The 72,089-nt window shown below is 35.0% G+C and overlaps 2 pseudogenes; both read right to left on the reverse strand.

Annotated features, from left to right (window-relative positions):
* Positions 1-22,980: 22,980 nt before the first annotated feature.
* LOC130708209 (cytochrome b-like) lies at positions 22,981-24,646 on the reverse strand (annotated as a pseudogene).
* Positions 24,647-25,229: 583 nt separating this feature from the next.
* On the reverse strand, positions 25,230-28,932 carry LOC130708210 (NADH-ubiquinone oxidoreductase chain 5-like; annotated as a pseudogene).
* Positions 28,933-72,089: the final 43,157 nt, after the last annotated feature.

The following is a 72,089-nucleotide window of genomic DNA, read 5'->3' on the forward strand; positions in this document are numbered from 1 at the left end:
AAGTAGCCTGACCTCTTCAGATGTATAAGAGCATGCAATTAGTGCAATTTGTCACAGGCCTTTTACACGTTAATAAGATGTAATTAATTGTCTGTTTTGTCTAATTAACTTTTCAGACACTGGCAGCTCCTGTTCTTTTAATACAAAGCAAGTTTGCTCTATTTGCAATTCTAATACTTGACAGAGAATTCTGACCATAAACTCCAGTCTACAAATCTTAGAAAAAGAGCATAAGGCAATTAAGAATCCAACAGAGAAATAGTATATATTTTAGGATATTAATATATTTTTAAAGTAAGGAGTAAGAAAAAATGCTACTCAAAAAAGGCTACTCTAAACCATATGAGTAGAGAAACTCATATCAGAAAATAAATGATAAGAAACCATATATACACATTCTAAGGATATATTCATATATAAGAAGTTCTATACAGTCATCTCTCAGTATCCATGGGGCATTGGTCCTAGGACCCTCCCCTATGCCAAAATCCACAGATGTTCAAATCCCTTATATAAAATGGCCTAGTATTTGCCTATAACTTATATACATCCCCCCTTATGCTTTAAATCATCTCAATTACTTATAATACCTAATACAATGTAAATACTATATAAATAATTGTAAATACAGTGTAAATGCTATGTAAATAGTTGCCTGCTTGGTGAATTCACGTTTTGCTTTTTGGATCTTTCTAAAGGTTTTTTTTTTCAATTCTTTTTGATCTGGGTTGGTTGAATTCTGTGGATAGGGAACCCATGGATATGGAAGGCTGACTGTAATTCATTTCATATTTGTTCATTCATTAGCCATTCTCTTACTAATTTATTCATTTTATGAATGCCCACTTTCTGCAAAATTGTTAGTAGCTAGAGATGTGAGGATTAGCAAGATAAAAACACTACCTTTAACAGAATATTTGTTACTTGACCATGATATTAATAGTGAAATTAACTGAGCCTTGGAGTAAATGCCTATACTCTCTGTGTAAACTTTTATTTTCCTAGTGAAGTGTAGACCAGAGTGAATTTTTGTGGCATATTTGTTCAACATGAGCCAATATATTTACTCTGTTCTTCATGCTTTTTAACTGTAAAATTAATATGTTTTAAGTACAAATATTTGAGAAATAGTTTATAAATATTTTGTGTAATATTAAATATTCAAAAATATTATTTTAATGGATAGAATAATTCTAATGAGTACTATAATTTATTTAACACTGATTCTGCAACAGATCACCAGTGGGCCTTTTTAAAATTCTGAATCTGTGATTCTGTGTAGAAACTCTATAGGCGATTGTGTTAGTCAAGTTTGAAAAGAGGTTTCTCACTATAATATATTTACACAAATTACCAGTGTGACAAGTAATGAAAGATTTTACATTCTGCTTCACTAAATATTTTCTTAGGGTACCCTCTAGATTTAAAATGTGTGAATCAAATTCCAAATGGAAAGTTTTTTTTAAAGCTTCTAATTCATATAGTCAAATCACTTTCTAGAAAATTCCCAGAAATTTGACACTCTATATGAAAATACCAGTCTTACTGGACTGTATTATTTTAAAAATTCATATTTGATTTTAAAAGTCTCTATATTTTGCATTTTTGAATGACGTTTTCCCTATTTGTATTTGAGTTATGTACATAATATTAAATATTTCCCTATCATGTAACAAACTTTTTAAATTTTCCATTTTCATTGTAATATAATGAAGTACTACTTACACTCATTCCCCCACATGCCTCCCCTCTGGCAACCTCCTGTTTGTCCTCTGTATATATTTGTATCTATAATTCTATTATGTTTGTTCACGTGTTTTTTAGGTTCCACTTATAAGTGGAATGTATGGTATTTGTGTTTCTCTGTCTGACTTATTTCAATTGTATATTGTCTCTAGGTCCATCAATGTTGTCACAAATGGCAAGATTTTATTCTTTATTATGGCTGAGTAATATTCCATTGTAAGTGTGTGTGTGTGTGTGTATACATATGCATAATGGATATACTATATATATAATCACTTCTTTACTCATTCATCTATCTATAGGCACCTAAGTTACTTCCATATCTTGACTATTGTAAATAATGCTGCAGTGAACAGAGGGGTGCATATATCTTTTCAAATTAGTATTTTATTTTCTTTGGAAAAATACCAGAAGTGGAATTGCTGGGTCATATGGTAGTTCTATTTTAATTTTTTAGGGATCCTCCACACTGTTTTTCATAATGGCTGCACCAGTTTACACTTCCACCAACAGTGCATGAGGGTTCCCTTTTCTCCATCTCCTTGCCAACTCTTGCTATTTCTTGTCTTTTTGATTGTAGTTATTCTGACAGGTGTGAAGTGATATCTCATTGTGGTTATCTTTTGCACTTCCCTGATGATTAGTGATGTTGAACATCTTTTTACATGTCTGTTGGCCATCTGTATATCTTCTTTGGCAAAATGTCTATTCAGGTCCTCTGCCCATTTTTAATCAGTTGTTTTTTTGATGTTCAGTTGCATGTTATCTGTATATTTTAGATATTAACCCCTTATCATATATATCTTATTATTTCCAAATATATTCTCCAATTCAGTAGGTGGCCTTTTCATTTTGTTGATAGTTTCCTTTGCTATGCAAAAGCTTTTTGGTTTGATGTAGTCTCATTTGTTTATTTTTGCTTTCGTTCTTCTTGCCTGAGGAGACATATCCAAAAGAATATTGCTAAGACTGATGTCAAAGAGCATACTCTCTGTTTTCTTCTTAGGAGTTTTATGGTTTCCATTCTTAAACATTTAGGCCTTTAATCCATTCTTGAGTTTATTTTTTAATATAGTGTGAAAGAGTAGTCCAGCTTGTTTCTTTTACATGTAGCTGTCCAGTTGTTCCAACACTATTTATTGAAGAGGCTGTCTCTTCCTCATTGTATAGTCTTGCCTCCTTTGTTGTAGATTAATGGGTCATATGGGTTCATTTCTGAGCTCTCTTTTCTGTTCCACTGATCTATGTGTCTCTTTCTGTGTCAGTACCATACTGTATTGATTCCTGTAGCTTTGAAGTATAGTTTGAAGTCAGGGAGCATGATACCTCCAGCTCTGTTCTTCTTTCTCAAGATTGTTTTGGTTATTTGGGATCTTTCATGTATCCATACAAATTTTAGAATTGTTTGTTCTAGTTCTGTGAAAAATGCCATTGGTATTTTGATAGGAATTGAATTAAACCTGTAGAATGTCTTGCATGGTATGGTCATCTAAACAGTATTAATTCCACTAATCTATAAGCACAGTGTATCTTTCCATTTGATTTGTGTAGTCTTCAATTTCTTTTATCAGTGTCTTAAAGTTTTCCAAGTCCAGGTCTTTCACCTCCTTAGTTAAATTTATTCCTAGCTATTTGATTCTTTTTGATGCAATTGTAAATGGGACTGATTTCTTAATTTCTCTTTCTGATAGTTCACTGTTAGTGTATAGAAATACAACAAATTTCTATATATTAATTTTGTATCCTGAAACTTTACTGAATTCATTGAGTTCTAATAGTTTTTTGTTGGCGTCTTTAGGATTTTCTATGTATAGTATCATGTCATGTGCGAACAGTGACAGTTTTGCTTCTTCCTTTCCAATTTGGATTCCTTCTATTTCTTTTTCCTGTCTGATTGCTATGGCTAGGACTTCTGATACTGCGTTAGATAAATGTGGTGAGAGTGGGCATCCTTGTCTTGATCCTGATCTTAGAGGAAATGCTTTCAGCTTTTCACCATTGAGTAGGATGTGTTTGTGGTAAATAGACTGATAGTGGTGGTCATTTTGTAATGTATAGATATATCAAATCACCACTATGTTGTGCACTAGGAACTAACACACTGTTGTAGATCTATTACACTTCAAAAAACAAACTCATAGAAAAAGAGATCCGATCTGTGGTTAATAGAGGCAGAGCATGGGAGGAGGGGAATTGTGTGAAGGTAGTCAAATGGTACAAACTTCTAATTATAAGATAAACAAGTACTAGGGATATAATGTCAACATGATTAATATAATTAACAGTGCCGTATGCAGTATATGAAAGTTGTTGAGAGATTAAGTCCTAAGAGTTCTCATCACAAGGAAAGGTTTTTTTCTTTTATTTTGTATCTATGTGAGATGATTGTTCATTAAACTTGTTATGGTAATCATTTCATAATGTAGGTAAGTTGAATCATTATGCTGTACACCTTAAATTTATACAGTGCTGTATCAATTATATCTCAGTAAAACTGGAAGAAGAAAAAAAAAAGAGATATCCACAAAGAAGCATTTTTCCTTAATAGCAAAATCAAGGGAATAACCTAAGTGTTTACAGGTAGAGAAATGAATAAAGACATTCATATGATAGGGTATAATCTCAGGTTGAAACATTGTAAAGCAGATAGAATGTGGATTCATTTCAGAAACATAGTGCTGCAAGATGTAACATGATCTATATACATCTTTTAGTTTGTAGCAGTTAAAAAATACACCAAAAACAACATTCAGATCATTTGTGACTGCATACCTGTGTGTGTACAGTGGAGTGAAAGGATAAATACTAAATGTATGATATTTGTTGCCCCTGGGGTTAGAAGAATAGGAATATAGGTGTTAGTAAAAGGTGAGTTTAGTCATACCTGTAATATCCATAATATTTAATCTCTTAAGATAAAAAACAACTGGAAACAATTATAAAGAAATGTTTGTGGATTTTTTGATGATAGCCATCTTTAGTGTGAGGTGATATGTCATTGTAGTTTTGATTTGCATTTCTCTAATAATTAGCAATGTTGAACATCTTTTCATGTGCTTCTTGGCCATCCATATGTCTTCTTTGGAGAAATGTCTGTTTTGCTCTTCTGCCCATTTTTTGATTGGGTTGTTTGTTTTGATGATATTAAGCCTCATGGGCTGTTTGTAAATTTTGGAGCCTAATCCCTTGTCGGTCACATCATTTGCAAATATTTTCTCCCAATCTGTGGGTTTTCTTTTTGTTTTGCTTATGGTTTCTTTCACTGTGTGAAAGCTTTTAATTAGGTCCTATTTGTATATTTTTGTTTTTATTTCCATTACTCTTGGAGATGGATTGAAAAAGATCTTGCTGAGATTTATGTCAGAGAGTGTTCTGCCTATGTTTTGCTCTAAGAGTTTTATAGTGTCCGGTCTCACATTTAGGTCTTTAATCCATTTTGAGCTTATTTTTCTGTAAGGTGTTAAACCCACTCCTGGGCATATATCTGGAAAAAAAAAAAAAAAAAAACATGGTCCGAAACGATACATGCACCCCAGTGTTCACTGCAGCACTGTTTACAATAGCCAAGACATGGAAGCTACCTAAATGTCCATGGACAGATGAATGGATAAAGAAGATGTGCTTTATATATAAATGGAATATTACTCAGCCATTAAAAAGAATGAAATAATACCATTTGCAGCAACATGGATGCACCTAGAGAGTAATACTGAGTGAAGTAAGCCAGACAGGGAAAGAAGAATATTGTATGATATCGCTTACATGCAGAATCTAAAAAGAAATGATACAAATGAACTTATTTACAAAACTGAAACAGACTCACAGACTTAGAGAAGGAACTTATGGATACCAGGGGGGAAGGGTTGGGGAAGGGATAGTTAAGGAGTTTGGGATTGACATGTACAGACTGCTATATTTAAAATGGATAACCAACAAGGACCTACTGTATAGCCCAGGGAACTCTGCTCAATATTATGTAACAACCTAAATGCAAAAAGAATTTGAAAAAGAATGGATACATGTATATGTGTAACTGAATCACTTTGCCTTACACCTGAAACTATCACAACATTGTTAATCAACTGTACTCCAACATAAAATAAAAAGTTATAAAAAGAAATGTTAACCATTATTCTGGGTGTTTAATGTTAATAAAACATTAATGTTTGTAAATCTTTGTACATTAAATTCCTCAAAAAAATAAAATAAATATATAAATATAGACATTTGAAGTTCAGGTCAAAATTATGAGTATTTTGTGTTTTTTTCCATTGCTATTATGTATTGAAAGATCTTGACTTTTCCGTCATCAGTTACATATTAAATTATGTTTTTTTCCCACAATGTTTTATGTTCTCTCTCTTTTACATTTTACTTTTAATTCAATTGGAATTTGTCTTAGCCTATGTTGAGATGAACAGTTGACTTGATTCTTTTTTTTAGCTCCCAGGTAGCCATTTTTCCCCACATAATTTCTTGAATACCTAACAATTACATATTGGCATATGTGTATGCCTTTAACACATGCTCAGTAGATTTCTTTCCAGAACTATATGTTCTGCTACACTGATCTATTATTTATTGTGCCAGTTCCACATCTTTAATTACTATAGTTTTAAAATATTATTTGAACTGATAATTCAAGCACCCTTTTATTCATCTTTATCTTCAACATTATATTACTTTTCTCCTTTAATTCATCAAAACAGACTTTAGAATCATAATTTTGGTTTCCTTAAACTCTCATTGTGATTTCTATTATAATATAATTAAAACCTCTAAAGTATGCAGGAAAAATCATACTCTTTTACAATAGTCAATTTTTATATCCAGAAATATTGAATATATCTTAATTTATTAAACTTTTATGGCATTTATGAGCAAATTTAGAGATGTATTTTTATAGTCCTATACATTCTGTGTAAATAACATATATTCTTCTGTATATAAATTACATGTGTGTTTAATACTTAAAATATTGGATCTCATTTATTTTAGTCTACTTAAACACATTTTTTCAGTCTTTGCCACATTATCTCTATAATTTTGTTTCTCTAGGTTTCTCTTTGTACTTCTAAAAGTTAAGCCATTATAAGTTTCGATATCAATATATCACCTGAAGACTCATGATTATTAAACCCCTATTATGGATTCAGCTTTGTGATGATATAACATTACTTTGTTTCCCCTTTTCTTAAATGCTTATAAAATAATAAATGTGTCTACCCTCATAATCAAAATGTTTAGCTCAGTTTCTGAAATTTTGGGAAATTTCTTTGCAGCCTCCTTTCTGCTACTGAATAGATTATATTTTATCTTAAATTCTATGGTTATTTTGGTGGTAATATATTATGTTAAATTCTAATAGTAGTTTCTTTAGTTTATTAAATACATCAGTATTTCTCTAATACAGGAATGTGATTCTTATTAATTTGTAAACTCAGTTTTTTGCTTAATGAGTTTGTGTTTTGTTTTCTCTACAATATTAGCAATTTCACTGTTCCCACTCCTTTTGAGTTGGTTGTACTTCTGTCAGCAACGGTGTTAAGTTAGATTACCATTCTCTGGTCTTCAGTGCTCATACCCACTGTTTCATTAAAATCACTTTTAATCTTCCACTGCATTCTTGGTGAGTCTTTCAGGCTCTCTCAAGTGTATGCTTCAAATCACTGATTCACGTTTCCAAAAGTTTCAAATATAATCTTTGCCACTAGTGTATTTTTTATTTTCTGGCATTTTTTTTTTTCAGTTAACTCTCTTTGCATTTTTGACTTCAGCCCAATTTTGATTTCCCCCTATGGGTCCAAGACTTTGTGTATTAGAGGCCCTTTCTTCTTTGATATATTTGATAACACCAAGCATATATCTCATAATATTTCCATATTTTAGTTTTAGAAATCTATCTTTACAGATGTACTTAGTCTCTGCTTTTCTCCTAATTTTTTTTTTTTTGGAAAGTGGGCTTATATTTAAAAAAAAAATTCAGGCTACTTGCATTGAATAGGGAGATATTTATCTAGGCTTGTTGTTTTGCTAGTAGGTAAAGTGGCAAAGTACTTTTGATCTCTCTGACTGCTGACATGCGAACTGGCAATGTTCTGCCTCTACCCCCAAAATAGACCTAGTTCAACCTGAAATGCCCTGCATCTTTTCATTTAATGTTGACCTGATCATGAAGATTGAAATTTGTTTCAACATTTTCAGAGACTTTGAGGGCTTAGAGAAATGGCTTTGGTGAAATACCTGAAGAATTCTATTCAAAAACATGGTTATAATCATTATTATTAAAACTTGTATTATTATTAAAACTTGTATTATTGTCCAATTCACAAGTGTTATAGTTACTGACAACTAGAATCATAGAATATTTTAGCTACTGACAACTAGAATCATAGAATATTAAAACTGGAAAGAAACATTATCATTCAGATCAAGCTCAGAATTTTATAAAACCAGATGCCAAAAGAGGTAAAGTAATAGCTATTAGGTAGCAGAGACTGGAATTTGACTCAGAATACCAAATGTCAGTGATTTTTCCCATGATATATCACTAGCCCTTAAGGTTCAGGAATCAGGATACTAGGCCGGGAAAACACAACATGTTCACCAATTTCAGAGGTAGTTATCATTGGATAAAATCAGGCAAGTGGTACCTAAGAATAAAGACAGGCTAAACACAATATGAAGAGAATGAACCATTTTTCTTGGCCCCTACGGAGATTCTTGCAATAATGTTTGAGTGGATGTCATTGCATTAGGAAGTGATAATGTGCCCAGAGAGCCGTGGGTAGATGCCTATTAAAGAGCCGGACACTTGAAAGTGGAGATTTGTAATTTTATTCTCACCTGGGATTTGGTATTAGTTGACAAAGTTGACAAAGCATGGAAAAAAGAGGACAGGTTTTTTTTTTTTTTTCTGTTGTTTTTAGATCCATATCTCAAATCCATCACTTTGGGAGTTATATAAGCTGTTTCCTCATCAATAAAATATCAAAAGTGAAATACTTCCTTTGCCATCCAGTTATTAGGGTTATGAGTGAAATTACCTATGTAATGAATATCTAAAACTCCATTTGCTAGTTCATCTCAGTAAAGGATCATTTCCTTTCTTACCTTTTAAAACACACAGCTAAAGGTATCAGTAGTCAAGAGAATAGATATTCTCTTTGTTCTATTTGTTGCTACTGTATTAGCCATATAATAAAAATTATATTTTTATGAATAAAGACACAATGCAGTGTTTTGTTGATTGGCTACTAGAAACAATGCTGTCTGTTTTGATTTGTCAATGCAGACACTACTTCACTTGTTGGCGAATACCTAAATTTCAGAATCATGTCTGAAAATACGAACACTAAATTCTTTTGGGTTTTTTATGTATAGTTATTTTTTTCCAGCTTTTTGGAGACATAATTGCCATATAACATTTTGTAACTTTAAGGTATATAATGTAATAATTTGATATACCAAAGTGAGTACCACAATAAGGTTAGTTAACATGTCCATCACCTCACATTGTTACCAGTTTGTGTGTGTGGGGGGGGGGGAAGAACATTTAAGTTCTACTCTCTTAGCGACTTTCAAGTATATGATACAGTATTATTAACTTTAGTCACGATATTGTACATCAGATCCCCAGAACTTATTCATCTTATAAAAGAACTTATTTCTTTTATAAAGAAAGCTTGTAATCTTTGACCAATTTCACCCATTTTCCCCACCCCTTCATCCCTGGCAACCACTAATGTACTCAGTTTCTATGAATTCACTTATTTTAGATTCCAGATGTGAGATCATATAGTATTTGTCTTCTTTGTGAAATTATTATTCAAAGAGGAAATAATTTTTTATCATGGACATTTTACAATTAATTTTGAGGCATATGTAGGCATTATTATAAAACCTAGCTGTGATTTAAAAATGGTTCAGACATGAAGAAAACTAATCAATATTATTATTTTAAAATAAAAAGTGAAAGTACTTTTTGCTTTGTATATTATGACAGGCTAAATAAAAACTTTAAAGAACCTTGTTCATTAATTGTCTCAAACATGTTTGGAAAACACCATACTAAATAAAGATAAGCAGGCCTCAGTGTTCTCTTTAGTATTACCATGGTGATGTATATTGAGAAGAAGAGAGTATCCATCACTTCCCAAACTCTCTGGATCATTCTGCTTCCATCTCCTTTTCCCAGAACACACAACTAGTCCTCTAACGTACACAGATTGGAAAAAACATGCAAAAAGGCTCATTTGTAAAATGTTGCACACTGATGAGTTATTTTTGTACTTCTGTCTTGGAGTTTATGTCAAAGCTGAGATTGTTGAGTGGAATGATGAATTACATCATCTATACCATCCTTTTTGTCCCCGTTATGAACTCATGACTATGAAAAGTATATACTCGATTAAAATAAATTGGAATATCTTCATTCTAGCATTTTTTGGTTTTTGTACAATGAAACCACTTTGTGAGAGCAGTACAGCAGAGGGCTGGAGGGAGAGGGCCCAAGTCTTTGTGCTGGGGTCAAATGCCAGCTCCACTACCTACCAGCCAAATGAACTTGAACAAACTGGTCAGCCTTCCTAAGCCTCAGTTTCCTCAACATTAAATAAGAAAATTAATCATTTCTAGTCTTATTTGAGGATCCATTGAGTTAATACATTTGCATGGTATTTGGCACATACTAAGTGCTCAGTAAAATACAGTTATTTTTCATAATGAAACTACAAAAACTAATACATGATCATCTTTAAGGAGAGTGTATATAGCATTTTAGATTTTTCAGGTAATTAATATCTCTTGCTGTCTTAAATAATTTCAAGGTTTTATACATTGAATTTAACATGTTAAGGATAGAATCTACATTTTTATTTAAACCACTTAGGGAAATAAGTTGTTTGAAAATAAGGATCTTATTTTAGTGCTTAGTTTGCATTCTCAGAATTGAATTGAAACCTGGATGTTTGGCAAAATCTTATTTTTTAACTATCTTGATAGTTGAAAACTATCATGAGACAATACTAAGCAACATAAAAGCAATTTTCTAATGTTTTCATTAGAATAGTGACATTCTTGGAAATTCTTTCCTTGTAGTTGTTGAATATTTTATATGTAAATTATCGTATATATGTATATTGCAAAACTTAGTGGAAAGTGTTCATTGCAAAAGGTAAAGCTTTAAGAGAAGCATAGTATTATTTTAAGTATAGATTTTGTGTTTTTATATAAAATTCTGTGGGAAAAACCCAGCTAAAGTGAGGATTCTTTGTCTGATTCTAGAACACCCAAAATGATATTATATAAATCTTCTCTTCCTATACTGTATATAGACTGACAGAGACAGAATGAAAACCAAAGCAAATATGGGGTAAAAATTATTTTTTATTACTTTAGGTATTTCTAGATATCAGATAAAAATGAGAACATTGCTAAAAATTTTACAGAACAACAGCTCTGCCTTATGGATAAAATTTTATAGTTTGATGTGTGAGGTAGAAAATGTGACAAATATTATGAAGTACTACCCTGACATAATGATGGAAAGCTGCTGGAAGTGGGCTAACATCAGAGAAATAGAATAAAGTTAAACTAGGAAGAATGCAATTTTTTTGAATCTTGCCTACCCCAGAAATATGAAGTTTGGCTTTCAAAAAACGCAAACCACTAACTTTTATTCTTTAGTGACTTCTAAATGTTCCACTTTACTGCTTCACTTTGAGATTAACTTCTCAATGAATGCCTTTGCATATCTATCAAATATGAAATATAGAAAGTTCTTTAAGAATCATGATTGATTTTTTCCATGCTCTGTTCTACTGCAAATTACTAGATTACTGTATGATAAATTACTAATTCAGTGTTGCTACACCTATTTTCTCTCTGCATTCTTTCTTCTAAGTGATAGTAGGCACTGGATTCCTTAGTCCGCATGGTAACCATTACCTTTTATTTACATTCACATTTGTCAATTTTGTCTTTTAGAAATGCTCTAATTCAATGTGCCCTAGCCTTCATCTTTCAAGAGGTGAACACCTAACTCGGAGTCAGGCAACTGGCCTCTCTCTCCTGAGATTTTGCTCTTAGGCTGATTTATGTCAATGGTGGTTCTTTAGAAAATCAGCTTACTTTCTGGAAACCTGAACCTGCCCTGATTCCTAAACCTTTCTAAGCTTGATACATCAATTACTCTTTTGACTCTATAAGAAATCTCTTTCCTTCAAGTAAATTTTGTTTTTGTTAAATTAGCTTAAGTGATTTCTGAGGCTTGCAACCATAAAAACAGTATAAGTACCATACTTATTAGTTGAAGCCGTGATATGGTATAAAACCTCATGACAGAGGCATGCAGTTCAAAGTGTCATAGTGTTCTTAATACCTTTAATAAGACAAACCTCCTATTTCTATGAATAATGCTGTCATGGGATTTTATTTTGAAGGAAACTGTCTGTTTCACTGATTCTTCCCCCATGTATTTCTGATGTTGAGAAGACTCCTCATGAATTAGTAAGTTAAATCAAATATTATTTATTATCGCATATATGTAGGTACAATAGTTTCTACATTGATTTTACCTTAAAAAAGGGATCCTTCTTTGTAACTGCTGTCCAAATAATATAATGTATTTCTATAAGATCTTAATTTTTCATAGACTACAGGCCAGAATATGGGCTACTGTATTTTTTTTCCATGGATATTTTTCATTAAGTTGAAGTTCTGCTGTACATATACATATATATTGATATTCAACAGCTACAAGGAAAGAAAGACTTCATTTCCTCAAGAATGCCACTATTCTGGACAGTTTAATGGGAACATTCGAAAATTGCATTTATGTTGCTTAGCATTAGAAAAACTCAACTTTTGTATGATTTACAAGGCATATGCATTATTTGGGTTTAATGTATTAGAGTCACCAATGAGAACCATACTTAGAACAATAATTATGTTAGAGTTTATTTCTGATTAGATATATTTGTATAAATATTCATGTTGAACAAAAATTAAAGATTAATTGAAAATATTTTTTACTCATTCAATTTGCTTTGTATAATAGTAATTACCTCATAGGATTTTTATGAGTAATAAATGAGACAGTCCATGAAAAGCTCAACAGAAAATTGGAGACATCACAACCTCTGAATAAATATTAGTTGTAATATTGAAAAGTTAATATAATGATAATGATGGTGCACATCAACTTGACAGTAAGTCTTATCTAAACATTATTTTTTAATTTTTAATACTCTTATCAGCTGGTTGGGACAGTTTATATTTCTCACCAACACTTGCTATAATTAAACTTTTATGTTTTTATTATACTGATAGGTATGAAATTATATCTTATTGTTGCTTTAGTTTGTATTTCCCTGAGTTCTAGTGCAATTGAGCTCTGTAAATTACTTAACCACACACTTCCCCTGTTTTTTTAAATTAAAAGATGTTTATTAAGATATAATTGACATATAACAGTGTATTAGTTTTAAGTATGCAACATAATGATTTGATACATGTACATATTGTGAAAGATTACTATAATGTTTAGTTAACGTCCATCACCACCCATAGTTACATACCACATCTTCTTTATCCATTCGTCAGTCAGTAAATACATAAGTTGTTTCCATGTCTTGGCTATTGTAAATAATGTTGCAATAAATATGGTGATGTATATGTGTGTGTATTATATATATATATGTGTGTGTATATATATATATAATACACACACATATACATATAAATTTTTTTGAGGTTGTAATTTTGTTTCCTTTGCATAAATACCCAGAAGTGGAATTGCTGGATCATATGTTATTTCTATTTTTAATTTTTTGAGGAAGCACCATATTGTTTTCCACAGTGGCTACAGCAATTTATATTTCCATCAACAATGCCCAAGGGTTCTCTTTACTCCACATCCTCACCAACACTTATTACTTTCCGTCTTTTTGAAGATAGCTATTCTAACAGTTGTGAGGTGCTATTTCATGTGGCTCTGACTTGCATTTACGTGATGGTTAGTGATGTGTTGAGTACCTTCTCATGTACCTGTTAGCTAGCTGTATGTCCTTCTTGGAAAAGTCTGTTCAGATCCTCTGCCCATTTTTAATTGTTTTTTTTTCTGTTGTATGACTTCTTTACATATTTGGGATATTAACCCTTATCATATATAAAGTTGTATATATTCTGTCCCACTCAGTAGGTTAACTTTTTATTTTATTGATGATTTCCTTTTCTGTGCAGAAGCTTTTTAGTTTGACATAATCCCACTTGTTTATTTTTCATTTTGTTGCCTTCACTGTTGGTGTCAAATCCAAAAATTCATTGCCAAACCTATGTCAAGGAACTACCCCATATGTTTTCTTGTAAGAGTATTATGGTTTCAGGTCTTATGTTCAAGTCTTCAATCCATTTTGAGTTGATTTTTGTGTATGGTGTAAGATAATGGTCCAGTTTCATTCTTTTGCATATGGCTGTTCAATTTTTTTCAGCACCATTTGTTCAAGAGACTATCCATTCCCCATTGTGTATTCTTGGCTCTTTTGCCATAAATTAATTGACCATATATGTATGAGTTTATTTCTGGGCTCTCTGTTCTGTCACACTGATCTGTCTGTTTTTATGCCAATACCATACTGTTTTGATTACTATAGCATTGTAATATAGTTTGAAATTGGGAGGCATAATGCCTCGTACTTTGTTCTTCTTTCTCAAGATTGTTTTGGCTATTTGGGGTCTTTTGTGGTCTCATAAAAATATTAGGATTGTTTGTTCTTTTTCTGTGAAAAATTCCATTGGAATTTTGATGGAGATGGCATTGAGTCTCTAGATTACTTTGGGTAGTATGGAAATTTTAACAATATTCTTCTAATCCATGAGCATAGAATGTCTTTCCATTTACTTGTGACTTCTTCAGTTTCTGTCATCAATATCTTATAGTTTTCAGTGTATAGATATTTCACCTTCTTGGTTATATTTTTTTTAATAGGTATTCTTTTTGATGCAATTGTAATGGGATTGTTTACTTAATTTCTCTTTCTGATATTTCTTATTAGTGTATAGAAATGCAACAGATCTTTGTAAATTGATTTTGTATCCTGCTACTTGACTGAATTCATTTATTAGTCTAACAGTATTTTGGAAGAGTCTTTAGGGTTTTGTATATACAATATTAGGTCATCTGAAAATAGTGACAATTTACTTCCTTTCCAATTTGAATGCTTATTCTTTTTCTTGACTAATTTCTTTGCTAGGACATCTAATATTACATTGAATACAAGTGGCAAGATGAGGCATCCTTGTCTTGTTTTTGGTCTTAGAGAGAAATCTTTCAGCTTTTTATTGTTGAGTATGATGTTAGCTGTAGGCTTGTCATATGTGGGCTTTATTATTTTGATATGTTCCCTCTATACCCTATTGTCAATACTTTCTGTCATAAATGGATGTTGAATTTTGTCAAATGCTTTTTCTGCATCTATTGAGATGATCATATGATTTTTATCCTCCATTTTATTAATGTGGTATATCATGTTAATTGATTTGCAAATATCAAATCACACTTGCAAGCCTGGAATAAATTCTACTTCATCATGGTGTATGATCTTTTTAATGTACTGTTGAAATTGGTGTCCTAATATTTTGTTGAGAATATTTGCATCTATGTTTATCAGAAATATTGTCCTGTAATTTTCTTTTATTGTGGCATCCTTGTCTGGTTTTGGTATCAGAGTGATACCTTGTAAAATGAGTCGGGAAGTGTTCTCTCCTCTTCTGTTTTTTTGAAAGAGTCTGAGAAGAATTGGTATTAATTTTTCTTTAAATGTTTGGTAGAATTCACCAGTGAGCCATCTAGTCCTGGACTGTATTGTTGGGAGACTTTGGATTACTGATTCAATCTCCTTACTAGTAATTGTTCTGTTCCAATTTTCTATTTTCATGATTCAGTCTTGGTAGGTTGTATGTTTCCGGTAGGTTATATGTTTCTAGGAACTTATTCATTTATTCTAGGTTGTCCATTTGTTGACATATAATTGTTCATAGTGGTCTCTTATGATCCTTTGTATTTCTCTGGTATCAGTTTTATTATCTCCTCTTTCATTTGTTGTTTTATTTCAGTTCTGTTTCTTTTAATCTTGGTAAGTCTAGCTAACATATGTCACTTTTGTTTATCTTTTCAAAAAACCAGTTCTTATTTTCATTGATTTTTTTCTATTGTCTTTTTGGTCTCTTGCATTTATTTCTGCTTTGATCTTTGTTATTTCTTTCTTTTTACTAAAGTTGGATTTTATTTGTCTTTAGTTTTCTAGTTCCTGGAGGTGTAAAGTTAGGTTGTTTATTTGGGATCTTTCTTGTTTCTTGATGTGAGCATTTATTGCCATGAACTTTCCTCATAGAATTGCTTTTGCAGCATCCCACAAGTTTTGGTATGTGGTGTTTACATTTTCATTTGTCTCAAGGTATTTTTTGATTTCTCTTTCAATGGTTTGTTTGACCCATTGTTTGTTCAGTAGCATGTTGTTTTATCTCCACATATTTGTGAATTTTCCAGTTTTCTTCTTGTAATTGATTTCTAGTTTCATGCCATTGTGGTCAGAAAAGATGGTTGATATAATTTCAGTCTTCTTAAATTTTTTTAAGACTTGTTTTGTGGCCTAACCTATTATCTATCCTGGAGAACGTTCGCTGTGTACTTGAGAAGAATGTAGAGCCTGTTGCTTTTGGATGGAATGTTCTGCATATGTCTTTAAGTCCCTCTGGGGTAAAGTATCATATAAGGCTAATGCTTTCTTACTGATTTTCTGTCTGGATAATCTAGCCATTGATAAAAGGGGTGTATTAAAGTCTCCTACCATCATTGTACTGCTCTCTATTTCTCTAGGTGTTAATATTTACTTTATGTGTTTAGATGCTCCTTTGTTGGGTGCATATATATTTAAAAGTTTATATCCTCTTGTTAGATTGACCCCTTTGCCATTATATAATGATCTTCTTTTTCTCTCATTAGAGTCTTTATTTTAAAGTCTATTTTGTCTGATGTAAGCATATGTATCTCAGCTTTCTTTTGGTTTCCGTTTCCTGGGAAGATGCTTTTCCATTCCTTTACTTTCAGTTTGATCATGTGCTTCTATCTGAAGTGAGTGTCTTGTAGACAGCACATAGATAGGTCATGTTTTTTATCCATTTAGCCACTCTGTCTTTTGATTAGAGAATTTATCCCATTTACTTTTGAAGTCATTATTGATAGGTATGTCCTTATTGCTATTTTGTTCATTGTTTTCTGGCTGTTTTTCAGTTCCTCAGTTTTCTTCTCTTGCTCTCTTCCTTTGTGATTTGCTGACTTTCTGTAGTGGTATGCTTATATTCCTTTCTCTTTATCTTTTGTGTATCTACTATAAGGCTCTTGCTTTGTGTTTACAGTGAGGCTTACATAAAACAACTTATATTTATAACAACCTATTTTAAATAGATAGAAACTTAAGTTTGAATGCATTCTAAAGCTCTACATTTTCACTCCTCCTCTCCATGATTTGTTTCGATGTCACAGTTTACTTCTGTTAAATTGCTTTATATCTTACTTTGATTAGGGTACTGTTGTTTTTCAGAATCCCCTCCTAAATATAGGAAACACTTTAGGTGGGATGCCAATGTAAATTTTAAATAATACTTGACACATTTATCTGTGCAAATATTCTCCCAAGTTATTTGAATTTAATAACATCAATTATAAGGAGCTACACTGAGTAACGTTACCTTTATGTTTCAAAATATAAATAAGTATGTTTTACTTAACTGGTAACATTGACTATAATTATAAAATAAAATGAAATAACTTCATTGAGTGTTTTGTATCAGGTACTCACTACGACTATCTCTATGCTGTGAACTTTATATTGATATGTATTGCAAAGATATAGAATATTTAAGGTATCCATTATTTTCTCCTAGAGAATGTAAGACACAGTAAGATGTATATATGATGGATTTCTGCTTAGTATATTAAAATGCCTGTGGAAAATGCCACACATACATAATTCTCTTGTGCTCATGCTATGGCCTGTTCTGTTCTCAATGGAGTTGGTTTTTTAGTCTCTCTAGTCCTCAATGACATTTTTGTTTTGTAAATGACTCTTCTGTTTAGGATGTGTGCATCCTTTGTCTAGTATCTGTTGCAATGACATTTTGGAACAACTCTATTTTTTTTAGATCAGTATTAATTATACCACACATTTTCCTTTTGCATTGGGTCTGGGATTGCTAGTGGGTATCTGAATGCATACATATGCAAAATACACTGTTATCAAAGGAAAATAATCACCTAAGTACAGAGTTAGAGTGAGACTCTGCATAACTCTTAACATAGCATTTACAAACTCAAACATATATGAAGCATAATTGTCACCCATAATACATCTTAGATGTATATTGTCATTATTTTCCCAAACATTATAAACTATAACAATTGGACCACTCTCTTAAATAAGTATTTATCAAGCTCCTGCTTTAGAGAAGCTAAAGATGCCTTCCCTATACCCATCCTTAAAATTTATTTCATTTAGGAGTATGTAGAAAGAGATGTTAGAATACTAATAATTTTTGTCCCCCCACTCTCATCTCCTACTACCTTCATTCTCTTATATATTCCCCTGCTCATGCCCTTTAAGTGCAGTGGATTTCCTAGTATTTATTTAATACATCATTCTCCTGCTCAGTCTTCGAATCACTTGCTCTCTGTGCTTAGAATGTTCTTCCACATGCTTGCTGCATTATTTCTTTTACAACTTTGTTTAAACTCCTTCTCATTGAGTCCTACCCTGACCTCTCTATTTAAAATTGCTATCTCTCCCACAAAATCCACTTTTTTCATCTCTCTTTCCTTGCTCTTATTTTTCCCACAGCACAACTTTTTAATACCTTATAAATGTTCATTGTATTTATTATCATTTTCTCCACTAGAATATTAACTATATGAGGGCAAGTCTTTTTTTTTTTTTTTTGGATTGTTTTGTTTTTCCAGTTTTCCTCAGACCTGTACCCACCTTGCGTAGAATAGTACTTGCCAGGTAGTAGATAGTCAATATATAATTGTGAAATGAGTGAATAATTACACTTTCTATTAATTAAGTACTCAAATGTAATAAAGTTGCATAGGACATGTCTGAAATGCCATGAATTCATAATTAGAGGGGAATTTACTATACAGTAACTTTGTTTTAAATTTGTTTTTATTGAAAAGATAGTATTAAAAAGTTAAATTAGAACTTTATAATCCCACCATTTTAGTGAGCCTATGTTAACATTTGTATGTTATCTTTATCATGTACATAGTATGCTATTGAGACAACATACCATATACAATTTTATGTTATATTTTTCCACTGAGTTTTGTTTGTTTTTGTTTTTTAATAAAGCTTTTTATGGGGATTGACTTTTTTTTTTTTTTTTTTTTTGGCTGTGTTGGGTCTTCGTTTCTGTGCCAGGGCTTTCTCTAGTTGTGGCAAGCGGGGGCCACTCTTCATCACAGTGCGCGGGTCTCTCACTATCGCAGCCTCTCTTGTTGCAGAGCACAGGCTCCAGACGTGCAGGCTCAGTAGTTGTGGCTCACGGGCCTAGTTGCTCCACGGCATGTGGGATCTTCCCAGACCAGGGCTCGAACCCGTGTCCCCTGCATTAGCAGGCAGATTCTCAACCACTGTGCCACCTGGGAAGCCCCTCCACTGAGTTTTTAATTTATTTTTTTCCAGTTTTATTGAGATACATTTGACATATCTGTGTGTGTTTAAGATATACAGCATAATGAGTTGACTTATATATATATATTATTAAATGATTACCACAATAAGTTAACATCCATCATCTCATATAAACACAAAGAAAAAAATGTTTTTCTTTCCGTGTGATGAGAACTTTTAGGTTTTACTCTCTTAACAGCTTTCAAATGTACCACACAGCAGTGTCAACTGTAGACATGTTGTACATTGCACCCTGAGTATTTATTTAGCTTATAACTGGAAGTTTGTGCCTTTTGACCACCTCTATCCAATTCCTCCTTCCTCCATCCCCACCTCCAGTAAATACAAATCTGACTTCTTTTTCTATTAGTTAGTTTGTTTCTTAGATTCTAAAGATAAGTGAGATCATACAGCGTTTGTCTTTCTCTGCCTGACTTATTTCACTTAACATTATGTCTTCAAGGTCCATCCACGTTGTCACAAATGGCAGGATTTCCTTCTTTTATATGGCTAAATAATATTTCATTGTTTATATATACCACAACTTCTTTATCCATTTATTCATTGATAGATACTTAAGTTATTTCCATGTCTTGGCTGTTATAAATAATGCTGCAGTGGACACGTGGGTGCCTATATCTTTTCGAGTCAGAGTTTTCATTTTCTTTGGAAAAATACCCAGAAATGGAATTGCTGGATTGTATGGTAGTTTTTTTTTTAATTTTTTGAGCAACAATCATACTGTTTTGCAGAGTGGCTAAATCAAATTACAATCCCACCAACAGTGCCCAAGGATCCTCTTTTCCACATCCTCACCAGCATTTGTTGTTTCTTGTGTTTTTGATGACAATCATTCTAACAGGTGTGAGGTGATGTCTCACTGTGGTTTTGATTTACATTTCCCTGATGATTAGTGATGTTGAGCACCTTTTCATGCACCAGTTGGCCATTTGTATATCTTCTTGGAAGAAATGTCTAGTCGGTTCTTTGCCCATTTTTTAACTGGATTATTTTTTCCATTGAGTTGTTTGAGTTCTTTATAGACATTTGGATATTAACCCTATCAGATACATGATTTGCAGATGTATTTTCCCCATTCCACATGTTGTCTTTTTATTTTGTTGATTGTTTTTTGTTCTGCAGAAGCTTTTTAATTGATATAGTCCCACTTTATTTTTTATTTTGTTGCTGTGCTTTAGGTATCATTGTTGTATTTATAGATTAAATGATCTATAATTTTATTACATATTTTCTTTAAAATGTTCATAATGATCTTAAGGTTATAAATATTTTACCAAGTTTCTGTAACATCATTTAATAAATCATGTTTTCTTTGATAACTTTAATTTTTTAATTTTATAAGTATAAAATAGATTCTCAAAATTCCTTTAATTTGCAATCCTTTATCATGGAGAATAAACATTTTTTATTTGAATTTTGTCTAATTAGCTCAATTGTTAGTTTCTTCCCACTTAACTGTTGAAGTATTATAGTTTGATAACTTTCCTATAAATTACAGTAACAAAATAGATACATGAACACCTATTAACCCATTGATAGAAGAAGTGTTTTCCTCTCCTATTGTGCTTTTTGAGTTTTATTATATTCATTCTAAGTTTTAGTTTTTATATGTTATAATCTGCCAATATTTTCCATCATAAATTTTCTGCTGTTTCAAGGTTGAGAATTTTTGTTGATTCTATTATTTGTCCCATTAAATTATATTTTATATTTCTCCTCTTATTCATGAGATTTAGTTAGGAGTATGATATAAGACAGTATTTGTCAATGCAGAGATCAAAACTATATGCTATCAGACGCATGTGGTTTGTTTATACAGATTAAAGCAGTCTCTGGTATTGAGATCTTGGGAAGTATGCTTTTACAAGTGCCTGAGTTGATACTGAAGAACACTTGAGAACAACTGGCATAAGATGGATAGAACTCAATATTTGTCCCTAAATCACTGACTGTATTAAAATACAACTCTTTATTAAATAACATTCTACACTAACTTATGTTAAAATTGTGTATAATCATGAGATATTAGGCTTTATATTTAATGGATTGCATTCCGAGTTCTCTATTCTGCTAATTTATTTCTCTGTTTGCCTCTACAAAAGAGAAAATTTTAAATGTTTGATTTGAAAGAGTTTAATTTTAAACTTAGTTTCTGAAAGGAAAAGAGTCCAGCTGTCCCATATTTTCTTCCAAATGTCCTACAACATTGTCTTTTTATTTCCATTATGTTTTGTAAACATTCTGTCAAGTTTTAAAAATGTCCTATTAAAAATTGTCAACTTGGTGTTGTTTAAACTCATATGTTTAACTCAGGAAATAGATATATATTTTTTAATATTTAGTGTTTATATCCAAGAGTATGATGTATGTCTATTTATTTTCAGATCTTTTGATAATTAAGGCTTTGCCCTTTTCAAAAAACCTGACCATCTTTAGTTTATATTTATGGCTTATTATGTATTATATATTATGTATTATTTTTGTTATAGTACATGGAATCTCTGTTTTTATTATATCTTATTTAGAGGTATTTTCATGATGTTCAGCAATTGATCCCTTCTTTGGAATTTTATATGTAGTTCAGATTTCATACTGTATGACGAAGCAGAGAAAAATAAAAATTTAGTGGTAAGAAAGAAGTTTATATAAGTTCCTGGGTCATCCCCCACCCCCTCTTCCATATCTTTCCCACAATATCTCAATAACCTATGCAACGATGATCATCTTATTTCCATAGAAATTAAGTTTTAACATAGATTCAATCATGCAAGCTATCCTTTCAGTCCCTCATTGCTTCTCCACTCCACTAATTTAGTAAAGGGTTGTTTCAGTTGCCCATTGCAACTTTCAATCAGTACAGTACTTTGGTAAATGATAGAGTATAGGATAAATTCAATATATATGATGCTTCTTAGCCATTGTTGTACTGCATCTTTAATAAAAGCAGTTGCGTTGATCAGGTGATATATAAGCAGGGAATCCAGCCTGAAATTATATTTTTGACTCTAGACTTATGGCTGTTGAATCTAGGCGGATGTCTGTCTATACGGGTGGTGAATATCTAAGTAGTTAATTGGTATGATGGGGGTGTTTTGAGGCTGATCTGTTTTGATGGGTGTTTGTTTTAGACGAGGCGGGGAGACTGGAATGCTATGTCTATTGTACACATGTACACAATATAATATTGTTATGTCCTATAACCACTGACTGAATTGCACACCATGGATTGTTGCTGCTGGTAAATAACTTTTCAGTTGAAGTCCAGCTACAATTTGCTTGACTGTGTTAAGACCTTTTAAGGTCATAGCTGAGTCCAAACATCCCCCCTAAAGATTAAAAAATACCAAATGCATGAAATCACAGTTATGTGTGAGCATGGGCTGATTAGTCATTAGTCCATCGAGATGTCTTATTTAAAGGGAAAGAGTGGGAGATTTTAGGTGAGATGGCCCTGAAGTAAGAACCAGATGTCTGATAAAGTTCATCAGTAGAATCCCCCACAAGTTATGGGCCTGGAGTGAGAAGAGGGACACCTGCCGAGCAGGTTGATGGTTTCACGCGGCCTGGTGATTAAGCTCGTGATCTAATGGACCGGATATGCATGTTGACTGGAACTGATTTGACTTAATGTGCTATGTATGATTAATAATCTGTATGTACTATGTAATACTAATAATAAAATGTAGATGCTTATAAGCATGGGGTAGATAATGTAATGCATGATTATACATATAATGTAATGTACGTATGAGGTATATGTACTTATTAATGTGATAGTACAAGTATGCACGATGTACATAATAGTTTGTGATAAAATGGACTGTTTTGATACTGACACGGTTCTTAATAATTTTGTAAATGTCTTATAATATATTTTCAGGGAATAGTTTAAGTAGAATTTCAGCTTTGGGTGCTGGTGGCGAAGCTTAGGGCTTCTTCCTTGAGTCTTAGGGAGGTGTGTTGTTCTCTTCTTCTGGTTTACAAGACCAGGGTAATGTGATATACTACAAAGACTCTTCATTTCAGGAAATTATTTTCAATGATGCTATTACTGGCATTAGCACTAGAATTAAAAGAAAGTATAAAATAGATGCGAGTTGTCCGATAATGATGAAGGGGTGTTCTACAGGTTGCCCTCCAATCCATGTTAGTGTTAGTAGGTCTGCCACTAGCACTCAAAATAAAAACTGGCTAAGAGGTCGGAATATTATGCTTCTCTCTTTGGATGTGTGGAGTATTGGGATAAATGCTAGAATTAGGATTGAGAGTAATAGGGCTAAGACTCCTAGTTTGTTAGGGATTGCTCGTAGAATTGCGTATGTGAATAGAAAGTACCACTCTGGTTTAATGTGTGGTGGTGTGTTGAGTGGATTTGCTGGGGTATAGTTGTCAGGGTCTCCTAGCAAGTTGGGTGAAAATAGGACTAGTATTAGTGAGGCTAGGATTAGTAGTAGGGCACCCAGGATATCTTTGATTGTGGAATAGGGATGGAATGGAATTTTGTCTGTGTCAGATGGGATTCCTGTGGGGTTGTTGGATCCTGTTTCGTGGAGGAATAGTAGGTGGACAGTTGCAAGTGCTGTAATGATGAAGGGGAGAATAAAATGAAAAGCAAAGAATGGTGTGAGTGTTGCTTTGTTTACGGAAAAGCCACCTCAGATCCATTCGACAAGAGTGGTTCCGATGTATGGGATTGCTGAGAGCAGGTTTGTAGTAACTGTTGCCCCTCGGAATGATATTTGCCCTCATGGTAGTACATAGCCTATGAATGCAGTAGCTATGACTGTAAGCAGTAGAATAATTCCAATGTTTCATATTTCTTGAAAGGTATGGGACCCATAATATAGGCCACATCCTATGTGAATGTAAAGGCAGATAAAGAATATGGAAGCTCCATTTGCATGCATGTATTGAATGATTCACCCGTAGTTAATGTCTTGACAGATGGTTGCTAGTGATGAGAAGGCAGGTGTTGTATCTGGCGTGTAGTGTACTGCTAGTATTAGGCCTGTTAGGATTTGTAGGATCAGGCAAATGCCTAGTAGAGAGCCAAAGTTCCATCATGATGAGATGTTTGATGGGGTTGGGAGGTCAATAAATGTATTGTTGATGATTTTTGTTAGTGGGTGAGTTTTTCGGATGTTGGTCATTGATATTCTTACAGTTGAATGACAACGATGATTTTTCATGTCATCGATCATGGTTGGGACCCGTGTGAGAATGATGATGACATATATTGTATTTATTTTAGGTGTTATTTTTGTGATCAGTTCTGTGGGGGGTTCTTCAAAACCTTCACCTATTTATGGGGACTTTGGGTTGATTGTGAGTGGTGGTGTTGGGTGCGGGATCGTGTTGAGCTTTGGTGGTTCATTTTTAGGTTTGATAGTGGTTTTGATTTTTTTAGGAGGAATATTAGCTGTGTTTGATTATACGATGGCTATGGCAACTGAGCCGTACACTGAGGTTGGGTTTCTAATAAGACTGTTTTGGGAGCGTTCCTTTCAGGGTTGATAATAGCGTTTTTGATGGTATTTTATATTTTAAAGGATGAGGAGGTGGAATTTGTGTTTAAGTTCAGTGGGTTGGGAGGTTGAGTTATTTATGATACTGGTGACTCTGGCTTTTTTGGTGGGGAGGCTATAGGGATTGCGGCATGATATAGTTATGGTAGTTGGTTGGTGATTGTTACTGGCTGGTCGCAGTTTATTGGTGTTGTGGTTATTATGGAGATTACTCGTGGTAATTAAATAAAAGCATGCCAAGGGTGAGAGTAATGAGGAATGATAGGAAGTATAGTTTAATAAGGCCTTTTTGGCTTGAGATTAGTGTGGAGCATTTTAGTTGAATAAGGGATGTGGTTTTTGATAGAATGTTTTCTAGTCAGATTAAGTCTAAAAGGGAGGATGCTGATTTTTGGTTTATTAATAGGCTTAGGTAAGGAGGTAGATGGTGCATGATGGTGGGGAAATATCCTAAGAGACTAGAGAATTTAAGGGAATTTGAGAGGTAGATGAATTTTGAGTTTTGTGTGTTAAGGTTAATTTTGAGTGTTAGTAGGAAGCCTAGGGTGGTTACTGCAAGGGCAGTTAGTTCTAGATGTAAGGGTATGGTTATTAGGGGGACTCTGGTTGGGGGGATGTTGTTGGAGATAATGAATCCAGCAGACACTTCTAATTAGTAGGCATTTGATGGAGTTAATTAAGAGGGGGTCGTTTTCATTGATGGGGGTTCGGGGAGAGAAGTGGGGTTGGTCTAATAGAACGAAGAAGATGATGCGGGCGCTATAGGCAGCTGTGAGGGAGGTGGCAATTAGAATTATTAACAGGGCCCAGGCGTTGGTCTAAGACGTGTCGGCGGCTTCAATGATCAAGTCTTTAGAATAGAAACCGGTGAGGAAAGGCATTCCTGTCAATGCCAGACACCTGATAATAAGGGCTGTTGTGGTGAAGGGTAAAGCCTTGAATAGCCCTCCTGTTTTTCGAGTATCTTGTTAGTTGTTCAAGCTGTGGACAATGGATCCGGAGCACATGAATAGCATGGCTTTAAAAAAAGCATGTGTGCAGATGTGCAAGAATGCTGGATAGGGTTTGTTGATGCTGATTGTTACCATTGTTCAGCCTAATTGGCCTGAAGTGGAGAAAGTGATAATTTTTTTAATATCATTTTGGGTGAGAGTGCATGTAGCTGTGACTAGGGCGGTGAGGGCTCCTAAGCATAGCGCTGTTGTTTGAATAAGTTTGTTATTTTCTGTTAAGGGGTAAAATATGATAAGTAGGAAGACTCCTGCCACATCTATTGTGCTTGAGTGGAGCAGGGCTGGTACAGGGGTGGGGTCCTCCATTGCTGAGGGGAGCCAGGGGTGAAGTCCAAATCGGGCTGATTTTCTGGCTGCAGCTAGTACGAGTCCTGTAAGGGGGAGGTCTGAGGGACTTTGGTCGAGTATAAAAATTTGTTGCAGGTCTCATGTGTTTGAGTTAAACAGGAATCACGCTATTGATATAATGAACCTGATATTTCCAATGCGGTTGTGTAAGATTGCTTGAAGAGCAGCTCTGTTTGCGTCTGCCCCTCCATACCATCACCCAATGAGTAGGAAGGCTATCATTCAAACCCCCTCCCATCCAATGAAAATTTGGAAGAGTTTATTGGCAGTAACAAGGACTAGTGATGAGGAAGAGCAGTAGGTACTTGAAGAACTGATTAATGTAAGGATCTAAGTGTATGTACCATATTGAGAACTCCATAATGGACCATGTACCAAATAATGCTACTGGTACGAATATTATTGAGAAATCTATTTTGAAGCTAAGTGTTGATTTAAGGGTTTGAATAGTGACTCAGTGTCAGTTTGAAATGATGATTTCTTGGCCTGTGTGGAGGAATATTATTGTTGGAACTAGGCTGGTAATAAAAGCACGTGAGACAGTATTTTTTACATATGATGGATATTTATCACTTTTGTAGAAATTTGTGTTAGTTATAATCGGGATGATTAGTATCAGTAGTGTGACCAGGGCAAAAGAGGGAAATAGGTTTATTACTTTTATTTGGAGTTGCCCCAATTTTTTGGATCCTAAGACCAATGGATAATGACTATCCTTTAAAAGCTTGAAAAAGCCATACTGTTAGGCATGGGGGCCTGAATTAGCAGTTCTTGCGATACTTTCTCAGTAAATAAGAAGTCTCAGTCTTCTGTTACTAGACTGACAACCTAGTGGGTTTTTTTAAACTATATTGACAATACAGGGGGCCCAGGATGATTTTGGGGTTTAGCGACAGGAATAGGAGGAGTAGAATGTGAAGGGCTATAAGGGCCTTTTCTCGTGTGAAGCAGGGTGTAATATTATTAATATGGTGTGTGTATTTACCGCGTTGTGTCGTAATTAATATGTATATAGAATATAGGGCTGTAATTACAATGTTAGTTCCTATTAAGATAATGGTGAGATTTGATCATGAGAAGGTTGATATAGCTACGAATAGTTCCCCAATTAGATTGATAGTTGGTGTTAGGGCTAAGTTTGTCAGGCTTGCCAGTAGTCACCAAGTGGCTATTAGTGGGAGAAGGGTTTGTAGGCCTCGGGCTAAAATTATAGTTCAGCTATGGACTCGCTTGTAGTTTGAGTTTGCTAGGCAGAATAATATAGATGATGTGAGGCCATGGGCGATTATTAGAGCGGTGGCTCCTATGTAACTTCAAGGAGTCTGGATGAGGATAGCTGCAATAGCAAGTGCTATGTGGCTGACAGAAGAGTATGCGATACGTGATTTTAGGTCTGTTTGGAGTAGACAGATTGAACTGGTTATGATTATCCCTCCTAAGGAGAGCATAAGAAAAGGGTATGCTATGAATTCTGTCAGGCACTACCTATGGTAGTGTGTAAAACACTGGCTTCAGTTACTGGGTATGCAAATACAAGTCTGGAATGAATATATACCCCTGGCAAGATACTGGTGATACCTACTAGTATCACCTGGAGCCATGGGTAATAGGACAGCTCTGGGCCAACTCTTAACTTCTCTGTTGTGGAACGAATGTTTGTTTCCCCCCAAAAATGACTATGTTGAAACCCTAACCCCCAGCGTGATGGTATTAGGAGGTGGGCCCTTGGGAAGTAGTTAGGTTTGGATGAGGTCATAAAGATGGAGCTCCCATGATGGGATTAGTCCCCTTATAAGAAAGGGAAGAGACACCAGAGCTTCTGCTTTTTGCCTTGCTAGAATCTAGAAAGAGGGCAGTTGTCTGTAGCCAAGACTGTAATCTACCAGCACCTTGATCTAGGACTTCCCGGACTCCAGAACTGTGGAGAATAGATGTCTGTTGTTTAAGCGCCCCAGTCTGTAGTATTTCATTATAGCAGCCACACTAAGACATTCTTAGTGGGTGACCCATGGCTGTCCTTCTTCTGTCTCTTATGTTTCTGTTGAAAAACAGAACAATCGTTACCACATTTCAAGCTTTTAAGTGCCTTAGATTAGTGGGATGCTTTTCTATGCACCAATTGTTTCAATGATTAAATGCATCTACACCACTCATCTCATGTACAGGAGAGACTTCTTTGAAAGAATGAATACAGGCATCCACTCACGAGTTCCAGTATATTTCTGCAGTTGGAAAAAGATTCTTTTGAGATATTCAGCATGCCCCCTTTGATTTTTCCTTTTTAAACCCACAAAAATTTTTATAACATAGCACCCTAAATTGAAATTTAATTTTCCAGTTATCTAAAACCCATCTTAAACTGTACTGTTAATCCATTGTCTATCACCTGTATTGCTAAAAAATATATACCAGATAATTATTGTTATTATCTAATTCTTCTACCCATTAAGCATATTTACCTCTTCCTTCTTTGGTCAAAGTACAGCCCTTAAACAGTGGCAATATAGCTGTTTTCCAAATTAACTTGCTACTCCACTCTTGAGCTACCATCTTTAGATCATGTGCTGGTTTGGCGTCCTCAGATACTGATCATAGGAAAGGAACTATTTAGCTTTGGGGTTAGTTAACTCCTCAGGGGTATCTAATGTAGGACTCAAAGTCATGCCAGTTACCTGTTTATAAATGCTATATCTATTCCCAAGTGTAACCCCTGTAACAATGTCCTAAACATACCATATCCATTTGACAAGGTAACCCTTCTTTGTATTTCCTTTTCTATTGAAATGCTATTGTGACATAAACCATGACATGATGGGTATTATCTCAAATAATTTTCTGTTCTTCTGGTAATAGAAGTAGTTTCAACTAAAGCCAAAAAATAATCCACTAATTGTCTTTCAAAGGGTATATATGATAAGAATACATAATTAATTTTCTAGTCCAAAATCTTAGCAGTCAGCATGATTTTGAGTTACTGACACTTTTAGTATCATTCAAACGTTTAGATCCTAAGACGGGTGATCAACTGTCCTGATTTGTCTGGACCGTATAAGTTTAGCACTGAAAGTCTTGAATGCCAGGAAAACCCACCCTAGGCTATAAAAGGTTTCAGTAGTCACTGTAGAAGGCTGAGGAAAAGTATAAAACCCATATGATGGGCCAAATATAGGAACTGAAAGAAACACTGTTTTTGGTGTCAAATGGTTATGGTATAGATTATATAACTTCCATAATCACAGTCACTGCTTTTACCTGACTGCTGATATTGGTAACCATGATTTACAACTCACAATAATAAATAATCCATTGTTGAATCATTCGAAATGATGTGATTTAAGTGTGATATGATCACTTGTGGAGTAATTGTTGTGCCTTTTATTGCAATACTGCTAGTTTTATTTATAATATTGTGAATGTTGTGACAATGTTTTCTGAGAGTTCAGATAATGAATATGCGGATGATTACAATACCAATGCCAGCAAGACTCAAAATCACCGACAAAGAAGGTTAACAACTGGGTCATTTTATTGGCAATGGAAGGACACATACAATGGCATTAGGACCAAAACAGAGCCTACTGTACGATGTGCAAAAAAGAATTCAAAATTGGGCAGAGTGGAGAAGGAGGTATAAAATCACATAAAGGAGACCAAATCTCACAAGTCTCGGATGATACGGGCACGTTCTTCTAAAGCAATGGAAACGTTTATTGTTTCCCCAAATGCTCAGTCCAAAATAGTGAGCACTGAATTAGCTTGGACATACCCCATGAGTGAACATGCGTTATCATAGTGCTCTTTTCATTGCTTCCTTAAACAGGATAGAGTTGTATTTCCTGAGTCAAAGATCGTAACTATAATGTCCTATGGGCAAGCAAAAGAAGAAATTTTGACAACAGATGTGTTGGTGTCTTATAGTATCATACTTGGATGAATAGTGTCCCTGAAAATTCATATCTTTCCAAAACCTCAAAATATGAACCTCTTCAGAAGTAGCCTTTACCGATGTAATCAGGTTAATTTAATCAAGTTAAAATTGGGTGTATTGGATTAGAGCAGGCCCTGAATCAAATGACTGGTGTCCTTATAAGAATGCCATGTGATGACAGGCAGAGATTAGAATGATGCATTTATAAATCAAGGAAAACCAGGGATTGTTGACAAACAACAGGAGCTAGGAAGAGGCAAGGAAGGATTATTTTCTAGAGCCTGCAAAGGCAGTATGGTGCTGTCAGTGCCTTGGTTTTGAACTTCTAACCTCCAGAACAGTGAGAGAATAAATTTCTGTACTATTAAGCCACACAGTTTACTGTTATTTGTTATGGTAGCCATAGGAAACTAATACAGTATAGAGCTCATTCTGTCAGATCTTACCACCTATCATGCTTCCTAGGATATATAAAGTGATGTGTTGAATCGAAGCATCCAAAAATGTTCTCTCTAACTCTTAGATACTTTCACTTCAAAAAAATGTAGTTTCAAATGAAATCCTTGTTTCTGTGCAGATTTTAGTGAAACCACAGAAAGCATAAATCAAAATATTGCTAATATCTTTTCAAAATACAAACTAGACTTTGCTTACCTCTCTCCATATTTGGCAGACAGTGAAAACATAAATTTTGGCAAGTTCCATTCCATTTATAAATTTCATATCAGGGACAATGAAAAAATCTTACCTGCTTAATGTCTTATACATGTAAAAAATACTGCTAAATAGGGGTGTGGTTTTCTCACCTCTGATATTGAGGCTTTTGTAATGTAAGTCATGGATAAATGTGGTATGTTTAGTAATGTTCCCCAAAGATACCCCGGTCCTAATCCCTGGAATCTGTGAATGTTACCCTATATGGCAAAGGAATTTTGTAGTTGTGATTATTAATCTTGTGATGGTGAGATTATTCTGGATTAGCCAATTAGGCTCATTAAACGTAATCACAAGTGTCCTCCTAGATGTGTTTCTACAAGAAGGCTTTCATTGTTGTGCGCTATAAAAAAGTGCTAAAATGTTGGCCTGCTGCATGGAAATGTTGTTCTAGAAATATCTGTAAAGTGTAGGAAAAATAAAATTTCCTTCTCTAATTTGGAAATGCAGTGAGGATGAGAATAGAGATTACAAGATTATAATAAAATAGAAAGTTGCATACTGTTTCTCTAAAATGTCTGAGAATTTTTGAGTCCATAAGTCTAGAAAAGAATGAACTAACAGCGTCTAAATTGACCAGTATTATATGTAGCCTGTGACAAAAATTCAAACTGTGGGAAAAAATCAATTTTTTTGGAATAACATTGTTTCAGAATATTTTTTTAATCACCAGAAAAGAGACAAGTTAAACAGGACTTTTCAATTTCTTTACTAAAACTAATTTACATAGAATGCAAATTAAATTTCACAAGATCAACCTCCTCTGTTCTTTAAAATAATTTTCCCTGAGAAAGAAAGGTTTAACTTTTTAAATAATATCCAATGTGCTTACGAATTTTTTAAAATGCTAGAATTTCAGACTTAGTCTATATAATGAGTTTATAGGTACAAACGGCCTGATTGGCAAGCAGCTGATGATCTACCAAAATAAGTCCATGGATACAAAGTGGGCATTTTTGGAGTACTGAACACTAATTTCTCGATCTAAAAATCTGCTCTTGCTAGTAAACTGAATTCCTAAGTATTTCATGTTCAAGTGTGTTTTTGAGATTATTTATGGCTGTGTTGGGTCTTCGTTTCTGTGCGAGGGCTTTCTCTAGTTGCGGCAAGCGGGGGCCACTCTTCATCGCGGTACGTGGTCCTCTCACTATCGCGGCCTCTCTTGTTGCGGAGCACAGGCTCCAGACGCGCAGGCTCAGTAGTTGTGGCTCACGGGCTTAGTTGCTCCGCGGCATGTGGGATCTTCCCAGACCAGGGCTCGAACCCGTGTCCCCTGCATTGGCAGGCAGACTCTCAACCACTGCACCACCAGGGAAGCCCCCAAGTGTGTTTTTGAGATTATTTAGCTTGATGTTATCACATTAGCTTGACATCAGGACTCGGCAGACTGTGAGCTTCATAAGGGCAGAGCTGCAAGTCAGTCAGTCAATTTTACATTTGACTATACTCAGTTTACCACTTACTGTAAGTTTCTTTAAAAAGAAAATGGAATAGACATTTACCTGCTAAATGTCCTTCACACCTATACACTATTTTGACAGTGTTATTTGCTACCAAAAAAAAAAAAAAAGGATGCAGGCAATTCAGAGAAGTATTATTTGAAAAATGAACTAAGTAAAATTATCTAGTGTAATACAGGGGAGAAAGAAACTTATAGTGGCTGACAGACTCTAAGGTGACTGCTATGCTGCCCACCTCCCACTAATTCTCACCCCTTGATTGTGGATGGCACTTGTGACTTGCTTTTATTTTTTATTAAGACTTTCTTTTTTTAAGAGCAGTTAAAGGTTCACAGAAAAATTGAAGGGAAGGTACAGAGATTTCCCCTCTACCCCCCGCCCCTACACATGCACAGCCTCCCCTATTATCCCCATCCTCCACCAGAGTTGTATATTTGTTACAATTGATGAACCTACATTGACACATCATTATCACCCAAAGCCTGTAGTTTACATTATGGTTCACTCTTGGTGTTGTACATTCCATGGGTTTGGACACCTCTATAATGACATGTCTCCATCATTATGATATCATACAGGGTATTTTCACTGTCCTAAATAAAAAGCCTCTGTGTTCCACCTCTTCATCCCTCCCCTCTACCCCCAGTTGCTAGCGACCAATGATCTCTTGATTGTCTCTATAGTTTTGCCTTTTCTAAAATGTCAGAGTTGGAATCATACAGTATGTAGCCTTTTCGGATTGGCTTCTTTCACTCAGTAATACGCACTTAGATTTCCTCTATGCCTTTTCATGGCTTAATAGCTCACTTCTTTTTAGTGCTGAATAATATTCCATTGTCTTTGTATAATACAGTTTACTAATCCAGTCACCTACTGAAGGAAATCTTGTTGGCTTCCAAGTTTTGACAATTATGAATAAAGCTGCTATAAACATCCATGTGCAGATTTTTGTGTGGACAGGAGTTTTGGACTCCTTTGGGTAAATAGCAAGGATTGCAATTGCTGGATCTTGTGGTAAGATTAGGTGTTTAGTTTTGTAGGAAACTGCCAAACTCTTCCAAAGTGGCTGCGTCATTTTCCATTTCTACCAGCAATGAAGGAGAGTTCCTGTATTTCCACATTCTCACCAGCATTTGGTACTGTCATTGTGCCAGATTTTGGCCATTCTAATAGATGTATAGTAGTATCTCATTATTGTTTTAATTTGCATTTCTTTGATATGATTTGGAGCATCTTTTCATATGATTATTTTCCATCTGTGTATCTTCTTTGTTGAGGTGTCTGTTAAGGTCTTTGGCCCATTTTTGTTAGGATTATTTGATTTCTTATCACTGAGTTTTGAGTTCTTTGTGTATTTTCAATAAATGCCCTTTATCAGATATATTTTTTTGCAAACATTTTCTCTCAGTCTGTACCTCATCTTCTATCCTTTTGACATGTCTTTCACAGAGCAGAAGTTTTTAACTTTAATGAAGTCTAACTCATCCTTTTTTATTTCATGAATTGTGCCTTTGGCATTTTATCTAAAAAGTCATTACCATGCCAAAGGTCATTTAGGTTTTCTTCTCTGTTATCTTACGTAGTTTCATAGTTTTGCATCTTAGATTTAGGTCTGTGATCCATTTTGACTTAAGTTTTGTGAAGGGTGTAAGGTCTGTATGCAGATTTACTTACGTGTTTATTTTTGCATGTGAACATCTAGTTATTCCAGCACTATTTGTTGAAGAAACTATCTTTTTTCTAATGTGTTGCCTTTGTTCCTTTGTCAAAGATCAGTTGACCATATCTATGTTGGCCAATTTCTGGACTCTCTGTTCTGTTCCATCAATCTATTTGTTTACTCTTTTGCCAGTACCACATTGTCTTGACTACCATAGATCTTGAGTAAGTCTTGAACTTGGGTAGCATCAGTCCTCCAACTATGTTCTTCTCCTTCAATACTGTGTTGGCTCGTATGGGTCTTTTGCCTCTCCATATAAGCTTTAACATCAATTTGTCAATTTCCACAAAATAACTAGCTGGTATTTTGTTTCGGATTACATTGATCTGTAGATCAAATTGGGAAGAACTGACAACACTGAGTCTTCCTATTCATGAAAATGGAATTTGTCTCCATTTATTCAGTTTTTCTTTTTGTTCATCAGAGTTTTGTAGTTTTGCTCATATAGATCTTGATTTATACCTAAGAATTCAATTTTGGGGGGTGCATTGTATTTTAAATTTCCAACCCCACTTGTTCCTTGCTAATAAATAGGAAAGTGATTGGCTTTTTTATATTAATCTTGTATGCCGCCACCTCGCTAAAATTGCTCATTAGTTCCAGGAAGTTTTTTGTTGAATTTATTTTGGATTTTCTACATAGGCGATCACATCATACGCAGTCAAAGACAGTTTCATTTCTTCCTTCCCAATCTAACTTTTATTTCCTTTTATTGACTTATTATATTAACAAGGACTTCTAGTATGATGTTTAAAAGTAGTGGTATGTGGGGACATCCTTGAACTGTACCTGATCTTAGTAAGTGAGTTTCAGGTTTCCCACCAGTAAGTATGTTATTAGCTGTAGATTTTTTCATATGTATTCTCTGTGAAGTTGAGATAATTTCCTTCTATTCTTAGGTTACTGAAAGTTTTTATCATGGATGAGTGTTGGATTTTGTCAAATGTTTCCTGCATCTGTTGATATGATCATGTGATTTTGCTTTTTTTAGCCTGTTTATGTGATGGATTTTATTAACTGATTTTCAAATCTTGAACCTACCTTCCACAGCTGGGTTAAATCTTACTTGATCACAGTGGAGAATTCTTTTTATACGTTATTGGATTCGATTTGCTAATTGAATATTCTAAGGATTTTCCCATTTGTGATGAGCAGTGTACCTCATCCAGAATAATCAGCTACACACTGAAATTCATATGATTAACCAGAATTTGTAACTCAATCTTAGCTTGATCTACCAATTGAGAATCAACATTATATCATCAACATTATGTGTGTGTGTGTGTGTGTGTGTGTGTCTGTGTGTCTGTGTGTCTGTGATTGTCTGTACTTCCAGTTTAATCAAGTATATGTCTCATCTCTAGGCTCTGGCAATAAGCCTGAGAATTTAAATATCCCTATGTAAACAGAATATTATAAACCCTAAAAGTATATTTGAGTTTGTCTCACATGATTGTGCATTGGTTCTGGCTCCCCCCCCAACCCCAATTTTCTTAAAAAAATTTGAAGTAGTTATGGAAAAGAAAGTGTTAGCCAAATTGAACACAGAATACTGATATGCCTTAGTTTCTTACACAGTTTGAATAAACCACACATTTGGAAGAACTGATGCTATTGAAGGCAACACTCCATGTAATCTTCTGTAGTCTGAAGTTAACCAGGGGACTTCCCTGGTGGTGCAGTGGTTAAGAATCCGCCTGCCAATGCAGGGGACACGGGTTCAAGCCCTGGTCTGGGAAGATCCCACATGCCGCGGAGCAACTAAGCCCGTGTGCCACAACTACTGAGCTTGTGTGCCACAGTTACAGAAGCCTGTGTGCCTAGAACCCATGCTCCACAACAAGAGAAGCCACCACAATGAGAAGCACGTGCACTGCAACAAAGAGTAGCCCCCGCTCGCCACAACTAGAGAAAGCCCTTGCGCGGCAATGAAGACCCAATGCAGACAAAAATAAATAAATGAAAATAAATAAGTTTATTTTTTTTTAAAGTTAAAGAAAATAAATAAAGTTAACCAGGATCCATCACCTTTTCTCCAATAGCCATAATGGACTATTAAAAAAAAAATTGTGGGTACTGATAGACTTGCATATAATATATCCTTAATGAAAGCTGAAATTTATTGATACTCTCCAAGGTTTCTGATATTGCTTTAAATTAACCATTTGAGTGTGTTGAGGTAATTGTAAAAGTTCTTATTTGGCATACAAATTAAAATAGTACGAACAGATTTGAAAACAGTTCAACAGCAGATTTGAATGATATCCCTTTTCCAATGGTTTGGAAAAGGACATAGTCTCCCATTCAAACATCTCTCCCATTACAATAATATACTCTGGTGGGTGAGACAGCAATCAGAGATAACATTTGTTCTTAAATTCTTTAAGTCTTACTCATACTTTGGAGTCTATTATAGTTGCATCACCATACCCTCTTAACATAATTCTATTGCCCTTTAGGTTTTGATTAGTGGGTTTAGTTATGACAATACTTTCTTCACCAGTGTCCAGAAATCCCAGTAAAATTTCTTCACAATACCTAGTCCGTTTTATTAAGGCAAATGGACTTTGGTCCCCTGCTGGGGTTGTACTAAGAGATCCTAGCCATCCACTCAAATTATAACATCTCCTTTGCTTCACACCTTTTAATTGGCACTGTTTGGAAGGGACTGTAGATCCCTCCTTTGTGTTATTATCACTTTTTAAAAATATTTATTTATTTATTTTTGGCTGTGTTGGGTCTTAGTTTCTGTGCGAGGGCTTTCTCTAGTTGCGGCAAGCGGGGACCACTCCTCATCGCGGTGCGCGGGCCTCTCACTATCGCGGCCTCTCTTTGTTGCGGAGCACAGGCTCCAGACGCGCAGGCTCAGTAATTGTGGCTCACGGACCCAGTTGCTCCGCGGCATGCGGGATCCTCCCAGACCGGGGCTCGAACCCGTGTGCCCTGCATTGGCAGGCGGATTCTCAACCACTGCACCACCAGGGAAGCCCTATTATCACTTTTTAAAATTAATCAAGGCTATAGCAATTTGAGTAAATTCATTGTGGCCTTTGTGCAGTATTAGGGGTTGAAAGTAGCCAAACCACCTATTTTTTACGGCGATCCATTAAATTTTTAATAGCTACTCCATCTATCTCCTACTTTTTCATGTCATTTTTAATTATCTGAACACTTCTACCTAGTTTAATTGTCCCAAGGATATTTCATCCATTTAATTTGTATTGTTTACTTGCTCCTTAAATTGTAACTATTTTCCCATTATTCAACCCCATCCTGTGGAAGCTCAGCAAGGATGTACTCCACAACATCTGTCACATCTCTCTGCCTTATGTGACTTTATTCTGACAATAGGGTCACATAAGGAGTCCAATCAATTGGAAACTCTTTTCTCACAGCATCTAACATCACTTGGGTCAAAGGAATAGAATTAAGGAATACTTCAGTATCATCATAAAATTAATCCATATGTGTTTGCATCTTCCACATTTCAGCAGCCTCAGAAACAGTATTCCATTTAATAGCTTAGGATGGATTTGGACAATTTCTTTCTTAGGCTATATCTCTACTTTATCTCACTCAACAGGTTGGGAGTTTGTCTGGCTATATTTCCTGCAAAAGTTGAGATTAATGAAGATCCTGAGTAAGATCAAATATGCCTTTTCATTTGGTAATATCTAATACAAGGGAAATAGCTCCCTGATCACCAATGATCTATTTCAGTAATGTCTTAAAAGTAATGTACTAATAGTGTTACACAAAGTGACTTGACTATTTGAATCAATATTCCCATCTTTTAGGTGTCTCTTAATTCCTATCTCCTATAATCTATATACTCCTTTCAGTGATTTATTATTGGATGATGGCCACATGTTATTTAAAAAAATATGCCTACCTCTCTTTGGTGTCATGTGTGTCCTCTGAACACAAAGGTTCATGGGCCATAATTTCAGGGCCTTGGCAGCCTTGAGATCTTTATCAGTTACTTTTGTTTTCTCCAAAGCAACCAAAAAAGTACCATATTAAGGGGCTGACGTCCTCCTTCTTTGAATTTTTAAAGATCCGTTTAGCTAGTCCCCTCTGTTGTGGATCTACCACCTCTGATTCCCACGGATAAATGTTCCTTCCTCTCAGCTATCACAGTGATTGAGTGAGGACCTCAAAGCAGAGGTGGTCAGGAAGCCATCCTGCCTTTGCAGATTCTCCATTCTGCCATTCCTCATCCTTCTTTTTCCTAAACCAAGCCTTAGCAATTACTTACATTATAGAGTCAAGTGTATTACAAATAACCTGCGTACAGTGCCAGCTGTAGCAATTAAACAATCAGAGAATTGAAAGAACATCCATAGGGTAAACTCATTTATGGTGTTAATAAAACATCCAAGCACAGCCTTTAGGGATTTTTCTCAGTTATACAGAATATGCTTCATTTTCAACCTATGTGATAAGTCTTGATGCCAGGGGAGTCAAAGCACAAGTTGACTGTGGGGTTTCCCATATTCCGCTGGTAAAGTACCTAAAACCAGGCTGTGTAACCAGTTAAAGAAGGTCTTAACCATTAATTAATACATTTTTGGTAAACAGTGGAGACAAGAGTAGAGAGTTGTCTCCAGGGACATTGTGAACTTTAAACAGGACATTAAAAGGACTAGCTAGCACAATTTATTTTTATCTTGGCCAAGGGTTAGAACCAGATTTTCAAGCATTATCAAACTTAAGCATGGAGCTACCCCAGACCAGATTGAAGGCAAATCTACTTTTATATACCTTTTCCTAACTTGCAAAGATGTTTTATTTCTCATAAAAGAATGTTAAATTTTGTCAAATGCTTTTTTTTGCATATATTGAAATAATTAGTTTTCCTCCTTTATTTCGTGGCCTGGGGACTCAAATCGATTTTTAAAACTTTTTATTAATAGACCTTATTTCTTAAGCAGTAATGAGTTTACAGAAAAGTGAACAGAAAGTACAGAGAGTTCCTATACGCTCTATCTCTTGACACCCAGTTTCCCACAGTAGCATACATCTTGCACTGCTATGCTAGATTTGTTACAAGTGATGATCCAACATTGATACATCATAATTAAAATCCATGGTTTAAATTAGGGTTTATTCTTTGTGTTTCATAGTTTTATGGGTTTTGCCAAATGCATAATATCACGTATTCACCATTATGGTATCATACCGAATAGTTTCACTGCCTTAATAATCTCCTAAACTTGACCTATTCATTCAACTTAACCTCTACTCCAACACCCACCCCAAACCATGGGAAACTGTTACTTTTACTGTTTACATTTTACAGAATGCCATATAGCTGGAATTATACAACATGAAGCCTTTTCGGACTGGATTCTTCCACTTAGCAATATGCATTAAAGGTCCCTCCATGTCTTTTCGTGGCTTGAAAGCTCATCTGTTTTTATCACTGAATAATAGGGCATTCTGTGGACATGCCACAGTTTGCTTATCCATTCACCTATTGAAGGACACCTTGGATACTTGGTTGCTTCTAAGCTTTGGTATTGTGAGTAAAGCTGCTATAAACATTTGTATGCAGGACATAAGTTTCTTGGTTTGTTTTGGACATAAGTTTGCAACTTATTTGGGTAAACATCTAGGAGTACAGTTGATGGATCATACGGTAAGATTATGTTTGTTTGTAAGAAACTGCCAAACTGTCTTCCAAAGTGACTGTGCCATTTTGCATTCCCATCAGCAGCATATGAGAGTTCCTGTTGCTTCACACCCTCACCAGCATTGTGTTGTCAGTGTTCTGGATTTCGACCATCCCAATAGTATAATAGTATCTCATTGATGTTTTAATTTGCATGTTCCTGATGACCTATGTTGTGGAGCATCTTTTCACATGCTTATTTTCCACCTGTATATCTTCTTTGTTGAGCTATCTGTTAGTCTTTGGCCCATGTATTAATCAGATTGTTTACTTATTGTTGATTTTTAAGAGTTCTTTGTATCTTCTGAATATAAGACTGATTGATGTTTTATGTTAAACAAACTTGCATTTCTGGGATAAACTCCACTGGGTCAAAATATATTATTCTTTTTATATATTGTTGGATTTTATTTGGTAATATTTTATTAAGGAACTCGCATTGACATTCATGAAATTATTAGTATGAAGTTCATTTTTTGTGATGTCTTTTCCTGGTTTTGTGACCAGAGGAATCTTAGCAAAATGAAATGTGTTGGGAAGTACTTCCTACTCATCTATTTCTGAAATGTATTCATCTTGGCTTAGTCTTTGTTCTTAAATATCTGAGACAATTCAACAATGAAGCAATTTAATATTGGAGTTTTCTTCGTGGGAAGATTTCAATTATGATTTCAATTTCTTTAATAGATATAGGAGAATTAAGATTTTTCTATTTATTTTATCAGTTTTGGTAATTTATATCTTTCAGGAATTTATCTTCTTCATTTAAGCTGTCAATAGTATTGATGTAAAGTTGTTCTAATATTCTCTTATACTTTTAATTTCTGTAGGATCTTTAGTGGGGCCCACTGTTTCATTCTTGGCACTGATAGGTTTGTTCTCACTCCTTTTTTCTTAATCATTCAGTCTAGGAGACTGTCAATCTTGTTGATGTTTTCTAACAAAGAGCTTTGGACTTTAAAATTTTTTCTCTATTCATCTGTTTTATATTTTATTAATTTCTAATCTTGTCTTTATTTTCTATCACTCTACTTATTTGAGTTCATTTCCTAACTTCTTAAGGTGGGAGATTAGATAATTAATTTTAGACTCTTTTTTCTTTTTCAATAGAAATATTTAAAGTTATACATTTCTCTTTAAATGCTTTAAATTTTCATGTTTTTTATGATCACCTAGTTCAAAATATTTTCTAATTTTCATAATTATTTTTTCTTTTTACCTGTGAGATATTTAAGTGTGATTTGTCAGACTTCCAAATATTTGGTGGCTTTTCTGGATGTTATATTTATATTGCTTTCTAATTTAATTTTATCATAGTCAGAAAAGTTTCCTTGGGAGATTCATTATTTGATTTTGAAATCTACTGAGACTTATTTTATGGTGCAGCATATTGAATGTGTTATATCTACTCTGAAAAAAATGCATATTCTGCAGTTATTGGATGTAGTGTTCTTTAAATGTCAATTTGACTAAAGTAGTTAATGTTGTCAATCAGATGTTCTATATCCTTACTCATTATTTTTATCAAGCTTCTCTATCAATAACTGACAGAAATGTATTAAGGTCTCCAACCATTATTGTGGATTTGTTGATTTCTCCCGTAAGAACTGTCAATTTTTGCTTCATATACTTTAAAGCCCTGTTATTAGGTGATATACATTCATAATTCAGAAAAGTATATTTAATGTGGTATGAATTTTGGAAACAATGGTCAAAACATTCTGCACATATTTATCAATTTACCTATTATCTATCTACCTATATGAATATACATACACACATACTTACATGGAGAAAATGTGTATAGAAGAATGCACAAAGTATTTGAAAAAGGACAAGAAGAAGGAAGATGGCAAGTAAAACATGCAATTTAGGAGAATTTTCTAATTGAAATTTTACCATACTTACATTGTAATAATGATAGAATATGCTATAATACTAGTATTTAGAATTCAAATTATTTTAAATATTTTAAAATTATTTCAGTTGATAAATATATATATCCTTACTCTCATATAAATATTCAGACACCTGCACATGCAGTATGTACACACAGACACACACGCACATTGTAATAAGAAGGCAAGATTGAATGTTATTTATTTATTTACCTGAAGAGATGTGGTTTCAAATTAGGAAGGATTAGTGTCTGCATTTTGGTTTGTTTCTATTGTTGCATATTTTAATTACTGTTAATGGTAAGATAATACAACTATTCTTAAAAATTAAATAATCATAAAAACTCATTTAGAAGTATTTATTGGGTACCAGGCAAACTTCTGAATGATTTGTATTGTCTTACGAAAATAATTTTAGGAATAAAGAAATGCATTTAGGATAATTGTGTAACTTTTCCCTGTCTTGTATATTTTACCATGCCAAAAGAATAGAAGAAATACTTGTATTTTTCTCAAATATAAATTTTCTTCTTTGTTGTAAAACTGAATCAATGTCATAGTCATACAAAACAATATTGATCTCTCCAAACTAGCTAAAATTGCCATTCTGAACAGCAAATAAATATGGCTTATGTTTTCCTAAGAGACTTGGAACTTTCCCTTAGCTAAATAAGTAGCTCATAATTTGAAGATGGCATTTTATTGGGGAAAAAAAAAGTAGTATAAAGTCTCTTGCTATATATAGTTTTGCTTGGTAATTTTGAGTTTATTCTAATATGTGTGTACCTGAATTTACTATTTATATTAAAATTCCAAATACCCTCAAAGGAGCAAAAGCTAGAAAAAAATGTTTCTATGTCAAAATATACATGAAACAATTTAAATATTATTCATACCACTGCACTGGATTCATTTCATATTGGAAATCATCTTGATTGTTTAAAAATAAACTGAAAAATTGGATTAAATGGATTTTGAGTTAATGTCAATGCTCAAAGCAAAATGACCACATCTGAAGGACAGTATCACAACTACTGCAAATAGTAAAAATGTATAAATTTGGTATCCATTATTTTTGTAGAATACTAATGTAAACTAGCACATAATCTTTACTTTGATTAATGCAAATATGTTAATATTTGGATTCATTTATGAATTCAACTCAGTAGAATTAAATATATGTTGAACATCTACAATGTACAAAAACTAGGCTAAATACTACAAAATATAGAGCTGAGCAATTATAATAAATATTAAATATAACGATAAGCACAGTCAATGGCATTAGATACTCAAACTGCTATAGATTTTTGGAGGAAGGGAAAAATCACATGAAGTTTGATGGGTCCAGAAATTCTTCAGTGTTAAAGAAATGATGGAGGGAGAAAGGAAACAAGAGGGGATGAGGATAAAGAAGAGAGCAGAAAGATTCCTACTCTGCCAGGATATTTCTTTCTTTATTAATATTCAGAAAAAACCTGAATTGTTGGTGCTTTACACTTCGTTTGAGAGATGAAGCTTGAAGAATTGAAATAACCTCCTTTCCACGATTCCATTGGTTGAGATGTTTGGAAACTTACAGGGGATCCCACACGTATTCCTCTTCTAAAATCCAGGACAATTTACAATCTATCTAATTTTCTGTGTTCTTCTGTTTCTTCTGAAACAAACCCCAAATAGTCAAGCTATTTCTGAGACTGTCTAGGGAGTGGAACAATTACCTATCAATAAACATTCTTATTTCCATCAGACACAGATACACAGCCTCTTCTACCACTGTGCACCCTTTTTTGAAAGAGTTTTACAGATATCCCCTTGAGCCACTTTGAAAGGATAAAAAGATACAAATCAGAACAGGGTATTTTAAAGTTGGTGTTTCTGATGCTTTTTTACACCCTTTCAGAAGATAGCTGTGGTAGGCAGCCTCTAAGATGGGGGGCAGTGATTCCCACCCTTTGATATTCATGCCCTTGTGTAATCCTCTTCCCTTCATGTGGGCTGAATTTACCAACTCCTTTCTTAGAGAACTGGCAAAAGTGATGATGTGTCACTTCTGAGATCAGGTAATGAGAATGTAACTTCAGTTACCCTGAGGAAAACCAGATGCCACATCATGAAGCATCCCTTCATGATGCATTATCCCTTAAGGGAGCATGAGGAGGCCCACAGGGCAAGGGACTGAGGCCTGCCAACACCCATATCAGTGAGCTTGTAAATTGGATCCCTCCCCGCAGTGAGCCTTCAGATGAGACTGCAGCCTCAGCTAAGAGCTAGACTGAAACCTCAAGAGAGACCAAATTCAGAGGCACCCAGATCAGTTGTGACCAGATCTAGACCCACAGAATCTGTGGCTAATAAATATGTTATTTTTAAATATCTAAATTTTGAGATATTTTGGTACACAGCAATAGATAAACAATACAGTAACAAAAAACATCTCTAGACACTCCCAGTCTTTCATGTCTTAATGACACAACAATCTTCCCTCCAATCCAAGTGTCCCAAATTGTCATAGAGCATCTAAACCTTCTGAACTCAAATAGCATTTGAAGTCACTATTCAGTTACCCACATTAGGTAACCAAAGTCAGGAGTAACCATTGGAAATAAATTTGAAATGAATCAAAATATATGAGAAAAAAATATACTATCTTGGGGTTAAGAATGTAATTTGAGAAAATGTTTTGTTTTTATGCATACTTTGTGGAAGGACACAGATAATTTTGTTCTTAGTGACCCAGAAAATTTCATTAAAAATCAAAACACTTTAAATGATAATATTACACAGGTCTAGTACTTTTTCTCTTAGTATCATTCATGTGCTTTTTTTTCAATTACATAGTAGATGTTGGGATATTTGATATGTTATTGGTAGTGTATATTAACACAATTTAATACAGAATTTGAATTTTGTACAGTGGTGTATTTTATACTGAATATGGTATATGATAATACCAAATATAGATGAGACATACAGCTATAAGCTTTGGAAAAGAATAGAATTGTTAAATATGTTAATGTACTCATCCATTACTTTTACATCAAGTTCATTTTATCTTTTAATTATTCTGTGTCCTGAGTATTTTACAAGGCATTACACCAAGGTCTAAAGTATGTTTTGACTTCCATTTGGAGACACCAAAGGTCACTTTGTTCACCTTCTTCCTGAATCCAATTCTCCAAGACAAGGAAATGAGATGAGAAATAGAAAATAATAAAATTGATGAAATTAGGACAAAGCACACAGAAAGAAAGAAAAAAAAAACTAAACACGGAGTAAAGTTGCCAACAGCGGAAATTATTGGACCAGAGCAGTAAAGAGAGACAGAGAGAAAATTGTCTCTCTGTATCTAGGTCAGAGTGAGAGGAGCACAGAGAATTACAAATTCAGTGTCACTTTCTCAGAAGCCATTGCAAGGTGTCCTTGATTGAAATAGCAATGTCTGGAAAAACAAACAAGGAGATGTCCTTAAACCATATTTATCACAGAGGTGTGTCAGGGGGAAAGGGGCTGGGAAGGGCCCATCCGTACATACTGTCCTTGAAAGAAGCATGCTTTTAGGAGGCAGGATGAAGCAGCTTTGGGGAGCATGCAGCCCTGCAGTTTTCAATCTTGTCTGCTAAAAAAAAAAAGAAAATGCCATGTCAGCATACAATAAGTCTGTGTAGGAAGATTGAGAACCAAGAGGACTGCTTGCTACCTCAAGGGCAGAGAAATTTAGAAACCACAGAAAAAAAAATGTTCAAGCTGGGCTATTACAGCTCATGGACCTTTCCCCTTAAAATCATGTCTACAAAAAGCTGGACCATGGAGAACAGTCTCCATTCAGGGATGAGTGAAATCTAGAAAGGATTGAACAAAGACACTCCAAAACAAATGACCTGGGGTGGACGAACAAAAGACGAATTATATCACAAAGTAGATCAAATCTTAAAAATCAACAATGGAAACAAAGAACAGTGAAAGATATGGCCCCTCTGAAATAATTGCCCAAAAAAGCGATGACAAGGTAACATATAGAGATGAAAAGTGAACAAACTGGTTCCAGAAAATAAGTGAAAAGGAAAAAGAAAATATGTAATGAAAATTCAAATAATATTAGCCAATAAAGCGGTCATTGGTCAAAGGTTTGAAAATACACAAAATCAAATTAGAAACAAAGACTGTAAAGAAAGAGAAAGATAATGAGCAATGTGCAAAACAGCATGTAACAAATCAGTGTTTTTAGAGGATAGAATAAATAAACCTAGAAAAAATTCATATATATAATCAAAGAAAGAAATTATTTTAAAAGGAAGACCTGTATTATCACCTTAAATAGTCCACAGTGTCCCAAAGATTATCAATACCAGGCCAATCCTGGTGAAGTTATAGAACTTCAATAACAAATAATAAAATTCTAAGGGAATTTAGGTAAAAGATCAAGTCACTTAAAAAAAGGACAAAAAAATAGAGCTCATTGCAGACTTGTAATTAACACCATTCAGTACTAAAAACTGTGGGGCAAATGTCTACAGTGTTCTCAGGGCTATATTAGAAAGCACGACTCAAATATTTTATACTCTATATGTACCAATAATTCAGTAATTTAGAAGAGGGCCTCTGGGTCAGTATGGCTGAGTTAAAATTCTTGGTTCACCAGCTATAGCTATGTGAACTTGAACAAGTCACTTAAGTTCTCAATATCTCAATTTCCTCATCTCTAAAATGCAGACAATAGTCTTTTTTGCAAAAAAGTTACTTCTAGAATTTAATTAGTTAATCCTTTTAAAAGACTTAGTATGAAGTCAGGTGAGTATTATACATATGTTAAATAGTTAAGGAGCATTAAAATTAATAAAGCAAGAACTCTCTGGAAAAATACCAGGAACTTCTACTTATCTATTAGCCAATAATAGATTAAATAGTTTCAATAAAATCAAGTATATAGGAGAAATAAATAATGTATTTATGGTAGGATACAAAGAAAAAGATACATGTTTACGTACTTATATATACTGAACGCCTAGAATACACTTCACAAAATATAAAGGCAGTAACACTATCAGCCCTTTTGTAGTATCTGGTAAAAATGTTCAGATGAAAAATTAATACTATTATGCACCTAGCTTACAAGAAAAAGGAAAAAAATGGAAACAAAGGAAGACATTGAGTTTATAAAATAATTAAAAGAACAACAAAACATAAAAAAGGAATGGAGAAGAAAATAACTTTAAAAGATAAAAGCAAGCAAAAATTTATAAAATAGAAATCAGAAAAATGGCAAAGATTAAGCACAAATGATATTAGAAAAATGAATGGCAAAATATAAAAGACTTATTTTTGACCACTTCTCTCAGCTCCATATGAGTTAATTTGAAAAGCTGGATTGGAAAAACTGTGTCCAAAAGAGATGGAAATCTAAAAGAACAATTCTAAGGAACTGTTTGAGAAAATTGTTAAGGAACTATTCTTCAAAACTCTATGTCCAGATCTTTTACAGGTGCACTCTTTTTCATTAGGAAACAAACAGCTCCAATTATATTTAAAGAAAGGGGGAGGGGCAAAATAGGGTTATGGGATTAAGAGAAACAAACTACTACGTATAAAATAGATAAGCAACAAGGATATATTGTACAGCACAGGGAATTATAGCCATTATGTTCTGATAACTATTAATGGAGTTTCACCTGTAAAAATATTGAATCACTATGCTGTAGATGTGAAATATAACATTATAAATCAATTAATCTATGATCTAAATGAATTAACTAATTCATCTAGATCATAGAAAAAAGGAAAAATTTGTAAAATGGTTTTCAGAAAAGTAGGAAAATACTGTCACCAAAAACTTAAAAATGGTAAAGAATAAATTGAAGAAAATTACTGACCAATATTACTTAAGAATATGAGTCCAGTAATGCTAAATGAAAAATGTATTAATACATAAGTACCATCAACTGATTGAATTTTATCTAAGGAATGTAAAAATTCTTCAGTATTAGGACATTTATTAGATTCACTGATTCAAAGGAAAAGAAAATTAACTCACTAGGTGCTTTTCTGCATTAGTTAATGAAAACAAACACAATCAATATAGACACTCCACCTAAAATAAGGGTAAGATTTGGGAAAATAGTTTGTGATGTCTTTAAAAAACAATTGGGCAGTATATAAGAAATTCAGATACATTATTTCAGCTTAATATTATCATTGCAGACTCCAAAAACATAATTATTTTGAATATTCTTGATAGTACTAGGTAGTCCAATTACACATGCAGTATATAAATAAGAACACTTTGGGCAGATGGTGTTGTTGTATTTGTCCAAAACTCTGGAGACTAAACCAGAATATGGTTAGAAATGATAAGAAACTGTATTAAAATGGTTAGCTACACAAGTAATAAAGTCAATCATTTGTGTACTGTAACAGAGAAAATCTAACAAGAAAAAAGATTTCATTTGCAACATTTCCTTAAAGAAAGAAAAGAGAGGGAGGGAGGAAGGAAGAGAAAAAGACAATAGATAATATATGGTGGATATGCTTAGGAATTGCAGATCTACAAAGGAAACTTGAAATATTTGTGTAAGACATAAAATAAGACTTGAGTAAGTGGAATCATAAACATTGTTTTTGATTATAAGTCCTTCATATTTAAGTATGTCATTTCTCCCCTCAATTAATCTGAAATGTATGTATCATAGTTTCTGGAACTCAACAGTTCTAATGTTAAAATTCTTAACAAAAAGGCCAGGATAGTCTAAAGAGAAAAGGAGTAAAGGGTAAGTAGTCTCATCAGATAACTGAAAGATATTTAAAGCTTTAATAATTGAAACAGCTTCATATTGGTGCAAAAAAATCTACAGACATTAATGATATCAATTAGAAAATTAAGAAGTAAACACGAACAAGTATGGGAACATAACATATGATAAACTGCCATTCCCAGTTAGTGAAGAAAATACAGATACTCTGTAAATGTTGGATACATGGCTAGCCATTAGGAAGAAATAATGCTGATTTTTAATTCCTCTTGAAACAAACATTAACTGCAAATGACTCAAAGATTTAAATATTTAAAATGGAATCTATAACAGTACTAGAATAAAACAATATATTTCTAAAAGATTCTTAGTTGAGGAAGTCCTTTATAAACAAAAATTTTAAAATTTAGATGAAAAGATGCCATGTATGAAGTAAAAAAGAGAAACAATATTCATCCATGTAATTGTAGATTGTGGTAGAGTACTTTTTTCACTGGTGTGTATTCGCTGCACAAATGTAACACTTATTCTATGGTTAGTTGCTTCTAATTTTTGACTATTCTGAGTAAAGCTGTTATGAATATTCTTTTATGTGTCTTTGGTGGACATGTGCACTCATTTCCCTTGATAATCTGCCTAAGAGAGGAATTGCTGATAGGAAGTATGTTTGGCAGTACTTACTAAACAATATGGTTTTACCTGTTTACAGTCACTAACTATGAAAGAAAATTTCACTTGCTACAGAAATCCTTGCCAACATTTGGTATTGTCAAACTTTCTATTTTAGCCACTGATGGATGTATACTGATATATCCTTGCAGTTTAATGTGTATTTCTCAGATTACTAATGATGAGCACCTTTTATATAATTATTATAATTTCAATATATTCTTTTGTGAAGTGTCTCAAGTCTTTTGCCCATTTACTATTTAGATTTTTTCTCTTATTGATTCATAGTTTCTTTATACAATCTGAATATAAGTCCTTTTTCAGTTGTATGTATTGTAAATATCTTGCAATCCATGACTTCCTTTTTATTCTGTTAATGATATCTTTTGATGAACAGAAAGTCTTAAATTTAACAAAGCCTCTTTCCGTTTTCTATTGCCGTGTGAGTACCTACCATCAAAATTAGCAACTTAAAACATTGTACTATTTCCTCACAATTGTGAAATTGGGGAGGGTATGGCAGTCCCTCGAAGTTGCATTTCTCGCTTGGTAACCTTCTTCCAGTAACACAAAAGCAGCACAAATGCCTTGTCCTCCACATTCTTTTAGTTAAAGTACATTACAGTCTACAATTGTGCAAACACACCCGAAAAAAGATTCTCCTAGTAGCATAGTTTGTATTAACAAAATGCTAGAAACGAATCAAATGCCGGTTAATATAGGGCTTGTTAAATGAATCAAAATACAATTGTCTAATGAAATACTGACTCTGCTACTGCTAAGATAATGAAGTAGGTCTAATTTGATGATGTAGAATGAGCCAAAATATGTATTAGATTATTTACTGAAAATTGAAAACTGCATGAGAGGAAACACTTATATGTGTGTGTGTGTGTGTGTGTGTGTGTGTGTAACATGATCTCATTTTTGTTAAAAAATATAAATGTATTTGGGCATATTCATAGGCAAATTACGGTAAGATACACAAAATAATACTAACAATGTTTGCATATCAAAAAGAGCCTTGTGGAGTCTTCTATAGAAAAGAATCTTTCCTTTTAACCCCTCTTTGTTTATCATATGCATATATTAATTTTCCATTAGAATGTTAATAAAAGTATGTAAATGTGCCATTTCAACATATCAACATCAGCAAGGTAAATAGTGCTAAATGTGTGTGTGTATATGCATGCACAAATTACATGCCTGTCATGAATATGTTGTCATTTGCTGTTTCTGATTTTAAAGTTTAAAGTTCTACCTATATGTTTCTGAGTACACGAAAAAAGAAAAAAACTTGATGGTGATAATAAAAACAAGATGAGAATCCCAGTAGAATTTCAACCTAATCAGGAACACCCTCAGGCAAAAATGAATTCTTTGAGAGGATTTTTTTTAATGGTTTCAGAAACTTACACAGATATTTGAAAATAGTATATGTAAAAACATCCACAGGAAGTTGCATACATTTCATGATGCCACAGAATATGTGATGGAAATGATAGGTGGCATCCCTGTATCTCCTAAGACAGCATCTGTCAGGAGTGCAGTTTGCCTGTTCTTGTTTACTGTGGACATTTAACCTTGGCTTTCATAGCCCTGATAGGAACCACCCAGTCTTGCATTCCATATGCCACATTGTTTTACCTGGGAATTAACGAAGATGTGAAAAGGAATTTTTGAGATATTTATGATGTCTATTTACTTATTATGTTAAAAAAAATCATTAAAATGCAGTATTTTGGGGGGTTCTGATGTCAACGACCAGTTTCCCTATTGGAATCTGGTATAAATATTGGCCAGTCTTAAGGATTTATCTGGTTTTCTTCCATCTTTCTATCCCTTGTGTACAGTTGTGTTTTCTAATTTATCATTTAACTCATCTTTACTAAAATGTCAGATTATTTCTTACTGCAGAGTACACAGGAGAGCATCATGCTCTGTCACAGAGACTTTAATTATTACCACACCCTTGATTTCTGAGTCAGTCTCAAATGTCAGCTCTGTAAATACTTTAAAACACTTGTTTTTCTCATTGTTTTTGAGAATTTTTGAATAAGTAGACATTAATATTGATGAGATCTGTGAGGGTCTAGTCCTACTTTAGTACCCCAAAAGATTTCTTGAAATCATTTGAATATTTGGGCTGTGGGGCTGGGGAGCAGGTGTGTGTTAATGACAATTTTTTAAAATATAAGAAACCTACAATGTGACTTGGTATTCAGATAAAATCGTTGGAAATGCAGATTTTTAAAGTAACCAAAGCCCTAAGTTTAGCCTGGAGCAGAGCTTCTAGGCAAGTTAGGGAAAAAATGGTTTCTATGGACATTTGCCTGTAGGCAAAGTCTTTTGTTACAGCTGCAGTACCAGCAGCTGAGTCACCCATTAGGCTCTAGGAGCAATTTGCAAAGTACTAAGGTTTGACTGCATACCCCTCTTTCTCTGTAACCTCTTTCTAGAGCTGGGTGGGAAAAATAAAGTTATAGCCTGGAGAAAGAAAAATTCACATTCTACAGCTTTCAACTTTAGAAACTCTGAGCCAGTACTTACGTGTTGCAGAAGTTTTGATTAGAAGTTAAGAAAAAAAAAAAATCAATACTTTCTGATTCCTGTGATCCTGTTATTGCAATCACTTGCTTTATGATGAATAAAGCTATTATTGCTGCTGAGTGAACCAGAAAAATCTAGACTCAGAGCCAGACATAACCTATGACATAAAGTCAAATGTCAAAATGAATTTTCACTTTTTTATTGCTTCATGTATTTTATTTACTGTAATAAACATATAGACTATGAAAACATAAATGTCACATCTCTTCCTAAAAACAACACACTCTAGCCCCTTACTGTTGAAAAGAAATTACTAGTTAAAATGGCAACATTGCTGCTTTAATTTAAACAAAGAAACAGAATGTTTGGATGCTGCCTTTGTTATTTAGTGTAGACAACAACCTATTTTACGCTTCAGTTACTCTACATTGCAAGTGTGGAAAATAATGATATTAAGAACTGATGGAAATAATAAATTACAGATAAAATAATTATGATGTAATCTGCAAACACAAAGTACAAAGGCAAATGTAGTAACAGCAGCTTCATGAAATATGTAGAGGGTCATGAAGGCACTTATGGAATTAATTGCTTAGTTCTGAATTGAATAATTCTGTGTAAGCATTACTCACACAGGTAAGACATGTTCCTCAAGGCATCAGTGTAAATATTTAAATCACATATCCAATCCTTAGAATAAAGCAAGAGTAATAAGCAGTACAGAAATGTCTTTCACCCTTGGTTCCCAAGAATGCATGTCCTTTTAGCTTATTATTTATTTTAGGCAATTCATGTCATCAATGGGGGTAAAAGATAAAAAAAAAAAAAAGGAATAATTGAAGCCATTAATATAATACCCTGTTCTTACTTTCTATTAATATTTTTCTATATTTAATTCTTAATATTATCACACATGATTATTTTTGCTTCACATATTTATTTTAAAATGAAAGAATATCCAAGACTATACTCACTATAAAAATGAAAGGAAATTACAAAATATCTTGAGGAAGAAAAAAAAGAGCATTGATTACAAAACCCAATACCCAATGCAGCTTTATAAACCAAACAGCAAACCTTTGAAAATCTCTGATTTTCAGAGTCTGTAGATAAGTTGATATGAACATAGACAAGAAAGAATAAAAGAGAACAGCACAAAGAATAGGGAAATGTAAGAATTAGAAACTGGGCACTGAATGCTCATAAAAGCTGAAATTGATTGAAAATTTTGTTAGTGCTATGCACTATGCTTTGAATGCAAATTTTCTAAATCCCTACATCCCAGCAGTGTTGATTTCATTATGTAATTATGTAACCAGGACAAACTATGTTCAGTAAAATTAACAAACTGGCCTTCAGTTTATTCAGCCAATAGGAGTCAGCACCAGCATCTGAAGGCAAGTTGGCCTCAAGCACAGTGCATGCCTTGCTGCTGGGCTGTTCCTCAAGTTTAAGGAAGGCTCCTGGGTTTATTAGAGAAGAAGAGCTAAGTCTCCCAGACAGGAAGAACCTGATCTGGGAATCATTTGACAACAAAATTCTGATGAATTATATACCAGGATACTAAGTTTCAGATAAAGTTAATAAGGGGTTGCATTACTATTGGAAGAATCATGAAGAAGAGAAAGAAGGAAAGATGTAGCTTCTGTTTTCCAAAAGACAAAGAAATTAAGTTCTGATAATTATTAGCAGATGTGATTATACAGATCCTGGTTAAGTTTCTAGAATTAGGTACTTAAAATTTGTGTGCTTAGAAAATTAAACCATTAATCACTAGGAGTATCAATGGCTTCATTTAGTACATGCCATTATGACTAATCTAATTTTCTCTTTTTTTCTTATGTGAAATTAGCAAGACATTTGTCAAGGTTTGTCATATAACCTAGTGGATAGGAACAGAAATATGGGTGACACAGAAGTTTAGAGAGGCATTTTTTCATAACATTTTAGCCAATAATATGAATAAAGGCATTGAATACATTTTGCAAAATTTGCAAATAACAGGGAATGGTCATTAGTGAAAGTAATTAAAATCTAAAGGAGGTGCAATGTAATAGAGCAGTCTGCCTAGTAGAATGAACTTAAAAGTGGGTAAATAAAAATTCTTGCATTTGGTTACAAAAGGGATGGAAGAAAATAAAATTTGATTGGGAAACTGTACCTGGGAATTGGGAAGGCATGACATCTGAATGTTAGCTACTAAACTCAATATCAATCTCAATTAATACCCAATATATTGGTATAAAGTACCAACCCGTATAACTAATACAATGCTAGCCTAGTTGAATAGAATTGTAGTTGTGTTAGATTGCAAGATTTCAGAATATTGACTTGGGGTTCGAAATGACCAAAACTTTCCTCATTGCAGAGCTATCCAAATGACCAAACTTTTCCTCATTGCAGAGCTATGAAAGAAATTTCCTCTGTAGGTTGTGTATTGTCAACTATGGCAGTTATCAAAAGTGCACTGGTATATTCTCTGGTGAGAATATATCCAAATAAACAATCCACACATAGTGGGAGATAGTATTGGATTGGCCAAAAAGTCTGTTCGGGTTTTTCTGTAACAGCTTACGGAAAAACCCAAACAAACTTTTTGGCCAACCCTGTATTTATGTGTGTATATATATGTGTATATATATATATATATGAAGCTAAGCACTTTATTTTTTTTTCTATTTAAAGTGTATAATTCAGTGATTTTTGGTACAACCAAAATTGTACAACAAAGTTTCTGCAACCGTCACCACAATCAATTTTAGAACACTTTTATTACCTCCCCACAAACCCTGTATCTGTTAGCAGTCACTTCCCTCTTTCCCTTCATACACTCCCTGCCTCCTCAAGTCCTAGGCAACCACTAGTCTACTTTTTGTCTCTGTAGATCTGTCTGTTCTGGATATTGTGTATAAATGGAATCATATAATATGTGGTCTTTTATGACTGGATTCTTTTACTTAATATGCATTTTCAAGGTTTATCCGTGTTGTAGAATGTGTCAATACTTCATTTCCTTTTTTCTTTTTAATTTATTTATTTGGCTGCATTGGGTCTTTGTTGCTGCGCGCAGGTTTTCCCTAGTTGCAGTGAGCGGGGGTTACTCCTTGTTGCGGTGCGTGGGCTTCTCATTGCAATGGCTTCTCTTGTTGTGGAGCACGGGCTCTAGGCACGCGGGCTTCAGTAGGTGTGGGTCACGGGCTCAGTAGTTGTGGTTTGCAGGCTCTAGAGCACAGGCTCAGTAGTTGTGGCACACGGGCTTAGTTGCTCCGCGGCATGTGGGATCTTCCTGGACCAGGGCTCGAACCCATGTCCCCTGCATTGGCAGGTGGATTCTTAACCACTGCACCACCAGGGAAGCCCCCATTTCCTTTTATTGCCTAATAATATTCTGTTAACCCACTCATTGGTTGATAGATATTTGGATTGTTTCCACTTTCTGGGAGTTCCACCATTGTTATGAATAATGCTGCTATGAACATTTGTGTATGAGTTTTTGTGTGGACATATGTTTTCAAATCTCCAAGTATATACCTAGAAGTGGAATTGCTGAGTCTTATTGTAATTCTATTTTTAACCTTTGGGAGGAACTGCCAAAGTGTTTTGCAAAGCAGCTGCACCATTTCAAATTCCCACCAGCAGTATGTAAGGGTGCCAGTTTCTCCACATTGTCATCAACACTTGTTATTATATCTTTTTTATTATAGCCATCCTCATAGGTGTGATGTGGTATCTCATTGTGGTTTTGATTTGTGTTTCCTTGATGGCTAATGTTGACTATCTTTTCATGTCCTTATTGGCCACTTGTATATCTTTTTTGGGGAAGTGGCTACTCAGATCTTTGCTCATTTTTAATTGGGTTGCTTGTCTCTTTCTTGTGGAGTTGTAATTCTTTACATATTCTAGATGTTAACTCCTTATCATATAAATGATTTGCAGTTATTTTCTCCAGTTCTGTGGAGTATCTTTTCACTTTCTTGATGGTGTGTTTTGCAACACAAAAGCTGTTAATTTTAATTAGATTTTTTAAATTAATTTTTATTGGAGTATAGTTGATTTACCATGGTGTGTTAGTTTCTGCTGTATAGCAAAGTGAATCAGTTACACAAATACATATATCCACTCTTTTTTAGATTCTATTCCCATATAGGTCATTACAGAGTATTGAGTAGAGTTCCCTGTGCTATACAGTAGATTCTTAGTTGTCTATTTTATATACAGTAGTGTACATGTGTCAATCCCAATCTCCCAATTTATCCCTCCCCCCACTTTCCCCTTTGGTAACCGTAAGTTTGTTTTCTACATCTGTGACTCTATTTCTGTTCTGTAAATACGTCCATCTGTACCATTTTTTTAGATTCCACATATAAGCAATATCATATAATACATGTCTTTCTCTGTCTGACTTACTTCACTCAGTATGACAGTCTCTAGGTCCATCCATGTCGCCACATATGGCATTATTTCATTCTTTTTTATGGCTGAGTAATATTCCATAGTATATATGTGCCACATCTTCTTTATCCATTCCTCCGTCAATGGACATTTAGGTTGCTCCCATGTCCTGGCTATTGTAAATAGTGTTGCAGTGAACATTAGGGTACATGTATCTTTTCGAATTTTGGTTTTCTCCAGATATATGCCCAGGAGTGGGATGGCTGGAGCATATGGTAGCTCTTTTAGTTTTTTAAGGAATCTCCATACTGTTCTCCATAGTGGCTGCACCAATTTACATTGCCACCAACAGTGCAGGAGGGTTCCTTTTTCTTCACACCCTTTCCAGCATTTATTGTCTGTAGATTTTTTGATGATGGCCATTCTGACTGGTGTGAGGTAATATCTCATTGTAGTTTTGATTTGCATTTCTCTAATAATTAGTGATGTTGAGCATCTTTTCATGTGCCTCTTGGTGTCTTCTTTAGAGAAAGTCTATTTAGATATGCCCATTTTTTGATTGGATTAATTTTTTATTTGATATTGAGCTGCATGAGCTGTTTGTATGTTTTGGAGATTAATCCCTTGTCAGTCAATTCATTTGCAGATATTTTCTCCCGTTCTGTGGGTTTTCTTTCATTTTGTTTATGGTTTCCTTTGATTTGCAGAAGCTTTTAAGTTTAATTAGGTCCCATTTGTTTGTTTTTGTTTTTATTTTATTACTCTAGGAGGTAGATCCAAAAAGATCTTACTATGACTTATGTTGGAGAGTGTTCTGCCTATGTTTTCCTCTAAGAGTTGTATAGTATCCAGTCTTAATTTAGGTTTTTAGTCCATATTGATTTTATTTTTGTGTATGGTATTAGAAAATGTTCTAATTTGTTTACATGTAGCTGTCCAGTTTTCCCAGCACCACTTATTGAAGAGACTGTCTTTCCTCCATTGTATATTTTTTCTTCCTTTGTGGTAGATTAGGTGACCATAGGAGCGTGGGTTTATCTCTGGACTTTCTATCCTGTTCCATTAATTTATCTTTCTGCTTTTGTGCCAGTACCATACTGTTTTGATGACTGTAGCTTTGTAGCATAGTCTGAAGTCAGGGAGCCTGATTCCTCCAGCTCTGTTTTTCTTTCTGAAGATTGCTTTCACTATTCAGGGTCTCTTGTGTTTCCATACAAACCGTAAATTTTTTTGTTCTAATTCTATGAAAAATGCTGTTGGTAATTTGATAGGGATTGTGTTGAATCTGTAGATTACTTTGGGTAGTATAGTCATTTTGACAATATTGATTCTTCCAATCCAAGAAACCAGTATATCTCTCCATCTGTTTGTGTTATCTTTGATTTTTTTCATCAGTATCTTATAGTTTTTTGAGTACAGCTCTTTTGCCTCCTTAGGCAGGTTTATTCCTAGGTATTTTATTCTTTTTAATGCAATGGTAAATTGGGTTTGTTTCCTTTATTTCTCTTATCTCTCGCTGTTAGTGTACAAGAATGCGAGAGACTTCTGTGCATTAATTTTGTATCCTGCAACTTTACCAAATTCATTGATGATCTCTAGTAGTTTTCTGGTAGCATCTTTAGGATTTTCTACGTAAAGCATCATGTCATCTGCAAACAGTGACAGTTTTACTTCCTCTTTTCCAATTTGAATTCCTTTTATTTCTTTTTCTTCTCTGATTGCCATGACTAGGACTGCCAAAACTATGTTGGATAAAAGTGGTGAGAGTGGACATCCTTGTCTTGTTCCTGATCTTAGAGAAAATGCTTTCAATTTTTCACCATTGAGACTGATGTTTGCTCTGGGTTTGTCATATATGACCTTTATTATGTTGAGGTATGCTCCCTCTATGCCCACTTTCTGAAGAGTTTCTTAAATCATAAATGGGTGTTGAATTTTGTCAAAAGGTTTTTCTGCACTGATTGAGATGATCGTATGTTTTTTATTCCTCAGTTTGTTAATGTGGTGTATCATATTGATTGATTTACATATGTTGAAGAATCCTTGCATCCCTGGGTTAAATCCCACTTTATCATGGTGGATGCTCCTTTTAATGTTTTGTTGCATTTGGTTTGATAGTATTTTGTTGAAGATTTTTGTGTCTTTGCTCATCAGTGATATTGGCCTGTAATTTTCTTTTCTTTTTTAAATATCTTTGTCTCGTTTTGGTATCAGGGTGATGTTGACCTCATAGAATCATCTTGGCAGTGTTCCTTCCTCTGCAAATTTTTGGAATATTTTCAGAAATATAGGTGTTAACTCTTCTGTAAATGTTTGATAGAATTCACGTGTGAAGCCATCTGGTCCTGAACTTTTTTTTGTTGGGAGTTTTTAAATTACAGTTTCAATTTCAGTACTTGTGATTGGTCTGTTCATGTTTTGTATTTCTTCCTGGTTCAGTCTTGGAAGGTTGTACATTTCTAAGAATTTGTACATTTCTTCTAGGTTGTGCATTTTATTGGCATATAGTTGCTTGAAGTAGTCTCTTATGATCTTTCTATTTCTGTGGTGTCAGTTGTAATCTCTCCTTTTTCATTTCTTATTTTATTGATTTGAGTCCCTTCCTTTTTTTTCTTGATGAGTCTGGCTAAAGGTTTATCAATTTTATCTTCTCAAAGAACCAACTTTTAGTTTCACTGATCTTTGCTATTGTTTTCTTTGTCTCTATTTCATTTATTTCTGCTCTGATCTTTATGATTTCTTTCCATCTACTAACTTTAGGTTTTGTTTGTTCTTCTTTCTCTAGTTGCTTTAGGTGTAAAGTTAAGTTGTTTATTTGAGATTTTTCTTGTTTCCTGACGTAAGACTGTACTGCTATAAACTTCCCTCTTAGTACTGCTTTTGCTGCATCCCATAGATTTTCATTTTCATTTGTCTCTAGGTATTTTGATTTCTTCTTTGATTTTTTCAGTGATCCATTGGCTGTTTAGTAACATATTGTTTAGCCTCCACACGTTTGTGTTTTCAACATTTTTTTCCTGTAATGAATTTCTAATCTCATAACTTTGTGGTCAGAAAAGATGCTTGATATGATTTCAATTTTCTTAAATTTACTGAGGCTTGATTTGTGGCCCAATATGGGATCTATCCTGGAGAATGTTCCATGTGCACTTGAGAAGAAAGTGTATTCTGTTGCTTTTGGATGGAATGTCCTAATAGATATCAGTTAAGTCTTTCTGGTCTAATGTTTCATTTAAAGGCTTGTGTTTCCTTATTAATTTTCTGTCTGAATGGTCTATCCATTGGTGTAAGTGGGGTGCTAACATCCCCCACTATTACTGTGTTACTGTTGATTTCCTGCTTTATGGCTGTTAGCATTTGCCTTATCTATTGAGGTGGTCCTATGTTGGGTGCATATATATTTACAATTGTTATATCTTCTTCTTGGATTGATCCCTTGATCATTATGTAGTGTCCTTTCTTTTCTCTTGTAACAGTCTTTATTCTAAAGTCTATTTTGTCTGATATGAGTATCCTACTCCAGCTTTCTTTGATTTCCATTTGCATAGAATATATTTTTCCATCCCCTCACTTTTGGTCGCTATGTGTCCCTAGGTCTGAAATGGGTCTCTTGTAGACAGTATATATACAGGTCTTGTGTTCATATCCATTCAGCCAGTCTGTGTCTTTTGGTTGGAGCATTTAATCCATTTACATTTAAGGTAATTTTCAATATGTATGTTCCTATTGCCATTTTAATGGTTTTGGGGGGGGGTGTTTGGTAGGTATTTTTTCTTCCCTTTCTCTTCTCTTGTGGTTTGATGACCATCTTTAGTGTCGTTTTTGGGTTGCTTTTTCTTTTGTGTGTGTGTATCTATTGTAGTTTTTGTGTTTGCTGTTCCCATGAGGTTTTGATATAGCAGTCTATGTATGTACACAGTTGTTTTAAGTTGCTTGTCTCTGTCCCACCTAGAGAAGTTCCATTAGCATTTGTTTTAAAGCTGGTTTGGTGGTGAATTATCTTCGCTTTAGCTTGTCTATAAAGCTTTTGATTCCTCCATCAAATCTGAATGAGAGCCTTGCTAGGAAGAGTATTCTTGGTTGTTGGTTTTCCCTTTCAGCACTTGAAGTATATCATGACGCTCCTTTCTGGCCTGCAGAGTTTCTGCTGAAAAATCAGCTGATAATGTTTTGGGGATTCCCTTTATGTTAGTTGTTGATTTTAATATTTTTCTTTGTCTTTAATTTTTGTTAATTTGATTAATATGTGTCTCGGTGTGATCCTCCTTGGGTTCATCCTGTATGGGAGTCTCTGCACTTCCTGGTCTTGAGTGAGTGTTTCCTTTCTCATGTTGGTGTAGTTTTTGGCTATAATATCTCCAAATATTTTCTCAGGCCCTTTCTCTTTCTCTTCTCCTTCTGTGACCCATATAATGTGAATGTTGTTGCATTTAATATTGTCCCAGAGGTTTCTGAGACTGTCCTCATTTCTTTTCATTCTTTTTTCTTTATTCTGTTCTGTGGCAGTGATTTCCACCACTCTGTCTTCCAGCTCACTTATTCCTTCTTCTGTCTCAGTTATTCTGCTATTGATTACTTCTAGTATATTTCTCATTTCAGTTATTGTATTGTTCATCTCTGTGTTTGTTTTTTAAATCTTCTAGCTCCTTGTTAAACATTCCTTGTATCTTCTTGATTGTGCCACCATTCTTTTTCTGAGATTTTGGATTATCTTTACTATCATCAGTCTGAATTCTTTTTCAGGTAGATTGCCTATCTCCTCTTCATTTAGTTGTTCTTGTGGGTTTTTATCTTGTTCCTTCATTTGCAACATATTGGGTTGGCCAAAAACTTCCTTCAGTTTTTAAGTAAAAATGAAAGACACATTTTTCATTTTCACCAAGAACTTTATTGAACAATGTATTCACCCTTTTGTTCCGCTACCTTCTGCCATTTTTCAGGCAACTTCATAATTCCATCTTCCCAAAACTTTTTATCTTTATGAGAAAAGAACTATTCCAGGTGCCTTTTACAGTCCTCCAGGGAATTGAAATTTTTTCCATTAAGAGAATTTTGTAAAGACTGAAATAAATGGAAATCTGAAGCTGCAATGTCTGGTGAATACAGACAGAGTAATCAGAACTTCCCAGCCAAGCTGTAACAGTTTTTGCCTGTTCATCAAAGAAACAAGCAGTCTTGCGTTATCCTGATGGAAGATTATGAATTTTCTCTTGACTAATTCTGGACGCTTTTCATCGAGTGCCGCTTTCAGTTGGTCTAATCGGGAGCAGTACTTGTTGGAATTAATCATTTGGTTTTCCGGAAGGAGCTCATAATAGAGGACTCCCTTCCAATCCCGCCATATACACAACATGACCTTCTTTGGGTGAAGACAGGGGTTTGGCGTGATTGATGGTGGTTCATTTCACTTGCTCCATGATCTCTTCCATTCCACATTATCGTACAGTACCCACTTTTCATTGCCCATAACAATTTGTTTTAAAAACGGAAAGTTTTCGTCATGTTTAAGTAGAGAATCACATGCGGAAATACCGTCAAGAAGGTTTTTTTTGCCTAACTTATGTGGAACCCAAGCATCAAAGTGATGAACATAACCAAGCTGGTGCAAATGATTTTCAGTGCTTGATTTGGATATTTTGAGTATGTCGGCTATCTCCTGCGTGGTATAACATTGATTGTTCTCAACTAATGTCTGGATTTGATCACTGTCAACTTCAACTGGTCTACCTGACCATGGAGCATCGTCCAGCAAGAAATCTCCAGCAGGAAACTTTGCAAACCACTTTTGACACGTTCAATCAGTCACGGCACCTTTTCCATACACTGCACAAATCTTTTTTTCTGTTTCATTTGGGTTTTTACCTTTCTTGAAATAATAAAGCATAGTATGCCGAAAATGTTGCTTTTTTCCTTCCATCTTCAATATTAAAATGGCTACACAAAAATTCACCAATTTTGGTAATGTTTTTAAAAATGCACACTGATATGACAGCTGTCACAATATAATCTAACAAAATTGTTTTGAATGAAGTTAAAGACAACTAAGCACTACTAGAGCCATCTTACGGGGGGGAAAAAATGAACCTTTTGGCCAACCCAATATTTCTGTGTTGTCTCATTTTGTCTGACTTTCTGTGTTTGTGGTCTCCTTTCTACAGGCTACAGGATTGTAGTTCCTCTTGCTTCTGGTGTCTGCCTCCTGGTGGGTGAGATTGTTCCAGAGGCTTGTGCAGGCTGCCTGTTTGGAGGGACTGGTGCCTGCCCTCTGGTGGGTGGAGCTGGGTCTTGTTGATCTGATGGCTAGGGCCATGTCAAGGGCTGTGTTTTGAGGTGGCTGAGAGCTCAGTACGACTTTAGGCATCCTGTCTTCTGATGGGTGGGGCTGTGTTCCTATCTTGGTGGTTGTTTGGCCTGAGGCCTTCCAGCACTGGAGTCTGCAGTTTTTTGGGTGAGGCTGGGTCTTGGTGCTGAAATGTGGACCTCCAGGAGAGCTCACTCTGGTCAATATTCCCTGGGTCTTCAGCTGCCAGTGTCCTTGCCCTCACAGTGAGCTCTAGTTGACCTTCACCTTCCCAGGAGACACTCCAAGACCCCTACTTAGGTGGAACCCAGGTTCCAATGGAGGTACTGCTTCGTGCTGGGTCCCAGTGTACATGAGACCTTGTGTGTGCCCTCCAAGAGTGCAGTCTCTGTTCTCCCAACCCTGTGGACCTTCTGCACTCCATCCCTGCTGGCCTTCACAGCTAAATGCTCTGGGGGTTCTTCCACCAATGCCAGACCCTCAGAGGGTCTTCAAGGGCCATATTTTGTGGGAATGTCCCTGTGTAGCCTACGTGAGTTTAATATTTTTTGGTGCAAGGGTTGTTTTTAGTATACATGTCTTCTATCTCTTTCCTTAGTGTATGGTGGCCTTTATCCTCTTTATAGGAGGTGTGATGACCAGCTGCACTGGTTATTGAGTAGGGCCTCCCCTTTTCTCTGTGGTTGCTACTGCCCTGTCAGAGGTGGGGTATCCTCCCTAGTTGTTGGAGTAGAGGCCCCCAGATCTGTTTCTAGCTGTGTGTCTGATCTGTGGTGCAAGGTAGGTGGGATTGGAGCACTCCCACTGGGAGAGAAGACACTGAGTATTCCTCCTCTGGAGCTGTTCACCTGTGGGTGTGCTCTGTTGTGTCACCTTTAACCCATTGTGTGTGCTCTCAGGTTACACTGTTGTTGACACCGCTCTCGGGCCCACCTTAACTGTGGGTATGCTGGTAATTGGCCCTGGTGTCTCTCAGACATTATTTTCACAAGGGCAGCAGCATAGATCCACCGAATTTAGGTCCCAGGAGTGCAATAATTATGGATCTGGACCTGCTGTCGACGCTATGGGGCAGCTCAGGCTCTGGCCTGGCCCAACCCCCATGTGTATGTGCCCATAAAGTCTACAGCTGCTAAAGCTAGACCAGTCTTGGCTGCGGGAGCACTTGTCCATTCAGATGTTCTGTATGCGCTGAGTTTACAAAGCCAGTTGCGGGGGTGTCAGTGCATGATCTGCACAGCTGCAAGGAGAGATTTCAGCTTTTCTTCCTTAGTTGCATGGCCCCTGGGGCTCAGTTGTGGTTTCAGCCCCACCTCTGCATGTGGGCCACCCACAGGGGTCTGTTCCCAAGGCTGCCCAGGATCACACGAGACCACCCTGGTGAGGAAGGGGTACAGAAGCAGCAGCGGCCTTGGCCGTGGGAGCCCCAGTGGGGATGGGGCATGCAGGGTAGCTGGCAGCCATGGGCATGAGAGAGGCAGCCCTGGTGGGGACCCTTCCTAGTGCCCAGTCGCAGGCACGAGAGAGCTGGCCCCAGCAGGGGCCCTTCCTAGTGCCTGGGGAGGCAGGGGCCGGTGCATGGGGAGAGAAGCTGCAGTGGTGGCCCCACCCCTTGCATGACACTCAGCAGTGGTGCTTCACTTCTGTGGTGGTCCAGGTTTCCTCCACAGGCATTCCCAGTAGCTGATTTCCTCACTCCAGTCCCCTCAGGCTGTCTCCTCACAGCCAACAGCAGTCCTCTCCCTTAGGTCTGCTCTCCAAACCCCACATTCCAGCACACAGAATGAATACTACTTGTTGAGTTTTATTTGACTTAATTGTGCTGCTCTATTTTCTTTGAAATATTTAATGATTTAAATTTTCCACTTCTGTGAACCAGTGTTCTCGATGAGCCAAAAAAAGTGACAGTTTATTTTTTTTATAAATTTATTTATTTATTTATGGCTGCGTTGGGTCTTCGTTGCTGCATGTGGGCTTTCTCTAGTTGTGGTGTGTGGGCTTCTCATTGCAGTGGCTTCTCTTTTTGCGAAGCATGGGTTTCTCTCTAGTTGTGGCGTGGTTTTCTCTCTCTAGGTTGTGGCGCGCAGGCTCCAGGGAGCATGGGCTCTGTAGTTTGCGGCACGCAGGTGCTCTAGTTGAGGCGCACAAGCTCAGTAGTTGCGGCGCGGGTTTAGTTGTGGGATCTTATTTCCCTGACCCGGGATCGAACCCACATCCCCTGCATTGTACGGTGGATTCTTTACCATTGGACCACCAGGGAAGTCCCTAATTATTTCTTCTTATTGGATGGAATAATTAAAATTTACTCTCTTACCAAGCTTGATGATTATAATACATCACTACACTGTGCTGATTTATTGGGTTGGCCAAAAAGTTCATTTGGGTTTTTCTGTAAGATGCTATGGAAAAACTGAATGAACTCTTTGCCCAACCCAGTAGATCTCTAGGATTTATTTACTACTCATTGCAAGTTTGTACCTTTAAACAGTGTTTGTCCTATCCTTCCACTCCCACCCACCTACCTCCTGGTAACCACCATTTTACTCTCTCTTTTTACAAGTTTGGCTTTTTTAGATTCCACATATAAGTGATACCATACAGTATTTGTCTATCTCTGTCTGACTTATCTCACTTAGCATAGTGTCCTCAAGGTACATCCATGTTGGTGCAAATGGCAGGATGTCCTTCTTTATCATGGCTCAGTAATATTTCTGTGTGTGCCTGTGTGTGTGTATACATACCATGTCTTTTTTTATCCACTCATCCATTGATGGTCACTTAAGTTGTTTCCATATTTTGGCTAGTTTGAATTATGCTGCAGTAAATGGGAGTGCATATATTCCATCTATATTCCATTTCCATTTCCTTTGCTGGACCATATGGTAAATCTATTTTTAATTTTTTGAGGAATATCCATATTGTTTTCTGTAGTGGCTGCACCAATTTACATTCCCACCAACAGTGTTCAAGTTTTCTCTTTTCTCCATGTCCTTGCAACACTTGTTATTTCTTGTCTTTTTGGTGATAGCTATTCTAACAGTTGTGAGGTGGTATCTCAATGTGGCTTTGATTTGCATTTCCCTGATGATTAGTTCTGTTGAGCATCTTTTCATGTACCTCTTGGCCATTTGGATGTCTTCTTTGGAGAAATGTCTCTTTACTTTCTCTACTCATTTTTAAATTGGATTCTTTTATTTTTTGTTTGTTTGTTTTTGAGTTGTATGAGTTCTTGATATGTTTTGGATGTTAACTCCTTATCCAATATATGGTTTGCAAATTTTTTTCCCATCCCATAGGTTACCTTTTCATTTTGTTGTTTCTTCTGCTGTATAGAAGTTGATGCAGTCCCTTTTGTTAATTTTTGCTTTTGTTGTTTGTGCTTCTGGTGACATATAGAAAAAGTCATTGACGAGAACAATGTTGAGTAATTCTTCTCTATGTTCTAGGAGTATTATAGCGTCAGGTCTTATGTTTAAGTCTTTGATGTACTTTGAGTTAATTTTTGTGAGTGATATAAGATAGGGATCAAATTTCATTGTTCTGCATGTACTTACCCAGTTTTCCCAGCACCATTTGTTGAAGAGACTGTCCTTTCACCATTGGATGTTCTTGACTCTCTGGTAAAACATTAATTTTTTGTATATTTGGGGGTTTAATTGTTGCTTCTCTATTCATATTCCATTGGTTTATATGTCAATTTTTATGCCAGTACCATACTGTTTTAATTACTGTAGCTTTGTAGTATGGTTTGAAATCAGGATGTATAATACCTTTGTCTTTATTCTTTTTGCTCAGAATTGTTTTGGCTATTTGGGGTCTTTTGTGGTTCCATACAAATTTTGACTTTTTTTTTTTATTTCTGTGAAGAAGGCCATTGGAATTTTGGTAAAGATTGTGTGAATCTATAGAGGGCTTTGGGTAGTATGGACATTTTAATAATATGAATACTTTCAATCCATGGACATGGGATGTCTTTTCATTTTTTTGTGTGTCATCTTTGATTTCTTTCAACAAAGTCTTGTAGTTTTCACTTTACAGATCTTTCACTTCCTTGGTTAAATTTATTCCTAGGTAATTTTATTATTTTTGATAATATTGTAAATAGGATAGTTTCTTTAAATTTTTCAAAAGATTCGTTATTAGTGTATAGAAATACAATAATTTCTGTATGTTGATTTTATATCCTCCAACTTTAATGAATTCACTGATCAATTCCAATAATTTTTTGGTTGTGTCTTTGGAATTTTTTATATACAAAATCATATCATCTGATAAAAATGTCAGTTTTACTTCTTCCTTTCCAATTTGGATGCATTTTATTTCTTTATCTTGCCTAATTGCACTAGCTAGGACTTCCAGTACTATATGAATAAGAGGGGTGAGAGTGGGCATTCTTGTTTTGTTCCTGATCTTAGAGGAAAAGCTTTCAATATTTCTCCACTGAGGATGTGAGCTGTGGGTTTGTTGTATATGACCTTTGTTATGTTGAGGTATGTTTCTTCTATACCTTATACATTTTCTGCATCTACTGAGGTGATCATGCAATTTTTATCTTTTATTCTATTAATGTAATGTATTATATGTATTGAATTGTGTATGTTGAAACATACTTGCATCCCAAGGATAAATCCTATTTGGTCATGGTGTATAATACTTTTAATGTGTTCTTGAATTTAGTTTGCTAATATTTTGTTGAAAAATTCTACATCTATTTTTATCAGGGACATTGGTCTATAGTTTTTATTTCTATTGTTTGATTTTGGTAGTGTTCTTATCTGGTTTTGGTATCAGAGTAATGCTGAATTATAGAATGAGTTGAGAAATGTTCTTTTCTTCAATTTTTTGGAAGAGTGTGAGAAGCATTGGCATTAATTCTTCTTTAAATGTTTGATAGAATTCACCCGTGAAGTCATTTGGTCCTGGGGTTTTCTGTGTTGGCAGATTTTTGATTACTCATTTAACAGCTTAGTACTCATTATTGGTCTGTTCAGATTTTCTATTTCTCCCTGATCTAGTCTTGGTGGGTTGTGTGCTTCTAGGAATAGATAACATTTTTCCCCTAGGTTATCTAATTTGTTGGCATATAATTTTTAATAGTACAGGCATACCTCATTTTATTGCCCTTTGCTTTATTGCACTTTCCAGATATTACATTTTTTTTTACACATTGAATGTTTGTGGCAACCCTGAGTCAAGCAAGTCGTGTCAGTGCCATTTTTTGCAACAGCATGTTCTCACTTCATGTCTCTTTGTCACATTTTGATAATTCTCACAATATTTCAAACTTTTAATTATTATTATATTTGTTATGGTGATCTGTAATCAGTGATCTTTTGATGTTACTATCTTAAAAAGATTAAGATTTATTGCTAAAGTATTTTTAGCAATAAAGTTTTTTAGCAATAAAGTATTTTTAATTAAGGTATACACATTTTCCAGACACAATGCTATTGCACATTTAATAAACTACAGTATAGTGTAAACATAACTTTTATATGCACTGGAAAACCAAAAAAATTATGTGACTCACTTTATTGTAATAATTGCTTTATTGGAATGTTCTGAAACTGAACCTGTAATATCTCTGAGGTATGCCTATAGTCCCTTATGTCCCTATGTATTTATGTAGTATCAGTTGTACTTTTCTCTTTAATTTCTATTTTTATTTATTTGAGCATTCTTTTTTTCTTGGTGAGTCTAGCTAAAGGTTTCTCAATTTTGTTTACCTTTTTGAAAAACAAGCTCTTTGTTTCATTGATCCTTTTTATTGTTTTTCTCATCTCTAGTTCATTTATTTCCATTCTGATCTTTATTATTTCCTGCCTTCTGCTAAATTTGGGCTTACATTGTTCCTCTTTTTCTACTTCCTTGAGGTATAAAGTTAAGTTGTTTATTTGAGATCTTTCTTGTTTCTTGATATTGGCATTTATTGCCATGAACTCCCCTCTTAGAACTGCTTTTGCAGCATCTCATAGGATTTGGTAAGTTGTGTTTCCATTTTTATTTGTTTCAAGAGATTTTTTTTAAATTTCCATTTTTATTTTTTGTTTAACCATTGGTAGTGCAGAAATGTGTTGTTTAGTTTCCATGTATTTATAGACTGTCCAGCTTTCATTTTGTTTTTGATTTTTTGTTTCATACCATTGTGGTCAGAAAAGATAGTTGGTATTATTTCAATCTTTTAAAATTTGCTAAGACTTGATCTGTTCCCTATCAGATGATCAAGCCACTTGAGAATGTTCTATATATGTCTGCTAAGTCTCTTTGGTCTAAAGGATGGTTCATTTCCAATATTACCTTTTTGATTTTCTTTCCAGGTGATCTGTCCATTGCTGGCAGTGGGGTATTGAAATCTCCTACTATTACTGTATTGCTCTCTAATTCTTCCTTCAGATCTGTTAGTATTTGCTTAATACATTTAGGTGCTCCAATGTTGTGTGTGTATATGTTTATGATTGTTATATCTTCTAGATGTATTGAATCCTTTATCATTATATAATGACCCTTGTCTTTAGTTACCATTTTTGGCTTCAAGTCTATTTTATCTGACATAAGTATGGCTATACCCACTTTATTTTGGTTTCCACTTGCATGAAATACCTTCTTCTATCCTTTACTTTGAGCCTATGTGTGTCTTTAGAGCTGAAATGTGTTTCTTGTAGGTAGCAGACATCTCCATAACTAAGCTTTTATGACTTTTTTGCTTCTTACAATTCAACAGGCTGGCTATTAGAAACCTTTCTTTTGTATTCCAGAAGGTGGTGCTATAGCTCAGGTTTGTAGTTTCTCCCTTGCCTATTATCTGATGACACTATGTGTCTACTCCAGTTCCCTCTTAAGGATGCACTTGAGAGCTTGCACAAGGAGCCAGCAACAGAGTGCAGTGGGGGGGTGGGTTTAACACTTGGTGATTTGGGGGTACCCAGAGGCTGGTAGGGAGATCCTTGAGTGCGATACTCCCAGAGGTTGGTGGGTAGACTTCCTGCTGAAGTCCTGAAGCAGACCACAGGAAATATATTCCTTTAATGCCCTTTGATATTCTTATTGGCTTCCTTCTCTTTCTCCTTCTTCCCCCCAGTCATGGAAGTTCCTCCTCAGAAATCAAGAGCTGCTGGAAACAAACAGGTTTCTCCAGATGTAACCCACACACCTGGGGTGGCTGGGCAATCACTCACAACTTTTGCTTCCCACCTCCTCTGCAGGAGGGTTCACCACTACAGCAGCCAAAAGTTTAGCCCCTTGCAGTGTTGCCCTGGTAGCAGGGTGGTGTGTTCCTCCCTCTCCTCTGTGTCCAAACTGACCTCTATCTTGATTCATTGGAGTGCTAGAATCTCGCCTCTGGCAGGCTGTACTTTTATAAATTCTCTCTTGCCCATAGGTATCTGCCCAGTTTTACACTCTCCAAGTTTTTGTCTTTGTTTTTCTTAATCAAGCCCAGTTGGGGGGTGGGGGGGTGGTGGAGCAGGTTCACTGAATCCCTTGGATCCACAGCCCTTACAAAGTTCTTGTTTAGCTTTGGATGCTCTTGTGGGCTAGGAACCTCCTGGGTCCCTTGGTGTAAAATGCAGAGGCACTTTTGTTTAGTTATGGATATCTAATTAGTTGTTTAAAAAAAGGAGAGAAAAGAAGAGAAATGACTTAGACCACCATGAGGCTGACATCATTCCTAATAAATCCTCCAATTTTATAATTCATGGTTTAGAAAAAAAGATTTCTGGTAGATGCCATCTTCTGGAGAAGTCAAGATCACATAGCCAATGTACATTATCTTTTTAAGTAAATCTGTAAAGTATGATTTTGATTTAATTCATTTATAATTAACAGATTTTTGAAATGAGATTTCTATACTTCATTCAATACAGTAAGAAAACTCTTGGTTCCTGTTTTATAAATGAGGGAAGTCAAAGAATATTATGAATCATAAATGAATGTCTACTGTATGTTGACAGATAGGGTATATTTATTGTCAGAAAGCTTTGGCAAGTGCTCAGAATTCTGAAAAAAAAAAATTATACTCCTGACCTAAGGTAAATAGGATGAGCAGTAGATAAGAAAATGTACAGTATATATGTGTTTATGGTAAACTCCCCTCTGCTGTACACATACAATTAAAATTAAAAGTCACACCTTCTGGCCTATAAATTCCTGCAGAAAACTAAGCTTATAATCTTATGGGGGTTCCCTTGTATATAACAAGTTGTTTTATCTCTTGCTGATTTTAAGATTCTCCCCTTAAATTTGACATTTTAATTATAATGTGTCTTGGTGTGGGTTTCTTTGGGTTCATCTTATTTGGAACTCTCTGTCCTTCCTGGATCTGAATGCCTATTTCCTTCCCCCTGTTAGGGAAGGTGTCAACTATTATATCTTGAAATAAGTTTTCTGCCACTTTCATTCTCTCTTTTCCTCTGGGACACCTATAATGTGAATGTTAATCCATCTGATATTGTCACGTTATTTCCTTTATCTGTGCTTTTGCAAATTTTTTTTTTTTTTTTTTCTTTTAGCTGCTCTGGGTGAGTTCCAATGCCCTGTCTTCAAGTTCATTGATCCTCACTTCTGCTTTGTCTGGTCTGCTATTGAACCCCTCTATTGTATTTTTCAGTTCATTTACTGTATTCTTTAGCTCTGTGACTTCTATTTGCTATTTTCTTACATTTTCTATCTCTTTGCTTAAGTTCTCATTGTGGTCATCTGTTCTTTTCCAGAGTTAGTGAACATCTTGTTGACCATTACTTTGAACTCTTTATCGGGGAAATTACTTATCCCTGCTTCATTCATCCCCCCTCGCCCACACCTGGGTTTCATCTTTTTCTTTTCCTTGGGACATATTCCTCTGTTTCTTTATTTCCTTTGACTCTCTATGTTAGTTTCTATGCATTAGATAAAACAGCTGCCTCTCCCAGTCTTGAAGAGTAGCTTTGTGTAGGAGATGAATCTTATTGTTCTATCCTGCCCTCACTCTTATTTTTCTCTCAAATTTGTGTGATTGCCAATGCAGTCTATTTTATTTTTAATGGCTCTCACTAGTTGAGGTTGTGCAAGACTCATCATTGTCCCAGAGGGGAGGATCTCATTCAGCACCTAGATTCAGGCTGATAGGAAGCCAGGCAACAGCTATTAAGGTATGCAAATATATACAAACCTGAGGGGCAGCAAGTATAAGTATCACTACCAGAGCCATGCAATCAAGGGTGTTGCCTGGTTACCAGTGACAAAAATTGGGGCTCCTTTCCAGGAGATACACATGAGTTGTAGCAAAGCAGAAGGAGAGTGCAAAGATGGCTTCCACTAGTCTATGTTACCTGAAAGTAGCTCCAAAGACCTCTAGATTTGTGCCACACCTGAAGCCTGTGCCTCAGGCTGAAACTCCAGAACAAGCACAGAAAGACTTTGGGTGTGTAGAACGGTATCTCTGATCGTTACAGTCCCATGGGGCCCAGGAACACAGGCTCCCCTGGCCACCAGAGCCAGGTATTCATGTGGCATCGCTTGGGTGGCAGCCACAGAAACCAGGGCATCAGACACTGTACAAGTTCTCCTCTGGGAGGTACAGTTGCTCTGGAGCATGACAGAGAATGCAAAGACAGTGCCCACTCTACAAGGTCCCTGGAAAGGACTGTATTAGCTCTTACATGTATGTTCAATTAGAACA

This window comes from Balaenoptera acutorostrata, chromosome 5 (assembly GCF_949987535.1).
Source record: "Balaenoptera acutorostrata chromosome 5, mBalAcu1.1, whole genome shotgun sequence".
NCBI lineage: Eukaryota > Metazoa > Chordata > Mammalia > Artiodactyla > Balaenopteridae > Balaenoptera > Balaenoptera acutorostrata.